Source organism: Hordeum vulgare, chromosome 5H (assembly GCF_904849725.1).
Source record: "Hordeum vulgare subsp. vulgare chromosome 5H, MorexV3_pseudomolecules_assembly, whole genome shotgun sequence".
Taxonomy (NCBI): Eukaryota; Viridiplantae; Streptophyta; class Magnoliopsida; order Poales; family Poaceae; genus Hordeum; species Hordeum vulgare.
This window is the reverse complement of record NC_058522.1, coordinates 352,173,275-352,245,363: the sequence shown is the minus strand read 5'-3', so window position 1 is coordinate 352,245,363 and position 72,089 is coordinate 352,173,275. Positions and strand designations below refer to the sequence as shown.

General features: G+C 44.0%; 1 protein-coding gene and 1 pseudogene across 1 annotated transcript; both read right to left on the bottom strand.

The window, feature by feature from the left end:
• Window positions 1–3,671: 3,671 nt before the first annotated feature.
• LOC123396700 lies at window positions 3,672–4,604 on the bottom strand (annotated as a pseudogene).
• A 21,913-nt stretch (window positions 4,605–26,517) lies between these two features.
• On the bottom strand, window positions 26,518–58,615 carry LOC123399577 (structural maintenance of chromosomes protein 6B-like). The gene is made up of 28 exons (XM_045093980.1): window positions 58,465–58,615; window positions 58,280–58,385; window positions 56,858–56,991; window positions 55,763–55,818; window positions 53,187–53,273; window positions 52,229–52,549; window positions 51,389–51,508; window positions 50,648–50,782; window positions 48,206–48,282; window positions 48,041–48,116; window positions 46,911–46,985; window positions 46,668–46,772; window positions 45,279–45,445; window positions 45,102–45,204; window positions 42,578–42,690; window positions 38,711–38,915; window positions 38,518–38,646; window positions 38,284–38,398; window positions 31,041–31,126; window positions 29,213–29,308; window positions 28,357–28,493; window positions 28,161–28,263; window positions 27,768–27,847; window positions 27,571–27,649; window positions 27,386–27,443; window positions 27,188–27,285; window positions 27,015–27,109; window positions 26,518–26,932 (listed from the first exon to the last, which is right to left on the bottom strand). The coding sequence occupies exons 1-28, from the start codon at window positions 58,568–58,570 to the stop codon at window positions 26,875–26,877; spliced, it is 3,120 nt and encodes a 1,039-aa protein (XP_044949915.1). The 5' UTR covers window positions 58,571–58,615; the 3' UTR covers window positions 26,518–26,874.
• Window positions 58,616–72,089: the final 13,474 nt, after the last annotated feature.

The following is a 72,089-nucleotide window of genomic DNA, read 5'->3' as shown; positions in this document are numbered from 1 at the left end:
GAGGAGCGCTCGTAGTCATGCCCCGGGGATGTAGCCATATCGGTGAACCTCGTTAACAAATCTCAGTGTCGTGCTTGTGTGATTGCTTGATCCTCGGATGATTGACGGAGTGCCTCGGATTTATTCTAACAAGTGATATCAGAGCTAGGTTGTTTGAGGCTGCGACGGAGTTGATCTAGAGGAAGGAAGTGTCGAGTTTGAGATGCAGCCTATGCGGCGTGGTTCTCGACAAGATCGCAAGAAAGCATATCAATAAGAGACGCGTGTGTGTCTGCCAGCGGCTGACAAGGTCGGGCGAGCTATATCGGCGGAACATGTGGCGATTGGTCAAGTGGATCAATTCGGGCGAGCATACGGCATGTTTTTAGGTGAATTCCCGGTGAGGTCGGATGGAGCACGCGCGGTGTCCTGGTATTCTAGATCTCGGTAGACTCACGGGTGGTCGGTCATGGTTGGTGGGCTGGAGACGCTGGTATTAGCGGGCCCATGGTGACCGATGTGTGAGGGGAGATTATTGGGTTTAGTCCCACATCGGTTGTGGGAGGAGAAGTAACACGACTTATAAGGGTGAGGGTGTCCCCTCCTAACAGGCTAGTCTTTTGGGGGGGAGGGCCCAAGGCTTGTCATGAGTCGGTGTTGCTCTTCGGTTAGGCCTGTTGACGCATGTGGGTCGGAAACGCTGGTGTTAGCGGACCTGGGATTGCGTAACAAGTGGTATCAGAGCCCAGGTGCCCGGAATAAATCTCGGTGGACTCACGGGTGGTCGATCATGGTAGGTGGGCTGGAACGCTGGTGTCAGCGGGCCCATGGGTGACCGATGTGTGAGGGGGAGATTGTTGGGTTTAGTCCCACATCGGTTGTGGGAGGAGACATACAATAAATTCTAATGGTGAGGGTGTCCCCTCCTAACAGGCTAGTCTTTTGGGGGGAGAGGGCCCAAGGCCTATCATAAGTCGGTGTTGCTCTCCGGTTGGGCCTGTTGACGCATGTGGGTCGGAAACGCTGGTGTTAGCGGACCCGGGATTGCGTAACAAGTGGTATCATGAGCTAGGTTGTTTGAGGCTGCGACGGAGTTGATCTAGAGGAATGAAGTATCGAGTTTGAGGTGCAGCCTATGCGGCGTGGTTCTCGACAAGATCGGAAGAAAGCATATCAATAAGAGGCGTGTGTGCGTGTGCCAGTGGTTGACAAGGTCGGGCGAGCTATATCGGCGAAACATGTGGCGATGGGTCAAGTGGATCAATTCGGGCGAGCATACGGCGTGTTTTCAGGTGAATTCCCGGCGAGGTCGAATGGAGAAGGCGCGGTGTCCTGGTATTCTAGATCGATCGACTCGATCTCGTTAAGATCGACGGTGATCGTAAAAATATGGACACAAGGTGGCCCAGTCCGAGGCGCGTACGGGGTGGCAACGGCTACGGTGGCCTAGGCACCTAGGAGCGCCCATGGTACGGCAAGGCACAGGGGAGCTGCAGGCGGGACATGCTGTTCGCGGAAGCATCGTGGAGTTCTGACATGTTGAAGCTGCAAGGCATCATGGAGATTTGTTTTGGACAAAAAAAAGTGACACAAGGATCAAGGGTCTGGCCGTGATATGCTATGAAGAAAGAAAAAAAATCCTAAAGCTACATACGTGTGATGAATCAGCACGTTCACACGGGAAGGCTATGGTGGAGTTTAATTTGGTTTTTTCTTTGTGGATACACGCACGTGTACGGATGGCAAGGTCACGGTGACGGCTTGAGTCTCGAGCGTGTCGCGCAGTCGAATAAGTTCGGCTGGGTCACACTGGACAGTCTGACGGATCGACGCAAGTTGGTTGTAACAGAAGATGGTGGTAGAATCGACGACGACGGCATAGGAGCGTGATGCTGATGGTGACCGACTTCTGGGCGTGGTAACACGCGGAGCAGACCCGAGGGCTTGTGTGGCTCCGACAAGACTATGGCGCGGGGTTGATTCAAGGTGGTGTACACACAGAGCTTGAAGTTGACGGGGCGTGGGGTGGACTGATCATCTACCATGGAGTCATGTTGAAGGTGGAGCTGGATTGAGGGGCTATGGTGTAAGGATCCGGAGAATCGCATCCTATTCAGCAGGAAAAAAAGCGAGTGACACGCAATTCGGACCGGAGCCTAGTGGTCCGATGAAAGCATGAAACTCGTCATCGGTCGGTGATGATCGGTGGTACTCTGCAGTGGGGGTTGAGTGGTGTGGGTTCGTGACCCTTGAGACTCGACCGGGGCAGCGGAGGCTTGACGCGGTAATAGCGGCGAGGCGTGCGATACGCACGGGACATGGAGACGGGCCAGGGCTTTGGTGGTCATACATGTGGTGAGACAACTGCGAATTTGACTCGGGATGACTACAAGAAATGGTGGAATTCCTTCAAGTTTCAGATGGGCGGTCAAGGAAGAACGATGATGTTGAGTTCAGGTAACTCTTATGTGCGACACCCAATATGAGTTGTTCACTTTCACGCAGGTCAGTGATCGGTGTGTGATGGTGTTGGATACTCTGGAAGTTGGGAGCGCAACTAGAGTAATGTGGAGCTTAATTTCGTTTGAGCGTTGACTATGGTCAGGAAAAGAAAGAACTACAAGTTGCAGGTGGAGTCACATGGAGTCTTTGGAGTAGCAGCGGTGCTCATGGGATAATCTCAAGTCCAATGTACATGGAAGTTTGACGCATGGACGAATTCAAGGTGGTGGAGAATATTCGCCAAGGTGGAGTTTGTTAGAGTTGTGTTGAATATTATTGTAGAAGGTAGGTTACAGTTGGACTTGTAGTTGTATTGTGTTTAGATAGGATATGGAGTCGTGTCCAAGCAAGACACTTGTATCCTAGGCCTCTCATACATAGCGGGGCTAGACACATGATGTAACCTATGCCAACATAATAGCACAAGCACGCGGGGGAGCCGGCGGCGTGTGCCGGCGCCCAGGCGGTCGGGGTGCGGTATTGTGACGGTGTCACGGGGAGGAGCGCCCGTAGTCATGCCCCGGGAATGTAGCCATATCGGTGAACCTCGTTAACAAATCTCAGTGTCGTGCTTGCGTGATTGCTTGATCCTTGGATTATTGACGGAGTGCCTCGGATTTATTCTAACAATGGTGATGGATCACATCGAGCGTCAGCGAGAGAACACCGCTGCAAATATACTAATCTCGACATGCCTACTAATTTCAGTACTATCAATAATTCAATATGCAGATAGCTCTTTGAATTTGAGCTCAAAAAAAGTGTGATGTATAGTATGCAAGAGAGCAATTTCAAACTCCTGGTAATAACATTTCAGCCAAGATTTGATCCTTCGAATTTCACACCCATTTTACAACTAATTTGCAAAGGCATAAACACACACAAAACGTGAAAGAAAACATTATTCAAGCTATTGAAAACTTTAGCCTCTTACTGCAAAACATGTCCACTGAAACAATGGACTGTATGATGGAGACGAACCTATGTCATGACTCATGAGTTGTAACTTGGAAGAGCAAGAAAGCGAAATGATCCGATGCGTGCTGAACTAACATCAGCAAGCAGAGGATGCTCCAACCGAGGGATATCAACATCATCGCAAGATGATGGCATCTCTGAATTATGATGATATGGTCCTCATTGGCATTCCATAATGCGCAGAAACGGGATGGTAGCTTTGTCCAGGATCATCACGACTGGGCACCTCGCACTGGATTGTCTCAATCAACGACTTCCCTACCACTCTTGCTGCTGAAGCACGACCTACCACCGGGCGGCAACCTCTTCATTGGTGGCACGGAATCTGAAACGGCATCGTGCAATGCGCGTCGGTTGCAACCCCGTCCGTTGATGTTGTTTTCGCAGCGGCACCGCCGGCAAGGAGCCCGCTTTCCTTGGTTGCAATCAACTCGTCCTCCATGGTGGACTGCAGCACTTCGGCGATGGCCGTGCGGCTATCACGGTGCAGGCTTGACCCCGTATTCGGTGGTCGCACGCCTTCTTCTCTGATCTCAGCCATGCCATTGGCCTCCTCATCCTATGCTCCCTCTCGGTTGTCCTCCGTCTCCTGATCATCGCGGTCAGCTCTGACGCCCCGATGCTCACTGGATCCTACTGCTCCTCACACATGTCCTTGAAGTCATCGATCACTACGACCACCTCATGGGTGTTCCAGTCGGCCTCGCTTGGAGCGCAGCCCTCCGGCTCCGGCGGCGCCACCTGTGCGGCGACGACGAACATGATGTTGAGCCGGCAAAGGGGGCAATTGGAGTGCGACTTGACCCAAGTGTCGATGCATTGCCGGAGGAAGTGGACCGCGTGGCTGCATTTCGGCAACAGCCGCAGAACTCGCGTGTCAGGCTCTCTGAAGAAACACCTAAAGTGAATGCACTGTTGAAGATGTGTGAAGCGTTATCGGCCACCGATCTTCGATCCAATGGTTGCGACATAAAGTGTACTATGGAAATTCCGACAACGCCCCTGGCTGGCCGCACGCGTCCCTCACCTGCTCACCGCGCGCGTCCCTCTCCTCCTCTGGCTATAAAGCCATGTAATCCCCTTTGTTTCACTTTATGCTTATTGTAATTGGGTTAGAACCCTAGCCGCCGGTGGCGAGCTACCATTTTCCTCAGTAAAACTCCTAAATTCCTCGCGATCCCTCTCAGTTTAGATCTTTGGTTTGCTTGAGCATGATCATATTCTGTTTCTAGTTAGTCTGAGCTTGACAATTGGTATCAGAGGCCCAGTCCTTCCTTGGCACATCGGGGCGGGCGCAGCAAGGAGATAGATCTCAGGTCAGGTGACAGGGCTGCTGGGTCTTCGTCCTGGTTGCTGGAGCACCCTGCTTCAGTGGTAAAACCCCAGGGAAGAGATCGATCCAGAGCAAGGAAGTTGCTGCAGGCGGCCTGAGCAGCGGGGGTGAGGTAAATTCCCTCCCTTTTTCCCTCCCTTTCAAGCAGTTAGTCTGTGATCATGGCTGGAGTAGCAGAGTCAGCTACAACTACTAATCTGCAGCTGGAATCATTAGAGTTGGACCTGAAATCACTAAGGCAAGAAAGAGATGAGGATAGAAAGGAATTCCACCAGTTTCAGGAAACTGTCAACAAGAATTTCATCACCATGCAGAAAAACTTTGACAAGATCCAAGATAATTTCAGAAGGCTGTTAATTGATCCTGATCCTGGTAAGGATGATGCTGCTGATCATGTTTCAGTGCAGGGAGCAGTGGTGCAGAAAGATAACCATGGTGGATCTCCTATGATTGCCCCACGGCGCCCAAAACAGTTGGTAGCAGACACACCTCCTTCTGTTACTATGCCTGAAAAAGCTGTTGTGGGAGTGGTGGGTACAGCAGTGTTAAGGGATCAAGCATGAAGAGAACTAAACATGGATGGCACTCTGAATCTGTTGGGGAACGTCGCATGGGAAACAAAAGATTTCCTACGCGCACGAAGACCTATCATGGTGATGTCCATCTACGAGAGGGGATTTCCAATCTACGTACCCTTGCAGATCGCACAGCAGAAGCGTTAGTGAACGCGGTTGATGTAGTGGAACGTCCTCACGTCCCTCGATCCGCCCCGCGAACCGTCCCACGAACCGTCCCGCGATCCGTCCCACGATCTAGTGCTGAACGGACAGCACCTCCGCGTTCAGCACATGTACAGCTCGACGATGATCTCGGCCTTCTTGATCCAGCAAGAGAGACGGAGAGGTAGAAGAGTTCTCCGGCAGTGTGACGGCGCTCCGGAGGTTGGTGATGATCTAATCTCGGCAGGGCTCCGCCCGAGCTCCGCAGAAACGCGATCTAGAGGAAAAACCGTGGAGGTATGTGGTCGGGCTGCCGTGGCAAAAGTTGTCTCAAATCAACCCTAATACCTCAGTATATATAGGAGGGAGGGGGAGGGAAGAGGCAGCCTCAAACCCTCAAGGTTTGGCCGAAATTGGAGGTGGAGGAGTCCTACTCCAATCCTAGTTGGAGTAGGATTCCACCTTCCCACTTGGAAACTCTTTCCACCTTGTGTTTTTTCCTTCTCAAACCTTATGGGCCTTAGTGGGAACTTATTCCAGCCCACTAGGGGCTGGTTTATCTCTTCCCATAGCCCATGAGACCCCTTGGGGCGTGACACCCCTCCCGATGGTCCCCGGCACCCCTCCCGGCACTCCCGGTACACAACCGATGAGCCCGAAACTTTTCTGTTGACCAAAACAGGACTTCCTATATATCAATCTTTACCTCCGGACCATTCCGGAGCTCCTCGTGACGTCCTAGATCTCACCCGGGACTCCGAACAACATTCGGTAACCAACCATATAACTCAAATACGCATAAAACAACGTCGAACCTTAAGTGTGCAGACCCTGCGGGTTTGAGAACTATGTAGACATGACCCGAGTGACTCCTCGGTCAATATCCAATAGCGGGACCTGGATGCCCATATTGGATCCTACATATTCTACGAAGATCTTATCGTTTGATCCTCAGTGCCAAGGATTCATATAATCCCGTATATCATTCCCTTTGTCCTTCGGTATGTTACTTGCCCGAGATTCGATCGTCACTATCCGCATGCCTATTTCAATCTCGTTTACCGGCAAGTCTCTTTACTCGTTCCGTAATACAAGATCCCGCAACTTACACTAAGTCACATTGCTTGCAAGGCTTGTGTGTGATGTTGTATTACCGAGTGGGCCCCGAGATACCTCTCCGTCACACGGAGTGACAAATCCCAGTCTCGATCCATACTAACTCAACTAACACCTTCGGAGATACCTGTAGAGCATCTTTATAGTCACACAGTTACGTTGCGACGTTTGATACACACAAAGCATTCCTCCGGTGTCAGTGAGTTATATGATCTCATGGTCAGAGGAACAAATACTTGACACGCAGAAAACAGTAGCAACAAAATGACACGATCAACATGCTACGTCTATTAGTTTGGGTCTAGTCCATCACATGATTCTCCTAATGATGTGATCCCGTTATCAAGTAACAACACTTGCCTATGGCCAGGAAACCTTGGCCATCTTTGATCAACGAGCTAGTCAACTAGAGGCTTACTAGGGACAGTGTTTTGTCTATGTATCCACACAAGTATTGTGTTTCCAATCAATACAATTATAGCATGGATAATAAACGATTATCATGAACAAAGAAATATAATAATAACTAATTTGTTATTGCCTCTAGGGCATATTTCCAACAGTCTCCCACTTGCACTAGAGTCAATAATCTAGTTCACATCACCATGTGACTCCAACGAATCCAACACCCATATAGTTATGGGGTATGATCACGTCTTGCTCATGAGAGAGGTTTTAGTCAACGGTTCTGAAATTTTCAGATCCGTGTGTTCTTTACAAATCTTTATGTCATCTTATAGATGCTGCTACTATGTGCTATTCGGAAATACTCCAAATATCTACTCTACTATACGAATCCGTTTCACTACTCATAGTTATTCGGATTAGTGTCAAAGCTTACATCGACGTAACCCTTTACGACGAACTCTTTAACCACCTCCATAATCGAGAAAAATTCCTTAGTCCATCAGTTACTAAGGATAAATTTTGACCGCTGCTAGTGATTCAATCATGGATCACTCTCTGTACCTCTCAACAGACTTGCTTCAAGGCACACATCAGGTGCGGTACTCAGCATAGCATACTTTAGAGTCTACGACTAAGGCATAGAAGACGACCTTCGTCTATTCTCTTTATTCTGCCGTGGTCGGGTTTTGAGTCTTACTCAAATTCACACCTTACAACGCAACCAAGAACTCCTTCTTTGCTGATCTATTTTGAACTCCTTCAAAACTTGTCAAGGCATGCATCTTGTTGAAACTTCCATTAAGCGCTTTCGATCTATCTCCATAGATCTTTGATGCTCAACGTTCAAGTAGCTCAATCCAGGTATTCCTTTGAAAACTCCTTTCAAACAACCTTGTATGCTTTACAGAAATTCTACATTACTTCTGATCCACAATATGTCAACCACATATACTTATCAGAAATTCTATAGTGCTCCCACTCACTTCTTTGGAAATACAAGTTTCTCATAAACCTTGTACAAACCCAAAATCCTTGATCATCTCATCAAAGTGTATATTCCAACTCCGAGATGCTTGCACGAGTCCATTTAAGGATCGCTGGAGCTTGCATACTTGCTAGTATCTTTAGGATCGACAAAACCTCATGGTTGTATCTCATACAATGTTTGCTCAAGGAAACCGTCGAGGAAACAATGTTTTGACATCCTACATGCAATATTTCATAAATAATGCAGCAACTACTAACATAATTCTAACAGACTTTTAGCATCGCTATGAGTGAGAAAGTCTCATCATAGTCAACTGTTTGATCTTGTCAGAAACATCTTTGCGACAAGTCGAGCTTTTCTTAATAGTGACTTATCACCATCGTCGTCTGTCTTCCTTACAAAGATCCATCTTTACTCAATAGTCTTACTACCATCAAGTAGTTCCTCCAAAGTCTACACTTTGTTTTATATATGGATCCTCTCTCGGATTTCATGGCTTCCAGCCATTTGTCAGAATCTGGGCCCACCATTGCTTTCTCCATAACTCGTAGGTTCACTGTTGCTCAACAACATGACCTCCAAGACAGGGTTACCATACCACTCTGTAGTAGTACGCGACCTTGTCAACCTACGAGGCTTGTAGTAACTTGATCCGATGCTCGATGATCACCATCATCAGCTTTCACTTCAATTGGTGTAGGCGCCACAGGAACAACTTCCTGCACCCTCCTACACACTGGTCGAAGTGATGGTTCAATAACCTCATCAAGTTCTACTACCCTCCCACTCAATTCTTTCGAGAGAAACCTTTCCTCGAGAAAGGATCCGTTTCTAGAAACAAACACTTTGCTTTCGGATCTGAGATAGGAGATGTACCCAACTGTTTTGGATATCCTATGAAGATGCATTTATCCGCTTTGGGTTCGAGCTTATCAGACTGAAACTCTTTCACATAAGTGTCGAAACCCCAAACTTTCAAGAAACGACAGTTTAGATTTCTCTAAACCACAGTCTATACTGTGTCATCTCAACGGAAATACGTGGTGCCCTATTTAAAGTGAATGCGGTTGTCTCTAATGCTTAACCAATAAACGATAGTGGTAATTCGATAAGAGACATCATAGCATGCACCATACCAAATAGTGTGTGGCTATGACGTTCAGACACATCATCACACTATGATGTTCTAGGTGGCATGAACTGCGAAACAATTTCCACATTGTCTTAACTGCGTACCAAAACTCGTAACTCAGATATTCATTTCTATGATCATATCGTAGACAGTTTATCCTCTTGTTACGACAAACTTCACTCCGAAACAGAATTGAACTTTTCAATATTTCAGACTTGTGATTCATTAAGCAAATACTCTAGTATCTACTCAAATCGTCATTGAAGCAAGAACATAATGATATCCACTGCGTGCCTCAGCACCCATTGGACTGCATACATCAAAATGTATCACTTCCAACAAGTTACTATCTTATTTCATCTCAATGAAAACAAGGCCTTGCTCATGTGGTATGATTTGCATGTCAGCAGTGATTCAAAATCAAGTGAGTATAAAGATCCATCAGCATGGAGCCTCTTTATGCAATTTATACCAACATGACTCAAGCGGCAGTGCCACAAGTAAGTGGTACTATCATCATTACCTCGTATCTTTTGGCACCAATATCATGAACATGTGTAACACTACGATCGAGATTCAATAAACCATTGAAGGTGATTATTCAAGAAAATAGAGTAACCATTATTCTCTTTAAATGAATAATCGTATTGCAATAAACACGATCCAATCATGTTCATGCTTAACGCAAGCACCAAATAACAATTATTTAGGTTTAACACCAATCCCGATGGTAGAGGGAGTGTGCGACGTTTGATCATATCAACCTTGGAAACACTTCCAACACGTATCGTCACCTCGCCTTTAGCTAGTCTCCGTTTATGCCGTAGCTTTCATTTCGTGTTACTAATCACTTAGCAACCGAACCGGTATCCAATACCCTCATGCTACTAGGAGTACTAGTAAAGTACACATCACTATCATGTATATCAAATATACTTCTTTCGACTTTTGCCAGCCTTCTTATCTACCAAGTATCTAGAGTTGCTCCGCCTCAGTGACTGTTCCCCTCATTACAGAAGCACTTAGTCTCGGGTTTGGGTTTAATCTTGGGTCTCTTCATTAGTGCAGCAACTGTTTTGCCATTTCACGAAGTATCCCTTCTAGCCCTTGCCTTTCTTGAAACTTAGTGGTTTTACAAACCATCAACTATTGATGCTCCTTCTTGATTTCTACTTTCGCAGTGTCAAACATCGCGAATCGCTCAAGGATCATTGTATCTATCCTTGATATGTTATAGTTCATCACGAAGCTCTCACAGCTTGGTGGCAGTGACTTTGGAGAACCATCACTATCTCATCTGGAAGATTAACTCCCACTTGATTCAAGTGATTCTCGTACTCAGACAATCTGAGCACACGCTCAACGATTGAGCTTTTCTCCTTTACTTTGTGGACAAAGAATCTTGTCGAAGGTCTCGTACCTCTCAACAAGGGCACGAGCATGAAATCACAATTTCATCTCTTTAGAACATCACTTATGTTCCGTGACGTTTCAAAACGTCTTCGGTGCCTTGCTTCTAAGCCATTAAGTATTTTGCACTGAACTATCGTGTAGTCATCAGAAACGTGTATGTCGGATGTTCACAGCATCCACAGACGACGCTCGGGGTGCAGCACACCGAGTGGTGCATTAAGGACATAAGCCTTCTGCGCAGCAACGAGGACAATCCTCTTCAAAGTTTTCTACTATCAACTTTCAACTAAATTTTCTCTAGGAACATATAAAAACAGTAGAGCTATAGCGCAAGCTACATCGTAATTCGCAAAGACCATTAGACTATGTTCATGACAATTAGTTCAATTAATCATATTACTTAAGAACTCCCACTCAAAAAGTACATCTCTCTAGTCATTTGAGTGGTACATGATCCAAATCCACTATCTCAAGTCCGATCATCACGTGAGTCGAGAATAGTTTCAGTGGTAAGCATCTCTATGCTAATCATATCAACTATACGATTCATGCTCGACCTTTCGGTCTCATGTGTTCCGAGGCCATGTCTGCACATGCTAGGCTCGTCAAGCTTAACCCGAGTGTTCTGCGTGTGCAACTGTTTTGCACCCGTTGTATGTGAACGTTGAGTCTATCACACCCGATCATCACGTGGTGTCTCGAAACGAAGAACTGTCGCAACGGTGCATAGTCGTGAAGAACACAATTTCGTCTTGAAATTTTAGTGAGAGATCACCTCATAATGCTACCGTCGTTCTAAGCAAGATAAGGTGCAAAAAGGATTAACATCACATGCAATTCATAAGTGACATGATATGGCCATCATCATGTGCTTCTTGATCTCCATCACCAAAGCACCGGCACGATCTTCTTGTCACCGGCATCACACCATGATCTCCATCATCATGATCTCCATCAACGTGTCGCCATCGGGGTTGTCGTGCTACTCATGCTATTACTACTAAAGCTACGTCCTAGCAATATAGTAAACGCATCTGCAAGCACAAACGTTAGTTTAAAGACAACCCTATGGCTCCTGCCGGTTGCCATACCATCGACGTGCAAGTCGATATTAACTATTACAACATGATCATTTCATACATCCAATATATCACATCACATCGTTGGCCATATCACATCACAAGCATACCCTGCAAAAAAAAGTTAGACGTCCTCTAATTTTGTTGTTGCATGTTTTACGTGGTGACCATGGGTATCTAGTAGGATCGCATCTTACTTACGTAAACACCACAACGGAGATATATGAATTTCTATTTAACCTCATCCAAGGACCTCCTCGGTCAATTCCGATTCAACTAAAGTTGGACAAACTGACACCCGCCAGTCATCTTTGAGCAACGATGTTACTCGTAGCGATGAAACAAGTCTCTCGTAAGCGTACAAGTAATGTCAGTCCGAGCCGCTTCGATCCAACAATACCGCGGAATCAAGAAAAGACTAAGGAGGGCAGCAAAATGCACATCACCGCCCACAAAAACTTTTGTGTTCTACTCGAGAATACATCTACGCATGAACCTAGCTCATGATGCCACTGTTGGGGAACGTCGCATGGGAAACAAAAAATTTCCTACGCGCACGAAGACCTATCATGGTGATGTCCATCTACGAGAGGGGATTTCCAATCTATGTACCCTTGCAGATCGCACAGCAGAAGCGTTAGTGAACGCGGTTGATGTAGTGGAACGTCCTCACGTCCCTCGATCCGCCCCGCGAACCGTCGCACGAACCGTCCCGCGATCCGTCCAACGATCTAGTGCTGAACGGACAGCACCTCCGCGTTCAGCACACGTACAGCTCGACGATGATCTCGGCCTTCTTGATCCAGCAAGAGAGACGGAGAGGTAGAAGAGTTCTCCGGAAGCGTGACGGCGCTCCGGAGGTTGGTGATGATCTAATCTCGGCAGGGCTCCGCCCGAGCTCCGCAGAAACGCGATCTAGAGGAAAAACCGTGGAGGTATGTGGTCGGGCTGCCGTGGCAAAAGTTGTCTCAAATCAGCCCTAATACCTCAGTATATATAGGAGGGAGGGGGAGGGAAGAGTCAGCCTCAAACCCTCAAGGTTTGGCCGAAATTGGAGGTGGAGGAGTCCTACTCCAATCCTAGTTGGAGTAGGATTCCACCTTCCCACTTGGAAACTCTTTCCACCTTGTGTTTTTTCCTTCTCAAACCTTATGGGCCTTAGTGGGAACTTATTCCAGCCCACTAGGGGCTGGTTTATCTCTTCCCATAGCCCATGAGACCCCTTGGGGCGTGACACCCCTCCCGATGGTCCCCGGCACCCCTCCCGGCACTCCCGGTACACTACCGATGAGCCCGAAACTTTTCCGATGACCAAAACAGGACTTCCTATATATCAATCTTTACCTCCGGACCATTCCGGAGCTCCTAGTGATGTCCTGGATCTCACCCGGGACTCCGAACAACATTCGGTAACCAACCATATAACTCAAATACGCATAAAACAACGTCGAACCTTAAGTGTGCAGACCCTGCGGGTTCGAGAACTATGTAGACATGACCCGAGTGACTCCTCGGTCAATATCCAATAGTGGGACCTGGATGCCCATATTGGATCCTACATATTCTACGAAGATCTTATCGTTTGAACCTCAGTGCCAAGGATTCATATAATCCCGTATGTCATTCCCTTTGTCCTTCGGTATGTTACTTGCCCGAGATTCGATCGTCAGTATGCGCATACCTATTTCAATCTCGTTTACCGGCAAGTCTATTTACTCGTTCCGTAATACAAGATCCCGCAACTTACACTAAGTCACATTGCTTGCAAGGCTTGTGTGTGATGTTGTATTACTGAGTGGGCCCTGAGATACCTCTCCGTCACACGGAGTGACAAATCCCAGTCTCGATCCATACTAACTCAACGAACACCTTCGGAGATACCTGTAGAGCATCTTTATAGTCACCCAGTTACGTTGCGACGTTTGATACACACAAAGCATTCCTCCGGTGTCAGTGAGTTATATGATCTCATGGTCATAGGAACAAATACTTGACACGCAGAAAACAGTAGCAACAAAATGACACGATCAACATGCTACGTCTATTAGTTTGGGTCTAGTCCATCACATGATTCTCCTAATGATGTGATCCCGTTATCAAGTAACAACACTTGCCTATGGCCAGGAAACCTTGGCCATCTTTGATCAACGAGCTAGTCAACTAGAGGCTTACTAGGGACAGTGTTTTGTCTATGTATCCACACAAGTATTGTGTTTCCAATCAATACAATTATAGCATGGATAATAAACGATTATCATGAACAAAGAAATATAATAATAACTAATTTATTATTGCCTCTAGGGCATATTTCCAACAGAATCAGCCTTATAGGCATCCTAATTTTGGTATTAACAAAGCTGAGGGCATGGGTCAAAATGCTATAGCTGGGCAGAATGTTCAAGGAGAAGAATTGCAGGAGATTGATGGATATGATAACAACTATAGAAGGAGGGTTACTACACCAATGGACAGTAGAAGAAGCCCTCTGACTGTGAAACCTGCTAAGCTTAACATGGTAGAGTTTGAAGGAGAGGATCCTGAATCCTGGATACAGAATTTGGAGCAGTATTTTGCAGCTGCAAGAACACCAATTGAGCACAGGACTGAGCTAGCAATATCATATTTAAAAGGGCCTGTTGTACAATGGTGGAGGGGTACTGGTTTTGCTCCTGGTAACATTGCTTGGCATAAATTTTGCTCCTTGCTGTCTCAGAGATTCTCAGTGCAATCTGTTTGTGATATTGTATCCTCCTTTCATGCTGTCAAGCAAGTAACAACGGTGGCATGATATGTGGAACAATTTGAGCAACTGATGAACATCATGAGAAGGGAGAACCCTGGAATTCCCAATGAATATTATGTGACTAGCTTCATAGCTGGGCTAAATCCCTACATCAAAAGTCATGTGGAATGTTTCAGACCCAAGGACATGCAAACTGCTGTGTGGTATGCCAGAAGGATGGAAAAAGCACAACCATCTCCTGCAGTAGTGCAGACCAAGCCTTATTTCCCACAAGTGAAGAGACAGGTAAATTTTGAGCAAGCTTCTGGCCAGAGTAATATACCTCCTCTAGCAAAAATTTCAATTATCCAGCAAGCCAAACAGAACCAAGTATGCTACAAGTGTAGGGAACCATGGGTTCCAGGGCATAGACAGGTGTGCAAGATGAGTCAGAAAGCACAGATCCGGGCATTGCTTAATCAGGAAGTTGATAACTCAGATGTAATATTTGTGACAGACTTTGAGGATCCTGATTTGGACACACAAGAAGCACCAGCACCAGAAACTGTGTTACAGGTTTCAGCTCGTGCTGCTCATGGCCTAAGTTCAGCTAAAAATACATTTATTTTGTCAGTCAGAGTTGGGGAAGTGACAGCTACTGCTTTAGTAGATAGTGGGAGCACTGCTACCTTTGTCTCGCCTGAAATGGCAAGCAATATGTCCATTGCTCCTGTAGCTAACACTAAGGTGAAAGTGGTAGTAGCTAGTGGAGAGGTTCTGTGGAATGAATTCACTGTCAAAAATTGCCCATATGAGATCCAGGGAAATGCATTCCGTGACAGCTTCAGAATCCTTAAACTGACTGGATATGATATGATATTGGGAGTGGATTGGCTGAAGAAATACAGTCCAGTGCAGATGGATTTTATCAAGATGGAGCTGAAAATTGCAGGCACACAAGGTCAAGTGATTACATTTGTGGATGAAACTGTTCCTCTGGACAAGATTACTGAAAGCAGGGATAACACTAGTAAGTTAATGGAGCAAGTTGTATGTGGTTTCTTTTTGTTTCCTGTTTGTGGAGCAAATTATGAATTAACAGCCACTAAAGTACCTGAGGATTTGCAGCCACTACTTCAACAATATGAGAAGTTATTTCAGGAGCCTAGTGGATTGCCTCCTAGCAGACCTTGTGATCATAGGATTCCTCTCGTGGAAGGAGCAAAAATTGTGAATCAAAGGCCTTACAGAGTACCACATCATCAAAAAGAAATTTTGGAGAAAATAATTTTGGACTTGCTGAAGAAAGGTTTGATCAGACCTAGTACCAGCCCCTTCTGTTCTCCTGTGTTGCTAGTAAAGAAGAAAGATGGATCTTGGAGACTCTGTACTGACTACAGGAAGCTGAATGCTATCACTGTAAAGAACAAATACCCTATACCTGTCATTGAGGACTTATTGGATCAGCTTAAGGGAGCAAAGTATTTCTCCAAGATTGACTTAAGGAATGGATACCACCAGATAAGGATGGCAGAAGAGGATATAGGAAAAATTGCTTTTTCAACTCACATGGGATTATTTGAATATCTGGTAATGTCCTTTGGGCTCACAAATGGCCCACCATCATTCCAAGCACTAATGAATCTGCTATTTGGCCTGCTTAAATTTGTAGTGGTTTTCTTTGATGACATTCTGGTTTTTAGTTTAACATGGGAAGAGCACAGAGAGCACCTCAAGAAGGTGTTTGAAATCTTGCAAGAAAACAAGTTGTATGCCAAAATAGAAAAGTGTTCATTTGGACAAAAGGAAGTGGAATACTTGGGTCATATCATTAATGAAGAAGGGGTATCCACAGATCCCTGCAAGATCAAAGCTGTTCAGGACTGGCCTATTCCTGCTAACATCACAGAATTGAGAAGTTTCTTGGGCTTGAGTGGTTACTACAGAAGATTTATTCAGGGATATGGGATCATTTGCAGACCATTATTTGATTGTTTGAAAAAGAATGCATTTGATTGGCAGCAGAAGCAAACCAAGGCATTTGAAACACTCAAGCAGAAGTTAACCAACATTCATGTGCTGGCCTTACCTGATTTCACTAAACCATTCATTCTGGAAACTGATGCTAGTGGTTATGGATTAGGAGTTGTACTAATGCAAGAAGGCAGACCTCTTTCATATTTCAGCAAAGCAATTGGCCCAAAAGCTGCTGCTATGTCTACATATGACAAATAAGCTTTAGCCATCATTGAAGCAGTAAACAAATGGAAGCATTACTTTGCAGCCACTGTCCTAGTAATCAGAACTGACCAGGAAAGCTTAAAGTACATCCAGGAGCAAAAGATAACTGAGGGCATTCAGCATAAACTTTTGTTGAAACTGTTGGGGTATAACTTTACTGTGGAATACAGAAAAGGAAAAGAAAACAGAGTTGCTGATGCTTTGTCCAGAGTGAAGCACAAGCTTTCCACACTGATTGCCACAGCTGCTTCACCAACTTGGGTTAAGGAAGTTATTAAAAGCTATGATGGTGATGATAAGATCAAAGAACTGATTGCTACATGTGTGGTTGATAAGGAAAACAATTCTTCTTACACTTTCAGTAATGGGATCCTGAGGTACAAAAGCAAGGTGGTAGTAGGAAAAGCTATTGAGCTGAGAAAAGAAATCATGAAAGTATTCCATAATTCAGAGCTAGGTGGACATTCTGGTGAGAGAGCAACTTATCACAGGGTCAAGCTGGTTTTTCACTGGTTAGGTTTAAAGCATGATGTAGTGTTGTTTGTCAAAGCTGTCATGTCTGTCAGGTTAACAAAGCAGAGCACACACCATATCCTGGGTTGCTTGAGCCCCTGTCAGTTCCTGATTTTGCTTGGGCACACATAAGCATGGATTTTGTGGAGGGTTTGCCTGTGTCTGAGAACAAAGACCTGATTCTAGTAGTGGTGGACAGATTCACAAAGTATGCCCATTTCATAGCCATGAAGCATCCTATATCAGTTCAGACACTAGCTAGAGCATTTTCTGACAATGTGTTTAAGCTGCATGGCATGCCTATGGTTATTGTCACTAATAGAGATAGAATCTTCACAAGCAACCTTTGGCAGTAACTGTTTAAGTCCATGAAGGTGAAACTACACATGAGCACTAGTTACCACCCTCAAACTGATGGCCAAACTGAAAGAGTGAATCAGTGTTTGGAGAATTACCTTAGGTGTATGTGTTTCCAACAACCTAGGAAGTGGCATGGATGGTTGGCCTTGGCAGGGTGGTGGTATAACACTTCTTACCACACATCATTGGAAATTACCCCATTTCAGGCTTTCTATGGATTTCCACCTCCAATGGTAGCTGAATCAGCACTGCCTGATTCTATTTGGGCAGAGAGTGAGAACTTGATGCAGAATAGGGAGCTAGCTATGGAAGTAATCAAGCACAATCTCAGTAAAGCTCGGGCAAGAATGAAACAGTATGCTGATCACAAGAGAAAGGAAAGGGAGTTCATAGTGGGAGACATGGTCTATTCAAAACTCCAACCATACAGACACACCTCTCTTAGCCTGCATAAGCACCTGAAGCTACATTCTAAGTTTTATGGTCCCTTTAGAGTGTTGGTCAGAGTGGGCAAGCATGCTTATAAGCTGTTACTACCAGAGGGCTATCAACTGCGCCATAATTTTCATGTGAGCCAGCTGAAAAAGCACATTTGAGAGCATGTAGTGCCATATCCTCACTTGCCTTTGGTGAATGCCGATGGAACTATCAAGAGAGAGCCTGAGGCTGTGTTGGACAGAAAACTGGTTCCTCGGCAACAGGGTGAGATAAGTGTCCCAGTGGTGCGCTGGCTGATCAAGTGGATTAATATGCCCATCGAAGAAGCAACGTGGGAGGATGCAGTCTTCATCCAAAAGATTTTTCCGGCGTTTAGAGCTTGAGGACAAGCTCGGATTCAAAGGGGAGGTATTGCCAGGCTCTCTGAAGAAACACCTGAAGTGAATGCATTGTTGAAGATGTCTGAAGCGTTATCGGCCGCCGATCTTCGATCCAACGGCTGCGACATAAAGTGTACCGTGGAAATTCCGACAACGCCCCTCGCTGGCCGCACGCGTCCCTCACCTGCTCACCGCGCGCGTGCCTCTCCTCCTTTGGCTATAAAGCCATGTAATCCCCTTCGTTTCACTTTATGCTTATTGTAATTGGGTTAGAACCCTAGCCGCCGGTGGCGAGCTACCATTTTCCTCAGTAAAACTCCTAAATTCCTCGCGATCCCTCTCGGTTTTGATCTTTGGTTTGCTTGAGCATGATCATATTATGTTTCTAGTTAGTCTGAGCTTGACATCTCCGTCGTCATCAGGGTCAAAGAGGGGGATGGACCGGAGAGCCCCGAGCGATGAGCAGGGTAAGCAGAGAGCAGAGAAAGAGAGGGAGGCACCTGTCCTGCGGGTAGATTTGGATGAAAGGCAGGGATTATTTTGCAAAAAGACAAGAGCTGACCGGCAAAGTCGAGGTAGCTCCACTTGGCAGCACGTGATTGGCCTAGGATCAAAGTTGCACATCACATACAAGTTGTAGGACTAAATAGTTGCCTTTTACAAGTTGTAGGACCAAATCATCACATCTTAGACAAGTTCTAGGACTTGGGGTGCTATTAGCTCTTTTTCCTACATAGTGTGTTTTCCTATTAAGAGGATGTGTGTATGCTTTCTTATCATTGTCATTCGTTTTATGCCAGGTGTGTCACTGTTGTGATTTGGAGTCGGTTGCCGCTTGTGAATATGTTCTGGAAACGCCCTGGATTGGTTTGAAATTGTTTTTTATTCTTTAAAAGCTGCTATAAATATGAGTCCTCTCCGGGGTTTTTTTGCGGGAAGTCATAGGTTTTTATTTCAAGATAATAGAGTTACAATCCTCAACAACTAGATCATTGGCACACGGAGGAGATTGCCCCAGCCAACATGTTGTGCTATCTCCACACCGTCCATAGTTCGCTAAACAATCTGCAACTCTATTTTGATCACGGGAAATTTTTACACGAACAAAAACCCTATCACTTAAGAGAAATTTGATCTCCTGGATCATATGACCATAGGCGGATTTATCCAACGATGCATCAGATATGGCTTTGACAGCAGCAGCACAATCCGACTGCAACATGATCGTGGAGTCGGAGTGCTCAATGGTGAGTTTAATACCCTCAAGAACAGCATGTAATTCCTCTTCAAGCACATCGTTGCAATGGACAACTTACAATACGAAGAAAATATCACCTCACCCGCCGTCGTCCTTAGAATCATACCAGAACCAGCTGAGCCATCTGTCACGCAATAGGCGCAATAGGAACCATTAACTGACAAAGCCACCATTCGTGCGGGAGGAGGTGGCCAAGGCATTCGGGGCCTGGAGTTTACTTGTTGCTCAAGCACATTGGATGGTTCCCTAAGCACCGGTGATTTTCCTTTAAGAATCTCATCCATGCTGCTTGAGATCTGACTGAAGGTGTTATAGTAACTTTGAAGGAAAGAACAAGATACATCTGGTGGAGGAAGATCTTTATCGTGAACCAATTCATTCGTGAGATGCCATATTCTCCAAAAGACCATGATAATTCTGCTTTGGATGGAAACATGTGACTCTTCCAGGAGATGAAAGAGCCATTCAGTTGTTGGGGAACGTCGCATGGGAAACAAAAAATTTCCTACGCGCACGAAGACCTATCATGGTGATGTCCATCTACGAGAGGGGATTTTCGATCTACGTACCCTTGTAGATCGCACAGCAGAAGCGTTAAGAAACGTGGTTGATGTAGTGGAACGTCCTCACATCCCTCGATCCGCCCCGCGAACCGTCCCACGAACCGTCCCGCGATCCGTCCCACGATCCGATCCGATTTAGTGCCGAACGGACGGCACCTCCGCGTTCAGCACACGTACAGCTCGACGATGATCTCGGCCTTCTTGATCCAGCAAGAGAGACGGAGAGGTAGATGAGTTCTCCGGCAGCGTGACAGCGCTCCGGAGGTTGGTGGTGATCTAATCTCAGCAGGGCTCCGCCCGAGCTCCGCAGAAACGCGATCTAGAGGTAAAACCGTGGAGGTATGTGGTCGGGCTGCCGTGGCAAAAGTTGTCTCAAATCATCCCTAAAACCCCACTATATATAGGAGGGAGGGAGGGGAGGAGGCAGACTCAAAACCTAAAGGTTTGGCCGAAATTGGAGGTGGAGGAGTCCTACTCCAATCCTACTTGGAGTAGGATTCCACCTTCCCACTTGGAAACTCTTTCCACCTTGTGTTTTTTCCTTCTCAAACCTTATGGGCCTTAATGGGAACTTATTCCAGCCCACTAGGGGCTGGTTTATCTCTTCCCATAGCCCATGAGACCCCTTGGGGCGTGACACCCCTCCTGATGGTCCCCGACACCCCTCCCGGCACTCCCAGTACACTACCGATGAGCCCGAAACTTTTCCGGTAATGCACGAAAACCTTTCGGTAACCAAATGAGGTCATCCTATATATCAATCTTCGTTTCCGGACCATTCCGGAAACCCTCGTGACGTCTGTGATCTCATCCGGGACTCTGAACAACATTCGGTAACCAACCATATAACTCAAATACGCATAAAACAACGTCGAACCTTAAGTGTGCAGACCCTGCGGGCTCGAGAACTATGTAGACATGACCCGAGTGACTCCTCGGTCAATATCCAATAGCGGGACCTGGATGCCCATATTGGATCCTACATATTCTACGAAGATCTTATCGTTTGAACCTCAGTGCCAAGGATTCATATAATCCCGTATGTCATTCCCTTTGTCCTTCGGTATGTTACTTGCCCGAGATTCGATCGTCAGTATGCGCATACCTATTTCAATCTCGTTTACCGGCAAGTCTATTTACTCGTTCCGTAATACAAGATCCCGCAACTTACACTAAGTCACAATGCTTGCAAGGCTTGTGTGTGATGTTGTATTACCGAGTGGGCCCCGAGATACCTCTCCGTCACACGGAGTGACAAATCCCAGTCTCGATCCATACTAACTCAACGAACACCTTCGGAGATACCTGTAGAGCATCTTTATAGTCACCCAGTTACGTTGCGACGTTTGATACACACAAAGAATGCCTCCGGTGTCAGTGAGTTATATGATCTCATAGTCATAGGAACAAGTACTTGACACGCAGAAAACAGTAGCAACAAAATGACACGATCAACATGCTACGTCTATTAGTTTGGGTCTAGTCCATCACATGATTCTCCTAATGATGTGATCCCGTTATCAAGTGACAACACTTGCTTATGGTCAGGAAACCTTGACCATCTTTGATCAACGAGCTAGTCAACTAGAGGCTTACTAGGGACAGTGTTTTGTCTATGTATCCACACAAGTATTGTGTTTCCAATCAATACAATTATAGCATGGATAATAAACGATTATCATGAACAAAGAAATATAATAATAACTAATTATTATTGCCTCTAGGGCATATTTCCAACATCAGTGCTTGTCCATTTGATCGATGATCTATCCGGAAGAGGCCAGTGAGTCTGCATCAGATCCGAGAGGGTAGCTGCATTGGGGAATGAAATGAGTGCATGAAAGGAGGATTCATGTTCCCTCTCACACCGCCTACAAAACCCATTCACATCAAAATGTTGTCTCTTTTTTTCAGCGTTTGTAGGCAGAGTACGAGAGGCCACTTGCCAAGCAAAGTTCTTGAGTTTGGGGGGAACCTCCACATTCCATACTAGCCTCCAGATCGGTCTATCACCCAAGGGATTGGCACTGGAAGAACTTGGGCAAAACTGGTCATAGTGATCTGCCATAGCCACATGGTATGCGCTTTTAACCGTCAACAGCCATGATCTCTCCGAGGGCCAAGATATGAAATCCTCACGCATTCCCGAAGATGTTCTGATCTTGAGGATGGATTCCACATCCGGTTGCCAAAAATGTTGTTGAAGCAGCTCCACCTTCCAGTAGCCGTGATCATCCAGGAATTCGCCGACTCTGTTGAGACGACAGTTTCTCTTGGGGTAATTGGTATGAACGGCGGGCCTCTAGGGATCCATTGATGTCTCCAGACCCGGATATTAGTACCATTGCCAACACGCCATAACATACCTTTCTTCACAAGAGTTAAGCCATGTTCGATTCCTCTCCAAACTGCCGAAGCATTTCCAGCAAAAACTGTATCAACTAAACTCATGTGTGGGTAGTATTTCGCACGAAGGAGTCTGGCACACAGAGAGGTTGGTGTCATCAGTAGTCGCCACACCTGCTTGGCTAGGAGCGCTTCGTTATAGGCCCTCATATCTCTAAACCCAAGACCTCTTGAGACTTTGGAAGAATTAGCTTATCCCAAGCAGACCATGCCATTTTCCGTCGGCCATTCTCCACTCCCCGCCAATACTAACGCACCGATTCCATAACCCGGCCAACCCATTCACTAGCAAAACCCCATTTCAATAGCGCACGCTCCAGGAACTCCCAATCAACCTGATCATAGGCTTTGGACAAATCCAACTTGTAGGCACAAAAATCCGGTCCCTATTTGAAGATGATGTATACATTCGAAGGCAATAATGGAGTTGTCAGAGATCAATCTTCCCGGGATGAACGCGCTTTGATTCTCAGAAATAATCTCAGTAAGAAACAGTCGTAGACGGTTCACCATGCACTTTGAGACTATCTTGTAAATTACATCGCATAAGGAGATAGGTCGGAAATCCTTCAGGGAGGAGGGGTGCTGGACCTTGGGTATTAACATGATTGAAGTGTCATTAACTCCCTCCGGCATCAACCCCGTTGTAAAGAACAATTGTACCGCCTTCACCATATCGTCCTTCATCACTCCCCAATTCCTTTGATAAAATCTTGCAGGGAACCCGTATGGCCCTCGGGCTTTCATAGGTCCAATTTGAAAAAGGGCATCCGAGATTTCCTTCTCTGAGTAGGGAGCCAACAGTTTTTCATTCATAGCATTTGTAACCTTTGGCAGGATCTTGTCCAACATAACATCCGCTAGTAAGGTGGGGGTCCTTAGTGTACACCTCTTTAAAGTAAGAAGCTGCCATGCGTTCCATATCGGATGGAGCAGTGCACCATGAGCCATCTTCTTTTTGAAGCCTTCGGATGTTATTCCTCCTTGCCCGCCACACAGCCTGATGATGAAAGTATTTAGTGTTGCGATCACCCTCCTTCAGCCAGGTTATACGACTGCGTTGGAGCCACATCATCTCCTTCCTATATAACAACTCGTCCAGCTCCTCCATTTTCTATTCCACTAGCACTTGGTTGGCATTATTGAGCTGCAAGGATTCCAGCTCTATTCGGAGTTTATTTATCTCTTTCTCCACATGACCAAAGTTCTCTTTACTCCACTTTCGGAGATCATCCATAACAGATTTCAGAGAGGCTGCAACGTTTCCTAAGGCACCGGATGGTTTGACCCTTGCCCATGCCGCCGCAATGACCTGGGATAGACGACAGTCTCTTTCCCACATGATTTCGTACTTGGGAGCCCCTTTCCGACGATCATCTTGCATCTCGTCGAGGTGCAGGAAGACAGGGCAATGATCTGACCACGGAGAGATTAGGTGTTGAACTCTTGCATAAGGAAACGACTCCCTCCAATCATCTGATGCACATATTCTGTCTAGGCGGACACGAATGTTGCCATGCCTGAGTTGACCATTATCATATGTATAGGGAACTCCAGAGAAGGCCAGAACCACCAGCTCACAAAGTTCAAGAGTTTCCCGGAAGGATTCCATCTCACTTTCTCGTCTAGCCGTCCTTGAAAATTGTTCATGTTGCCATAGGGCCTCATTGAAATCCCCACAAATGACCGAGGGCAGATTAGAGACACCCCTTAGTCGGATGAGATGATCCCACATGCGTTGTCGATTCTCCACACGGGGTTCCCCATATACAAAGGTAGATCTCCATTGCTTGCCTGACCCTTGATCAACAATGATGACATCGATATATCGTTGACACGAATCAAGTACTGTAACTTGATAGGCTTCATCCCAAAACAAAGCCAAACCACCACCACGACCTACACAATCAACACCACTAAAGCCTTTGAGGCCTAACCTCCATCGAAGACGTTCAATTTTTGCGCAGGTTTGTCTCATTTCAGCTAGGAAGACAAAACTTAGGGAATGGGATTTTACAAGAGCCCCAACTTCACGAATTGTCCGACGGTTCCCCGCCCCCCGGCAGTTCCAAATTAGGTGACTTATTGGGATTGGCGGCGCTCCAACTGGGAGCCCGCCGGGAGGTTGCCAGAGTCAGACTGTTCTCCATCCTTCTTCGCACGTTTACTATCCGAGCTAGTAGATGGTGAAGCTAAACTTGGAGTTTCCTTACCATCTGTGATCATCAATGGTTCCTTAGCCCGACTAGGAGCTTCCACCTCATCATTATCGACCAAGAGTCTTTTACGTGCCGATTTGTCCATATCCATTACCAATGGGAGGGTCTGTTTGACTGGACTGGATGTTGTGTCCCTGAGCTCCTTGTCAATAGCCGTCTCCCCCTTACCTACCGAAGCTTTGGCAGAAGGAGACCCCGATACGGTTTTGTCAGCACGAGCAGACTCCCATTCAGCCCTGAATTTCATATGGGGATCAACATATAGATAGTCACCAAACTTGAGATCCTTCTCTATATGCACTCCATTGCCACATTCTTTATGATCGTGTCCGATGATGCCACAAGCCTTACAGAACCTTGCTAATTTCTCATACCTGACGGCATAGACTGTCCTCACCTTTCCTGTAACGATGCTAACAAACTTTGTTAGAGGCTTCCTGATAACATGCCTAACCCGAACACGTATGTAATCCCCTCTGGAATTACCTGCAATTCTCGTTTCCAGGATTTCACCACACGATCTCAACAGTTTTCCAATGACGTCCTCCCTACAATGGCCATCCAGCAGCTTATGGATCTGAAGCCATATAAGCATATGCACCATAGGAACTTCGGTAGCCTCAGAGTAACCATCATAAGGAGCAAAAACCACGGCCATGTTACGAAACAGCCACGGACCTTGGGACATGATGCGATCCCAATCACCAAGGCAATGAGCCTGAATCACAAATAGGTTGGCCCCAATGGGGCGGAACCGCACAGGTTTTGCAGTATTCCAAGCAACCCTCATGTCCTTGAAGAAAGCAGCCTGACTGAAGTTTTTACTTGTCTGAACCCTAGCTAGGGCAAGCCATGGGATTTCATCTACTAAGTCAGGTGCTTCCTCTTCAACCACCACATCGTCGAACTCATCCTCATGGAGATCCAATTTCTCGAAGAAGTCACCGAGATCCTCATCTGGTTTACCCCGGGACCCCAGGTTCGTTAATGAAAACGCATCTGATGCCGACACCATGGACGCGGCAATGGGGGAGAGACCTGCACCATGACAACGAGGGCGTCGTGGCGGAGGGAGGTTGCGGACAAAGTATGGGCAGGGCATGGCACCGGTCGTCGAGCGCGGGGTACACTTACGACGAGGGAGTCGCCGTAAGGAGGTAAAACCCTAGCTGTCGCCAGGCGATGCAACAACTATGCTTGACGGCCCTTGGCTGCTGAGTCCTCTCCGTTGTTGCTCCATGCCTTGTGATCTATTGAACCTCTCCATTCACGACTACAGTTACTCATGGGTCGTCACAACTTTCTTCATACTCGTCCGCATTGTCCTCCTGGGATTCAAGGGGCGACATTAATTGTGTGATGGTGGATGCCATGCTCTTGGCGATGAACTGCATGATGCTTATTATTGTGATGGGGTCGCCGTGATATTTGTCGTCCTGCCACGCGTCACGCCAACGACTTCGTCATCCCAGATATATGTCCCAACGAATTTCTTTGTGTTCGTTTGACATGCTCGACATGCTGATGAGCCTAATGAAAGGACATGGATGTCACCTGAAGTGTGTGTGTGTGGAGGGTGGATGAATATGCGCTTTAAAATAATTATGATTTAAGTTTAAATAAATGCAAAATAAAACTAACGTTTAATTGGTTAAGCACAAAACCTAAATCAACTAGGTTCAACTATTTACAACAACTTATGCTAAGCAAGATAAACATCTAAATGATAACAAAATATATAACATGTAACGTTTTTTTGACACAACGATAGCACCAAAAAATGTATACTCCATATTAAGTTAAGGAAGGGGTATATGCCACCACAAAGAGCCCATTTCAAGCCAGAGACGGAGTCCTAAATAACACAACAAGTGCTGGTACACTTCGAAACAAGCTGTGTAGTACAACTTAGATATGAAATCAGAAGTTCACAAGAGATTCTGTCAAAGGTGGACCCTGAGGCTAGGAGATATATACAGTGCTGAGCACAACAACGGACAACCAAGCCCTGAGTAGTACAACTTAGATATGAAACGAGAAGTTCACGAGAGGTTCTGTCAAAGGTGGACCCTGAGGCTAGGAGATATATACAGTGCTGAGCACAACGACGGACAACCAAGCCCTGAGTCAACCGCGAGGGGCGGCCATTTGCTGCTTCTTGACTCGATCTCCAGGCTTCACCATGCTGAGGGAACATAGATGTCACAAATATCCATTTGCAAGAAACTGGAACAAGAGCAAGTACAGGGACGGCAATTTTCACAGACCTGATATCATGCGGTGTTATAAGTACCCATTGTGACCCTTGTGCAACAGCAAAATCTACCAAGGTGTCCAAGCTTATTTTGCGACTCACTGCATCCTGCACAAACCAGATACCACCAATAAGGTTTGATCTGTCATATACAGGGTGATTGTAGAAAACCATCCGATTGCTCACCATGAATACATCAAACTCATCCATGGCTCTAAAAGGTGCTTCTGTCATTCCATGAAGAGCTAAAGTGAAGCAAAGTGTTGAAAAAGATCGCTCCCCTCCTGGATCAAGATGCATAGCAAAAGTTGTGCATAGCTACAAGATACCAACAACAAAAAAACACTATCTCAGAAGTTACAACCATGGCAAACATAAAAGTACCTGACAGTCCTCTGGTGTCTCTGACGGTATCACGGGATGCATCTTGAGGCATGGTCAGCTACATCAAACATCATTAACAAATATTACATAAATCACTACAAAATTAAGCGGGCGGGCTGGTGATGAAGCAAACTTCTCCAGCCAGTAGGTGCACATCGAAGGGGCAATGTTACGAAGGTACTCACCTCAACAGACAAAACTTTACTCTCGTAATCTACGTTGATGAACCCACTGATACCTTTCTTTCCCAGGTGCTCATTGAACCTTCAATCAAAACAATAAAAGTGGTCGACCTATCAGGACTAACCGTTTCAACTGACGATAAGAGAAATCAAAACCTGCAGAAAAACAGATGATAAACATCCAAGAAACTTGTATTTACAGCCATGTCAATTGTCGCTTCAAAAGGCCAGCATTCCTCTGGAACTTCTTCCATCGCAAGTCCAATGCTTTTTGACACGACTGCGCGGCAATAAACTTGGGTCAAGAACATACCCAGCTGCTGTATTGGGTATAGGTCTAGTGAAACATTCAAAACTTTGAAAATCAATGTCGTTTTTACGTAATTAGATTGGATACATAGAAATCATATGTGTAGAGTTGACTCGAAAAGCATTTTCACAAATGACAGCTGTGAACTGGAAGTGGCATTTATGTGTTGATCAAACATTGCATGTGCCCCAAATGTTCTTACATTTAAAAGTAATAACCAATTCAACCAAATATTTCTTTCCGACTAAAGCACCAGTTTGAAGAAGTCAAAGATGTAACTTACATTTAATTTCACCCTAAAACCTGCATACAGCTGTTGCTTTCTTAAGATTTTCCGTTCCTTTTTGTCATGCAATGCCCTCAGATCATCTATGGACTCAGCATATCTGCTCACATATTATTACTGTTAACGAAGAAGGATAAAAACTCATAGGCATCAGCTTTTTTCTGCCACTACGATTAAGTTAGTGGTTCCAAACCTTCTGCTTTCTTGATCAAATCTCTGTGTCAGTCTAGTTATCTTAGCACTTAATTGTTCAGGGGTGGATCCAGCAACATGACTCAGAGCTTCCATGTCACTCTCAGGGCAAATAATCGAAGCCTTCTTAAAGTACTCCTACAGAATATAAGGTCATCACTTGACGTGTGAGTCAGGAAACACAGAATATTTGACATATCCAGATATTAAAAATGCTTCATAGAAATTAACAGAACATGCTTGCTGGATGTACCAAGTTGACAATATGCAGTACACAAATGCTAAGATGAAGTTGCTAATTTAAGTTCAGACACCATTCAAGGTATCACTTGTGCCAAGAGGTCCTGGGTTCGAACCAGCCTCTCTGCATTGCACTGTAGCAGGGGTAAGACTAGGTTCCTATAATCCCTCCCCAGACCCCACCTTGTGTGGGAGCTTCTATGCACTGGGTCTGTCCACTATTCAAGGTATGACCTCTTCTAAGAGTACCAAAACAACATGAGATTGGTGATTCTTGACCATCCTGAAACACCATCAGTCCATCCAACAGATAAAAAACAAATTATTTGAATATTCGCTCTAATCTTACTATTTGTAGTTCATCCTGTCAATTAGTCAAATTGAGCATCATCACTTTTACTTCCTCTTGCAAGGGGGTTAATTCCATCAGAATGTTTGACACTTATTAAGAAACTGTTCTCTTATCAAGTTTTATAATTCTTTTGGCGATGTGAATTTTCAGGCGCACACTGCCTGCACAACTATAACAGAACATACTTCTAGAGAAGAACCATACGGAAACAATCATAATTCAACAAAATGAAAATAGGCCATTAGTGCCAGTAAAGAATAAAAACCTGCCGACGCTGCTGAAGATCTGCATACTCTGCTTCAGCCGTTTTAATAACAGATAAAACTTTAGTTGTCATGACACCTTCATAGTGAACCTTCTCCTGGTTCACATATTCATTGAAAGAAACTACCATCAGTAATACAACCTACAGACAACTGAGCGATCACAATTTTCCAACTTCCCAATAGGAATAGACACCGCTTGGTTGACCAAGCTGTTTATGGTGATAATCTATGTCCAGTAGAGGCAACTTTTAACAAAACAAAAAAACCATAGAGTAACTGAATAAATGGAGTGGGTGAAGAGCAATTGCCATATTCTAACAAAACATTAATGTGACTGCTTATCCACTTCTACAGTATAATAAATACGGAATTGATAAATCCCGAACGTTTGGATTTTAAGCATGGCAACTTTAGTTCACGAAAGGTTGGCAAACATGGCAATTTTCTGACAAAAAAAACAAACTGGGAGAAAGCTGCCATGTTTTAATAACTAAAGTTGTCACCTCACGTCAACTAAAGTTGCCATGAAAAAACCTTCGGGATGAATGCTTAAAATCCGAACGTTTGGGATTTAACAGGGTCCAATAAACATCCGCACGTTCGAACCAAAATTAAAATAAAATCCATGATGGAAATATCAAATGTGATACTAAGGTCGGGAGGGTCACAAGACCATAGGAGCCATAGTGCCTGTAGAACAAAAGAATGACAGCTCTAATTTCAGCAAAAGGGGGTCATTTAGGGCTTGTTTGGCACTGCTCTGCTTCATCAAAATCAGTTCCGCTCCACCAAATTCACTTTGGAGCAGTTTCATACAGGAGTTGCAACTCTTGCAAAGAGAATGTTTGGCTTTGATCTAGCTCCAGCTTCACGAATTGAAAGTATGATGGAAAGGGTCTATTTGATTGGATGAGAGGGGACAACGAAGGGGTATCCACTTACTGGTGGCAGTGGTGGGTAATTTTCTTCCAACTACAATTCTACAATTTTATGAAGCACCTCCTAGAGAGTTTCACAAAAAACAAGGAGTTGTACCCCAGATTCTAGTTTTTTGTGAAGCGGCATATCGTGGAGTTACCCTATTTGGCTTACGTTTTCTAGAGCAGAGCTGAATTTTCTGAAGCAGAGCAGTCCCAAATAGGCCCTTACAATGCAACGTTTACATGGGATGAGAAAGAAAAAGGAAAGATATGTGGCTCGTTGATGCTTTCATGAAGCTGATGGACTAAGAGCAACTCCAACGCGCCGACCCAAACTGTCCGTGCGTGTCCGTTTGGGTCCAAACGGACGAAAAGGCCAGCCCAACACACCGACACAAACGGACAAGCATTCCTTTTTTGACCATGCGCGGCCCATTTCAAGCCCAAATTTGGGTCAGATTTGCGTCGGTGCTGACACAAAGCCGTTCACCCTCACCCATTGTTGGATGATCATAAAAAAGCAATGAGAAATTCAAGGAGCAATATGCCGCCCTCAAGAAGCACGGAAAGACAAACTCCAAGAAAGATGAGAAGCGTGATGCGGCGTCATTTGCCTTGCAAGAAACTTTGCAAGGCATGGTGACCCAAAAGGAAACAAGAGAGGAGAAACGTCAGCAAGATAAAGATGAGCAAATGAAGGCCAAACGGTCAGACACAGGTGGACAGCGAGCGCCAAGCCGATCCAAATGGACAAACTGAGCGTCTGTTTGAGTCGGCTTGTTGGAGTTGCTCTAAAGAAATGCTCTCCCAGTACATCTAACCTATACTCAAAGCATCAAAAGACCATAGAAACACAAACCTAGAGCAAACTGTATAGCACTTGTGGATTTGAGGTAAGGAGAAGCACCTGCTGAGCTGCATCTATTTTACGCTTAACAAGATCTACTTCATCATTTGCGCTGCTAAAATGCAACCTCTCCTCATTCACAGAATCTGAAACCAAAAAAAAGATGCTGTTAGAATCCGCAGAGAATGGTAGTTGCAGCTAAGAGCGCAGCCACAGACAGCAGAAATAAACTTTCTCAGTTTCAGGCATTGAAGAGCATAGTCTGTAAAAGGATATCCAGGCTACAAGTACGGGACAAGAGAAACCTCGCCTCAAACCACCAAGTTTGGAAGGAAAAATGATTTTGGCCAACAGGCGCCACCGGGACCAAACCAATCAAATGCAGGATCTCCACCCAAACTTGTTTAGTGGGCTCAGACAACCATCAAGCGTGTAGGCCTCTTTGGTTCAAAGGAAAAGTGGAGATAACACATAGGAATAGAAAAATTTCCTATACTATTCAAGCCCTTGGTTCAAAGGAATGTAGCAAATGGAAAGTGCAGTTTCAAAAGAAAATCGCAGGAATTTTACAATCCACTGAGACCTCTTTTCCAAATTCCTACGCATGAAGAACGAGACAGAGATCCTTAGTGGCATAATAACATGCTTATTGTACATTTTCATGTGATTTGAGATTGGTTTGACTCTGTTTATGAGGATTCATGTATTTTCCTACTCCTGTGAACCAAACAACTAATCTGCAAAATTCCTGTGTTTTTTAATCCTCTGTTTTACACATGTGTTCCTATCCAATTCCTGTGTTTTTAGAATCATGTAAACCAAAGAAGGCCGCAATGGTCACAACCACCTGATTTTTTTATGCGTCAACGACGGGCTTACGCCTGCCTGAAACTTTATTGTCAACCGTCAGGGATGCTACAGAGCACAGGGCACCAGAAATACATGGGGTGTAGAGGTAGGAGAAAGAAAAGAAAATTACATTATGCCATGGGACTACATAAAACTAGTGCAGCTTGTGGGGTGAGGCAAGGCATCGGCGTTCAAGCTGATCTCAGAAGTCTGGCAGCGGCTATCCGTAAGTTTCAGCATAAAACTAGTGCTTGATGGGGGGAAACACCAATTATTTCCAAACACTATATTGTAAATAAAAGAAAAACAAAGTTTCAACTGGAAAAAAGTTGAGAAACAAGTTTCAACAGGAAAGAGCTAGAAGCTGTTGAAAGTTGTATATATTAGACGTGCAATATGCCCGTTGTATATGGGGTTTCAGCATGTTTTGTCAGGCCTGTAGGTGTATATGTGTTGGCTCATGACCTCAAAGAAATACAAATTGCATATTTCCTATCATGTTAACGAAGTACTAGATTTAGGGGTTTAGTTTTTTTGGACTCCACAACTCATCCTTCTCTGATCGAATTTGTCTCAATCTCAATTTCCTCTTTCGATCAATTTTTATCTCCACATATTGCATACGATTTTCTGCTTCCCGTCCCCCCCCCCCCAACCAATTCCTTGATGAGATCACATCTGCCGACCGTCATACTTGCAGTGGCAATGCCCCAATCTGTCCTACCACGCAATCACAAGACACCGCACCCGACCATCAGCTCCTCCCACCATCATCTCTACTCAGCAGCTCCATCGACCACCCAATCCAGGCTGCTTTAAGTCAAGCAGCTGCTGCCCCCACCCCTGTCTTCCGGCCCCACGGCACACACATCTGCTAGATCTTCACCGTCAACATGCTGCAGTTGCTCTGGTTGACTGACACCGCTTTTAGTCACCAGCTTGCTTCCACTACATAGCCTCTACCCACCTCTGACATTCGCCGAATGCCACTCTGTTTCTCTAGCCCGGCAGGAGTCCTCCGGCCACCGGCATCTCCTAGGTCGCTGCCCCTTCGCCAGCAGACTCAGCAGTTCCAGCGGCCGCTCTAGCATTCAGGCTCCCCATCAAAGAACATGCACGAAGGAGCTTGTCTATTTCATTCTGCGTCGCTATCCTTTTGTAAAAACAGGTACAGTGTCATCAACCAACCTTTTCTTCCTTCTCTTTCTCTCGTTCGTTGATTTTTCTTACAACGTTCATCCCATCAACTCTATCTCAGACATGCGCCTTCCATTGGTCTATTATAAAGTTAAGACTCGCTCCGGCTATTCTCTTTACTGTTAGGAAAGCGTATGCAATAGCATTGCATTTGAAGAAGTGTAATACTAAAAAAACAATGATAATCCAAATCCTCGTCGTAGCATGAAGAGTCTTCAAAACTTGTCGAGCCGCCGAAGGAGAGAACGAAGAGATGGCACATCAGAGGTAGACACTGCATCACTTGAAGATACAAGATAAGTATCAAGAGAAGATGGGTTGTCAAAAGAAGATGGCACATCAAGAGAATAAAGCATTGTGCAGAAAATCATAGTCCACGACAACCGTCGGCGAAAGAAGCTCGGCGGATAAGGCACGATGGACGTAGATCGACAATGCAAAAGAAGTCCAGACAATCCTATAGAAAAACAACAAGGGCAAGTAGGCCACAAAAGTTGCATAGAAAGGATCAGGACGAGAGAAAGGCTGACGGACTAAGGTATGGTGGACTCGCATGGCATGAGAAAACACAAAATATCAACGGATTTGGTGGACGCAGCGGAAAACAATAGAAAGCTAGAAGCATAGACTAGATTAGGGATGATGGCAGCAGAAGAGAAAAAATAATATGATGGCAGCACGTCGGGGCTCAAACTCCTTACAGAGCCGAGACAGGAACTCGTAGACGTGATGAAACTCCAAGTTGGCCTGGACAGCCTGGCAACAGGGACAAGTACGACAACCAGCAATGCGGAGAGAATCGAGCTGGCACCAGATAGCAGAACTCTGTGCATAGAAGTCATCAACAGTAGAGTCACCCTGCTGAATAGCATGCTCCTGACGAACCACGGAGAGGTATAAGGCATCATCAGAGGGCGCATAGCGCTGACGAAGGCGAGTCCACATCTCAAAGGCAGTAGAAAGGCCCAAAAACTCAGAGGCAAACTGAGGCAGAACACTAGCAGTGAGAACAGCTGCAGCACGAGCATCATCATCAACCCACTGGGTGTAAGCGGACAGAGCACCGTGATACACCTGAAGAGCCTCCTCATAAGACAAGACCTTCTCATCATAAGCACTCACAGCGGCTTCATCAGCAAGCTTAGCCGCATCCTTTGCGGCCTAAGGAGCATCCGTAGGAAGAGCCGGTGAGGTCGGCGGAGTAGGAGCCATGGGAGGAACCGGACATGGCGGACAGCAGACCTCGCCAGAAAGAAAACCCCATAGACGGATGCCACGCATATGGATGCGCATGAAGCCAATAAACTCGGTGTAGTTAGTGCCATCAAAGATCACCGGACAACGAGGAATAGCAACTAGCCGAATGCAGCAGACATTTTTTTTATTTTGGAAAGCAGAGATCACTCTCTAGACTCTAGCCAGATTGATTTTGTCCTCTCTAGAAGAGAAGACAGACGCGCTTGCATTGATTGTAAAGCGATACCTGGAGAGAGTGTTGTCCCTCAACATAAGCTTGTGGTTGCTGACTTCCGCTTTAGGATTCGTGTCAAACGGGATAAGCGCGCCAAAGTCGCTAGAACGAAGTGGTGGAAGCTCAAGGGGGAGGCATCCCAGGCTTTCAGGGAGAGGGTCATTAAGGAGGGCCCTTAGGAGGAAGGAGGCGATGCAAACTTGATGTGGACGAGTATGGCAACCTTCTTGCGGAAGGTCGCTGTAGAGGAGTTTGGGGTGACCAAGGGAAGTAGAAGGGAAGCTAAGGACACCTGTTGGTGGAACAATGAGGTCCAGAAGGTTATTAGGGAGAAGAAGGACTGTTTCAGATGCCTATATCTGGACAGGAGTGCAGCTAACATGGAGAAGTATAAGGTGGCGAAGAAGGCAGCAAAGCGGGCGGCGAGTGAAGCGAGAGGTCGGGCGTATGAGGACCTCTACCAACGTTTAAACACTAAGGAAGGCGAAAGGGACATCTATAAGATGGCCAAGATTAGGGAGAGGAAGACGAGGGATGTCGGCGAAGTCAAATGCATCAAGGACGGAGATGATCAGCTTCTTGTGAAGGATGAGGCGATCAAGCGTAGATGGCGGGATTACTTTGACAGCCTTTACAATGGAGAGGTTGATAGCTCTACCATTGAGCTAGACGACTCCTTTGATGATACCAGCATGTGCTTTGTGCGACGTATCCAGGAGTGTGAGGTTAAGGAGGCGTTAAAAAGGATGAAAGTAGGCAAAGCGATGGGTCCTGATGGTATCCCCATCGAGGTGTGGAGAGGCCTTGGAGACATAGCGATAGTATGGCTAACTAAGCTTTTCAACCTCATTTTTCGGTCAAACAAGATGCCCGAAGAATGGAGGCGGAGTATTTTAGTACCAATCTTTAAGAACAAGGGGGATGTTCAAAGTTGTACTAATTACCGCGGAATCAAGCTGATGAGCCATACTATGAAGCTATGGGAGAGAGTCATTGAACACCGTTTAAGAAGGTTAACAAGCGTGACCAAAAACCAATTTGGTTTCATGCCTGGGAGGTCTACCATGGAAGCCATCTTCTTGGTACGACAGCTGATGGAGAGATACAGGGAGCAAAAGAAGGACCTTCATATGGTGTTCATTGATTTGGAGAAGGCCTATGATAAGATACCTCGGAATGTCATGTGGTGGGCCTTGAAGAAACACAAAGTCCCAATAAAGTACATTACCCTCATCAAGGATATGTATGATAATGTTGTGACTAGTGTTCGAACAAGTGATGGCGACACCGATGACTTTCCGATTAGAATAGGGCTACACCAAGGGTCAGCTTTGAGCCCTTATCTTTTTGATTTGGTGATGGATGAGGTCACAAGGGATATACAAGGAGATATCCCATGGTGTATGCTCTTTGCGGATGATGTGGTGCTAGTCGATGATAGCCGGACGGGGGTTAATAGAAAGTTAGAGTTATGGAGGCGGACTCTAGAATCGAAAGGTTTTAGGCTTAGTAGAACTAAAGCTGAATACATGAGGTGCAGCTTTAGTGCTACTAGGCACGAGGATGGAGAGGTTAGCCTTGGTGGGCAGGTGGTACCGGAGAGACACGTTTCGATATTTGGGGTCCATGTTGCAGAAGGATGGCGATATCGATGAAGACGTGGGCCACCGAATCAAGGCTGGGTGGATGAAGTGGCGCCAAGCTTCTGGCGTACTCTGTGACAAGAGAGTGCCACAAAAGCTAAAAGGCAGGTTTTATAGGACAGCTATCCGACCTGCGATGTTGTATGGCGCGGAGTGTTGGCCAACCAAGAGACGACATATCCAACAGTTAGGTGTAGCAGAGATGCGCATGTTGAGATGGATATGTGGCCACACAAGGAAGGATCGGGTACGGAATGATGATATACGAGAGAGACTTGGGGTAGCACCGATTGAAGAGAAGCTGGTCCAGCATCGTCTCAGATGGTTTGGACATATTCAACGGAGGCCATCGGAAGCGCCGGTGCATAGCGGACGGATAAAGCGTGCTGAGAATGTTAAGAGGGGTCGTGGTAGACCAAACTTGACATGGGAGGAGTCCGTTAAGAGAGACCTCAAGGTTTGGAATATCTGGAATATCGACAAAGACTTAGCCATGGACAGGGTTGCGTGGAAGTTAGCTATCCACGTTCCAGAGCCATGACTTGGTTTCGAGATCTTATGGGTTTCAACTCTAGCCTACCCCAACTTGTTTGGGACTGAAAGGCTTGGTTGTTGTTGTTGTTGTGGAAAGCAGAGATCACAATCCAATCGGGATCAGGACGGGCTCCAGCAGCAGGTGGTGGAAGCAGCGGCGGTCGTTAGCGCTGATGCGAGATCCGCCACGATCTGGCAGATGGGGAGGCGTCGGTGCTGGGCGAGCTGGATCCGCCTCGATCTGGCAGGCTGGAGGCGGCAGCTTGGACCTGCGGGAACGAGATGTCGCGGCGGCTGATGGCGATTCCACTGTAGGAGAGACGCTAGTGGCTCCGGTGGTTGCCTCGCAGTCAGAATCTGGTAACCCCGTGACATGTGGCGGAACGCGGGGCCGGTCCGGCTTGCCACGGCAACGCCAGTGAAGAGATGTCGCGGCGGCGAGCCTGCGGGAGAACGGCGAGCAGGGCAAGCAGAGAAACCGGATCGAGGACTGTCGGTGGTGGCGGAACACAACGGACGGCGACGGAATCCGACTGAAGATCACGAGAGACGGCGGCCGGCGACAAGATCCGGCTGGAGGACTTGCAACCGAGGCACGGCCAGAAAAAGATAAGCTAGCAGAAAAGCTAGCAGCAGCAAGACGTGAGGAGAGCACGTCCGCAAGAAGAGAGGATCGAAGAAAAATACAAGAACGATACGAAATCGATCTGTACGAGCACGAGTTGCGACGTGCGAGAAAAAATAACCTAAGCTCTAATACCATGTTAGGAAAGCAACTTATCTATATTGAAGGCCCAAGGGGCATATATATATTACACATGACTTGAGGTGCAAGGAAAGTAAACATAGACTAATAAGGACTCCTAGACTAATACTAATAGACTAATAAGGACTCCTAGACTAATACTAATACTTCCTAACATTTACAAGGCTTGTCTTGTTGCATGTGGCTTTAAGCAGGAGCATGGTCATGACCACGATGAGGCATTTGTTCTTGTGGCCCACATGACCACACCCTTCTTGCTATGGCTTTCGCCACTAGTCTGTAATCAGTTTAATGTTTACAGATGCTTTCTTAAGAGTGGCTTGGTGAGTTGTGTGAGAAGGTCAAACTGCAAATGTGTGTTTTTCTTGATGGTTCTCATCGCCTGGGAGAAAAGAAACAAAGCTGCAGTTTCCCGTTCAGAGTGCAGACACTGAGTTGCAAGTTGTGGCTCTTTTGGCAGGAAATTAAAAAGGAGTGTATCATCCAGGTATATTATTGTCATCAAAGGACAGATATAACCTAACAAATTGAACAGTCACATACTAGCTTTATCACGATGCTATATTAAATCCTTTTACACACACTTGTTGCTAACTATTGCCTAACAAAATGAACGGTCAAATTTGTTGTATGCCTACTTCAAAGAAGCTAACGCCACAGTTCTGCGTGCATCATATACATAGGTCTAAAATAAGCATAATTCTGAAGTAAAACACTACCATGTGGCAAGCATGGTTAGCCATCACAAGATCGAAACGGGAAAAATCAAATGCTAAACAACTTGCATACATATCAGCAAGAGATGATAAAATCATCAATACCGACATCGTGGAATTTTCATACCCATAAAGGTCTTGTAAGCCGTTTTTCTATCATTCACTTCTCGTAAAGCTGCAGTTAACTTTACATTAATCTTCTGCAGTGATTGTTCTTTCTGCTCAATGTTATTCTTCTCTTCCTGCAGAAATAGGTACCATGAGAAAATTGATACAGTTCTTGCTTAGATAACAAAGATTAGTATACCTAGTGCAGTGAAATGAGATAGATGGTTCCTTGGAAAGGAAATTGGGAGCGGACCTTTATGTCCTCCTCTAGTTCAGTGGTATCCACAGCAGCATGCCTATTATTATCAGCAGTATCTCTCTTTGCATCATCAAGTTGCACTTTTTTATTCATTAAACGTTGCTCCTCAGGTCCTCGTTTTCTCTACAGACCAACATGGGTAGTTAATAGATAATTGAAATGAATTACACATCAATAAGAATTTTACCTTCAAATTTGCTATTTTCTGTTCAAGGTTACATCGGTCATTAACTAACTTCCTTTTCTGAGCGTTCTTTTCTGAGATTATTCTTTGAATGCCGTCAACTTCATTCTTCAGTTTAGCTATTTTTTCTGCCGGTGAACTGCACCAACGCTCAGGTCTTGGCCTTTTGTTTGGAGGAAGAATAGTCTGAACAGAACCCCTAGAAAACCTAAAAGAGAAAATCAATGGCAAAATAAAGTCAATGAATGAGCATACAGAAATCAGATATCACCTAGCATGCTCATTTCCATAATTAAGCAAGTTATCTAGCAATTTGCATGATGCTTTATTTCCCAAAAGAAGTTCATGAATAGAAAATGCATCAGTGAACTGTAAAACTGCTGTGGGAGCTGAAACACAGACACGATAAGGGAGCACTGCTGCTCCTCCGATCGGAGTTGCTCCTCCACGCTCCTCTTCTACAAAGAAGACGACCTCTGCTGGCAGCTGGCCCTGCAGCCCCGCGCCGGCGCAACCAGGACCTCTAGCCTGCCCATCCAGCCACCTCCAGCACACGCTGGATCCACTTCACAACAGCCTGCCATCCAGCGAGCCCAAGCCCACACCGGATCCTGGGCTTGGGATCTCTTCTTTAACTTTTCTTTGGTTTCTTACTCCTGATGAATGGATGCTTGTACAGATAAATGGATGATAGTTGATGAAATTACAGGAGGAACGGATTTCAGGTTTAGCTGAGCGCTTGTAATCTAGATAAATAATTGAGGCCAAAAAACCCATATGGGTTCTTGTCCATGTGACACTGTTCTTGCTGCCATGCTATGCATTTTTTAGGTAATTACATGTATGTGTAGCAATTTGGTGGCAAATTTTATTCACTTGGAACTTAAAATACTTTACATATGGATGAAATTAAAAACATATGATTGAATACACCATCTTGAAAATTTCACATCAGGTTCTCCAATTGGTTGGTAGGCCAAGATCGATGTTGGACGGCGGAGCGGCTTGCCCGACGCGGCCTGCCACACCACCCCAGATGCCTACTGTGTGACCAAGCCCCCGAGACTATCCAGCACCTGCTTTTGGCATGCCCATTTGGCCGGCAAACTTGGCACGACATCCTGGCCTGGATACGCATACCAGCACGACCCCCCACCAATGAACCTACACTATTGGACTGGTGGCAGAGTGCGAAGTAGCAGACACCCGAGGCGCTGCACAAAGGCCTGCATTCCATCGCCATGCTCGTCCCCTGGATGATTTGGAAACACCGGAACAAATGCACCTTCGACAACGTGCGGCCCTCGATCGATGCATTAGTAGATAGGATCAGAGATGAGGCCAAGGGGGTGTTTGGTTGCCTGGGGGGCTCCAGGCTGCATCGCATGAAGGAACCTGGGTGAGCGTGGCCTGGTTGAGCTGATGCAAATATGAACCAAGATGTGTGTTTGGTGGACGGTATGATATGAATGCATGAGAGATGCTATAGACAACATATGATATTTGGTAGACTGCATTTGAGCTTAATTATGTGAACCTTTTTCTTCCAATAAAAGATGTGTTTAATGAGATGGAATTAAACATGAAACAATCAGATTGCAGGTACTAATTAAATCTACGAATGACAGCACTAACAACCTCAACCTTACATCCTGTCAACTCTCCTAGAGATCTCACAGATCCTACAGAACCCAAAGAAATATACTACAAGAATGTACCTAACGATAATCTCGCTACAACAAATCAGAAACAAAAACTGTAGAAATCTAAAGATCAAGGCTACGACATGAGCTTACAGGTGGTCATCAAAATCAAAGACGAAATCGACATGCATCCATGCATAGATGAGCATAGGTGGCGTCGCGAGCTCCAACTCTCGCCCGCAGGGCTGGGTGCACGTGGCTATGGCGAAGTTTGGGGGCGTTGAGGCTGCGATGGAACCCGGCGAGTCGAGGCAGGGAGGCGAGCCCCCGACGTGGGCGTGGAGGAGCGCCGGCGACGGAGCTTCGACCGATGGAGGGCAAGAGAGCTCCAACCAGCTGCGCACGCGGGGGCTTAGACGACAGCGGCGACGGGTTGGTGTGCTCGATGCCTCGATCTAATGCATGGGAGAGAGAAAGAGGATTGTGGTCGAGGCATGGATGCAGCTGCGGGCCTGGCTCCCGGATACGCCCGATTTCTGCGTTCCCCTCGGCCTGGCTGAGCGGGCTCCTTTTGCATGGATCGGGCCAGGCTGAGGACGCCGCGCAGGAAACCAATCACACTCAAATTTGCATGGCGGGTGCGAGCTAGGTGTGGGCCACTCATCCAAACACGCCACAAGTGTTGGGCACTCGCTGGGGCGCAGGGCCTACGGGTTGTTCTGCCCACATCCTGGGATGTCCACTGACCGGTCGCATGGCCCATGTATCACCAGCCTCTTAGGAGGATTGTACTCCCCATCTTTTCAATGAAATTAAACGCAAAGATCCTTTTGCATTTTCTCAAAAAAAAGTACATATTTAAAAAAGAATACAATAGCTCAAAGTATGTTAGTACATGAAACCATTCTATTAAATTGGCTAAAAGTATGTTATTCCAATAAGCTTACATACAATAGCTCAAAAGTCAGTGAAAATTTATCTAAATCAGCAAAACATGAGGCTATTATTATTAAACCGGTACATAAACAGAATATCGGCCTCCTAGGGGTTTAGAGTTATGCCCGGTCATTGGCAAACTGGCTGTCCGGTCATTGTACAACACAGCTCATGACCCAGACAGCCAGTTTGCCAAACGACTCCACTGCTCAGGTGCTCCGAACAGGATGTCCAGTTCGCTGCTACCAGATTCACTGGAAGAGGCGTCGGACCCTGATCCCGATAGAGCAATGTCAATCGGGCTTCCAGATCGCTCCAGATCACAATCGATTCACTCGCGATTCATAGAGAAGTGAAGCTAAATCCAAACGAGACAGCAGAATTGACACTGTTGCTGTCACTGCTTGATTATGCCCTTGCTGACGCTGCTCGATCAGACCTGCATTGCAGCTGTCTGAACATGCCTGTGCCGCCCCCGTTGAACTGAAACTCACTTGGTCGACCTTGCTGTTGGGTAGCCGACTAGCCGTCGATGACATTGCAGGAGGAACAGGCTGAGTGCTGAGAGGTTTAGTTGGGTTGCCAGAGAGAACACGGTAAAAAAAGAAGAGAGAAAGGATGAGATCCTAAGGGGGGTGCCCAGCCATCAAACTTCTCACTTTCTTCAATTCCTTCTCTTTTGTTAAGCTACAACCGTAAGCTGGATGCCAGCCCTTCAACTTCTCTCTTTCTGCATTTTCCTTTGTGTTATTAAGCTACAATCTTCTGTGGTCAATTTGCTTGCCAGCCACTAATTCCTATATTGATTATCACACGACTATAATTTACCGCTTTGGGGACCCCCATTATTGGTTTGTGAATTGGAGCTGTATATACCCCCAAATAAATCTATTTTTAGGAAGCAGCGACCACGAATCACAAATCAGTGGATTGTGAATCAGGTAACTGTGGTTTTGGGGTGCCCTCCAAGTGGTCCCGTATGTCATCGAACCATTCCCCTGCGGCTACCTTGGACTGCCTCTTGGCACTGGGAAACTCCAGAAAACTGATCTCAAGCCACTAATCGATTCCACAAAATTGCAAGATCATCAAAACTAAATCTATAAGTGGGAATCTGCAATTACATAAACATGTGGAGGCACATGGAGATAGAAATGCCTATAGGATTCTAAAATTATTTCTAGCAAAGGATTAATTACGGTAAACTACATCTAAACTGTTAGATATAACAAGTTAATTGCTGGAATAAGACCAAACCTAATACGAGCAGAGTACCACCACCGAGACTTACATTCTGAACCCATCAGAGGTATACACTTCCTTTATATTCCGCATCCTGTGATCAAATGCAACAGATTTTCCATCTTCATAATCTCGAACCAGGACTTGCCTTTCAGCATGTCCCTGACACAAAGAAACTTTAGTAAATATCTGCTGTAATAATAGTATCTCGAACAGAAGGATACAAAAACTAAGAGAACAAACAGTGTGATGCATATTGATATCTCATAATTAAAAACTATTTCATAATAGATATTCAGTTTATTTGGGTTCTTCAATTCAAAAAAATTATCCATTCAGGGAATTAAGAATTCAGTTGTTGCAACTTGCAACTTTTCCATCATCAACCCACGCCATTAATGGTACAAAATATATCAAGTAATTAAAATACGACATTAAATAGGAGTAAGCATAGTCAAATTCCATTATATAATACTCCAATTTTGTGCCTCCTTGCTGTTTGGAGTAATTGGACCACTTTACTGAACCAACATAGTTGCTTGTCTGCACTAGCTGCTAGCCTGCAAGCACCCTTCATGCTACAACGACACTCTCAAGACGCGGAAGGCCAATTCCAACCAGAGTGGGCGTGAGACGGTCCTGACTGTGTAGAAGGTGGTTGCTCAGTGCGGGAAGCCTCAGTCACAAAACCAGCAGTACCCGTCGAGGAAGAACCTGAAGCAGCGAGCAGATGCTTAAGTCTCAGAATATCCTGCTCAGTCAAAGCAATGACTGAAGCTGTCAAGGTAGATGACGAAGTCTCTGTAGATGATGATTGCGCCTGGCGCAAGTGTTTCTTCTTCGTGTAGCAGTGAGACTCAATATGACCATCATTGTTGCAGTAGCCACAATGTGGACGGGGGCGACCTGAGCCTCCAGAAGGAGTGGGCAAGAGCGGCGGAGCACTTGAGTGAGAAGTGGTCGGTGCAGCAGGTGGCGTAGAAGTAGCCCGAGCAGCGAGCACCAAGGGAACCTCCAGCAAACCAGCACCACGTAAGCGAGTCTCCTCAGCACGAATCTCAGAAAGCGCCTCCATGAGAGAAATACGGCCACGAGCAAACAACTGAGCACGCCGGGGCTCAAACTCCTTACGGAGCCGAGACAGGAACTCGTAGACGCGATGAAACTCCAAGTTGGCCTGGACAGCCTGGCAACAGGGACAAGTACGACAACCAGCAATGCGGAGAGAATCGAACTGGCGCCAGATAGCAGAACTCTATGCATAGAAGTCATCAACAGTAGAGTCACCATGCTGAAGAGCATGCTCCTGACGAACCACGGAGAGGTATAAGGCATCACCAGAGGGCGCATAGCGCTGACGAAGGCGAGTCCACATCTCAAAGGCAGTAGAAAGGCCCAAAAACTCAGAGGCAAACTGAGGCAGAACACTAGCAGTGAGAACAGCTGCAGCACGAGCATCATCATCAAGCCACTGGGTGTAAGCGGACAGAGCACCGTGATACACCTGAAGAGCCTCCTCATAAGCCAAGACCGTCTCATCATAAGCACTCACAGCGTCCTCATCAGCAAGCTTAGCCGCATCCTTTGCGGCCTGAGGAGCATCCACAAGAAGAGCCGGTGGGGTCGGCGGAGTAGGAGCCATGGGAGGAACAGGACATGGCGGACAGTAGACCTCGCCAGAAAGAAAACCCCATAGACGGATGCCACGCATGTGAATGCGCATGAAGCCAATGAACTCAGTGTAGTTAGTGCCATCAAAGATCACCGTAGAACGAGGAACGGCAACGTAGCCGAATGCAGCAGACATTTTTTTTAGGAATCAGAGATCAGAGAACCAGATCCGATCGGGAGTGCAAAATAGCACGCCCTGGAGTACGGCGACGTGCAGAGCGCCTCGATCTAGCGAGATTGGGGCGACCAACAGGGGAGCTGCTGGAGGCAGAACCAATCGGGGCTGGCGGCGGCTGGCAGCAGCGACTTGGCGGCGGCTGGTGGAGGCGGCGGCTGGCGGGGCCCTTGGTGTGGCGGCGCGTTCCTAGAGGAGCGCCGGCTGGAGAAGACCTGGCGCCCGAGGAGGAGGCGCGTGCCTGGAGGAGCGCTGGCAGGCGAAAACCTGGCGCCCGAGGAGGAGCGCCGGCGGGAGAAAACATGGGACCTGGCGCCAGGGGAGAAGGGGGAAACGCCAGCAGGAGGGATCGGCAGATGAGGGGCACGGCGGACAGGGAGAACCTTGAACGGCAGCGAGATCCGGCGGCCCAGCAACAGCAGGACGAGAACGAGAGCTGCAGCAGGAGGAGATCGGGAGCAGCAGCTAGACGAACAGCAGCTGCGTGGAGAAGGATCGGAGCACGAGTTGCGCATGCGAAAAAATAACCTAAGGCTCTAATACCATGTTAGGAAAGCAACTTATCTATATTGAAGGCCCAAGGGGCATATATATATATTACACATGACTTGAGGTGCAAGGAAAGTAAACATAGACTAATAAGTACTCCTAGACTAATACTAATAGACTAATAAGGACTCCTAGACTAATACTAATACTTCCTAACAAAGATTACATAATGCAGTACCTGATCTACCAATACATTCAGCACAGTGTGGTTCTCTGACTGAATAACTGATAGTACTGTAGGGTGCTCTGTTGTAGGAAGTGAACCATCTGGAATGATCAATCTATAGGAGATCACAGAATTAGAGTTCATAAGAAATAAACAGAAAATGTCGAAAAAGATAGCCTTTAATCTTACCGCTGTCTAGTGAAATCATACACAATAATTCGAAGGTTATTGTAATACACTCTACTCGCGCATTCTCGCAAAACTTGTAAATCCTGATGACACGAGACAATAAATGCATCCAGAAGCCCTCCACATGCACAATCAACTGCGACAGACCAGGACTCGCTAGCAAGTTGCTGCATGACAGAAAGCATTATGAAGATTTGGAAGAAGTAACACAGCCATAACTTACATTATAGATAAGGCAATACTAGAACCGGCTATAATTTATATCATTCCTTTGCATTATAAAGTAAGTGCAGTACCCAAACTTCGACAAGGACTACAAGCATAATTATAACAGCTTAGTGGCATCATCCCTGATAAGACCGTGTAAAGCTTAAATTTGCTTAAATTTCTATTTCCACGGGATAACATAAGACAACAAACCTATTTTGCATTCAAGTTATTTGATGCAATGAGAAGACATATGAATACATTTGCTCTAATGAACTGGAATCAACAGGAAGGATTGAGCAAATTGTTTAATTTCTGAAGGGATGAATGAATTGAGTGGGTCAAGAACTCAGGGTGCAAACACCAGTCAACATTGAGGTTGTTAGAGAGAAGTACACTCTGTAATATGTTTCTTGTATTTCCTTTTTATATTTTCGGATTCCTAGTTTATCTCCTGTAATTAAGGTCCTAGAGCTTTGGCAATAAATAAAGTTGATATTCCTATAGCAAGTTATCAATAGCCGATTAGATTAAGATCTTTTTTTCCATAGTACAAAAAAAGATTGTGTTTATATAAAAAAGATCCATGCAATCTTCTGTCCTTTTGGTGCACCTGCACAAACGGCCAAAACTTTGCACACGATTTTAAGTTTCCATATTCTAATTTGAAGCACATGTATGAAAATCTTGGACATTTCCAGACTTTAGTACTTTCCAGAGTCAACACAGGCTCTACAGCAGTTGAAGATGCTATGAGGAATAGAGGACAGAGCAATATGGATGACCGGTCACAGTAATAAAGTAGTTGGATGGGTTAGAACTGCATAAGAACCAATACAGCTGCACTAAACGAACACAACCGACATGTAGCTGGGAACAATAGTTAGGCTGCCACCTATAAAGCCATGGATAAACAAACAGATAGACAAAACGACATGCTACAAACATGTGAGATGGTAACAAAACAAGACTAGGAGAAAGCAATATGGGTTGATGAAGTTTTTTTTGTGGGATGGGTTGATGAAGTGTATTACTGAACACAGCAGATCAGAACAAATGCTAAATGATATAAGTAGCAAATTATCATTTGCAAGTTACTTCACAAGGTATTATTAGTACATACTCTAGACTCAAGACTAACAATTTCAAGACAAGAATCATGATAAATCAGCACTTTCATACCAGATGAGCCCCTATCGGACCAATAGGCGGGCTTTTGAATCTTCTGTGGTTTGATTCTATTAACTGCAAGAGTTTCAGAACTTTTTGTCCCCCGAATGCCGTTACCTAAGACGAAGCATTAATTGCATATAAACAAACATGTTAGAGAGAAGTTGCTACTAAAATCAATTACATCCTGAGAAGCAGGGTTATAATCATAAGGACTATACACTGCTTAGTGGCTACTGTAAAGAGAGAATATACCGTATTACTTTGACGCTGTTGAAGATCATCCATGTGAGATTTCAATTCAAGTATCCTTTTATCACTTTCAGCTATCTGCAGAATAAAATTTAATGGCATAAATGGTACAAGACCCGCATGTTTCAATGCAGACAAAAGTTGGCCAACAACACAAGAAAGCATAGAGGACTTTGTGAAGTTCAAATAGTGCAGATAATTATAAGTGATGTTTTTCAGATAAATGTTGAAGGAACACTTCTTCAGAGGTACCTAATGCTGAACCAAAGCTCATTCCGAGCTTGAAATCAGCCCACAGTATTTAAACAGGTAATCGAACTTTGAGCCAGATGTATTTTACCCCTAACTCTGGATTTTCAGCCTCACTCGGAGTTCTTTAAGTTCAGCAAAAGGGAGAAAAATGTGATAAAAGAACAGGATTAGTAGAGTGTCAACTAAGTTCTTTAAGTTACGCATGGACATGGTGCTCTTTCATACATTACATGTCATGTGCAAACATATTTGGAATTTTAATGAATCTAATCAGAGTTGACTTGTACATGGAAAATGTAAATTTAAGCCTAATTATTACTATGCGTAACCACATTCTGCTGCTCTTTTTTCCACATCAAGTATTAGGAATCAGAAAGAAGCAAAACATACAAGAAGCAGCAAAAACAATCTCTAAGAATAATGTAATCCAGAATACACATTCTTTAAGTATAACATTATAAATAATTACATTATCTAGAAAACATATTCCTGTATCCATACATCAATAGGGAATGGATGCCACCAAGGAACTATGAAATACAAAAGGTAATATAGTTGTTGCTCGTAAATTATTCTCCAAACTGACCAAACAATATCTTAATGGAGATTTAGGTCACACGAAAATGGTAGAGTACATTCCTCAAGAAATACATCCATAAAACAAAACAAAATATGATTCAATTTACGGTTTAGGGACCTTCCTTTAGCAAATGTTTCTAGTCCAAAATGTGTCTTACTAGTGACTCGGGTGGACGAGTAACATTATCACATTTATTGTGTTTAGAGTTTAAAGTTCAGTATGCAGGAAAGCAGTATTACTGGCACCACATTGAGTTTAATATCATCACCCTGTACTAAGAATGGCATTGAGTTTAAAGTACCTCATTTGCTATGTCACTGATAGATTTTTGGATGCCCGATAACTCTTCTGAAAATTCTTTTTCATCCTCTCTTAACCTGAATGGCACACGAGGTGGAGTCAAGCAACCAAGATATTTACTTGGACGTAGTTAAGCAATGTAAGAAGTACAATTAATAAGAATGACCTTTTAACATTTGAATCAAGATAATCAATCTCTCGTTGTATGTTCTGCATGTCTTCCTCAATTTGAGATGCCTCAGCCTTCAGATTGATAAAGAAGTGATTCAGACAGAGTAGCTAAACTCAAACATACAAAGCCAAGGAAATACAAAGAAATCAAGAGCATGCTATGGCAGCGTATATCTTTTGGAACAACTGATATCAAGGTCCACCGATTATTGCATACTTATGGGATAACCCAACTTCTTCTGAGGAACAGGTTATCATCTCATTTGACAATATAGGTACAAAGTGGTCATAGTTAGCTATTGTGGAAACCAAAAATGTGATTAGTCCAGTTAATAGAGCAATGCCTCCCCTTATTTAAAATGAACTATCACCTCCGTTCACAAATATAAGATGTTCTACTTTTTTCTGATTTGGATGTATAATGTGTTTGTTTACTCATTTCAGTTCGTAGTTAGTCCATAAATTTTTTGGAGTATTTGTGAATGGAGGGAGTACTTTAAGGTAACACTAAGATTTGTGTGAGGGGTCCAATCTGTTAAGCTTCATGCACTAGCCAACGCAACCAAAAGTCCGAACTGATGGAAAGGGCTAGTGCAATTCACATATACTGTAACACCCCCTCTCGCGTGTGACGGGAAGACAAGTCAACACGTGCAACCGGAAGAGAGCGCCGGCGCGCGAAACTCGCGTATGACTCAAGAGGCCTTTACGTGGACACAAAGGGGGGCTACCGGCAATTTTTTTAAATAAATTGCGAAAGCCAGGACTTGAACTCAAAACCTGGCTCTAATACCCATGTTAAGCTTCATGCACTAGCCAACGCAACCAAAAGTCCGAACTAAGGAAAGGGCTAGTGCAATCCACATATAGTGTAACACAATCAAGCCAACCCTAATCAGAGCATGTTTTGTTTGTAGCCAAATATTACAAAACATTAGACAGACAGTTTGGCAGTTGTTGGTTGCAGACACAATTGTCAACTGCCACCCTTTATTAGATTCTTAACCCACCTATCACAGTCTCATTTGTTAGCCAACTTTTGCCAAGCTGAAACCACAAGACTGGGGCTTGCCAGACTTGAGACACAAGTTTGGTAATATGGAAGGCAACCAAACATGCCTTTAGTATTTCTATCCAAAAGTTCTCTCATCCGAGTCTATGGTAGATAAACCTTTCAATGCTTAGTCCCCTTCGACATTGTCATCTGCCCCTCAACACAACAATTACCCTAAAGTTCACAGCAGATGAAATCATATATTCATAATCTTTAAGAAAGATGATGTGACCATCCGTATACAGGGATGGTGACATGAAGCTTTTTCAGCTCCGCAATTAGAAAAAAGAAAGAGAGGTTGTCCACCGATTCATTTCTTGATAAATGGCCAGGGTCTCAACCATGACATTCGAGATCATGCCACAATTCACAAAAGGCAGCAACCAAAGCACCAAGCCACCCAGTCTGAAGGCAGCTAAAGGCAGTGAATTTGAGCTCATCGGGGTAGCCAAAAGGCAGCACCTGGTAGAGCTGGCAAAAGCTACGAGGAGCACAGCGTCAAGAAGAGCAATCTAGGAATACCAGCACAGGCGACAGCTGTGAAGTTTGTTAAGCAGAGGATTGTACGAAAGACTATTAAGAGGACAGAAGGAAATTGAGGTGCCCTCAACACTCAATAATAAAAAACTTAGGTTTTCATTGCCGCCTCAGTATCACGGATTCATAATCTCCACAAATCACCACCTCTCTTTCTCAATCTCAATCGCCTAGCTAGATTCCTTCTCAACCATCACCAGATCCCCTAGCCTTAGTAGTTTTAAGGCGGTAAGGTAAGATGCCCAGCACTTAGGCCAGGTAAGGCAACGCCTTAGATACTGTAGGAACAGACAATCAAAACATCTACTATGAGAGAAAATGAAAAACGCCGACAGATTGCCACTATCCATACAGTAGATAACTTCCTCACAGCCCAAAAGACCCCTTGCGGTGATGGGGACTTCTCCATGGCAGTCAAGTGTTAAATGTCAAAGGTGAGGGTTATGCCTTACAATCCTAGGGCACCTTCGCGGTGACGCGTATGCCATAGCTTAGATTGACGCTTTAGGAACCATGTTATCCTAATTGTTGGTCTGATTCCCCTGCCCCATCCTCTGCTGTGGATCCAGATTGCAGCTCACCCCTTCACTGCTCCAGTGCACTTTTTAGAGCAATGTGGTAGCTACAGTAGCATGCGGTGGAATAGCATTGGACTGTCATGCAGGCTGCTGTGAGTTGTGGTGTATTAGATTTCCCCTTCTATCTTTATCAATCCATGCAGGCTGCTGTGCTCTGCCTTCCATTGGCAGGCAGCTGCCTAGGCAGGTGGACGGACTAAATCTTTTGTAACACTATCTACTAAATAGTTGTATGGTGGAATTATTTTTATGTGGGAGAACAGCTTACTTGAGTAAATTGCATATGCTGCATTTGGAAATCACGGAGTTGTGCCTGCATTTGTTTCAAGCGGCCATTCATTTTCTGCAGCATACGTGTACCACGCTCATGCTCCGCCTCTAGTTCTATCTTCAACTTCACAACCTGTGAACAAACGGAACATGACAATTGTTAAGAAAGACAAGTAGAAGTCATTCTACAATCATGTCCGTGGCAGATAGATGTCCATGATGTTAACGTTTTGAGAATAAGGGATCAGATAGTGTGGGTATTTACTCAGAAATGAGGAGAGAAAATGAGAGAAAAGAATACAATCAATATTTTCAAACAAGATTACCAAACATGCAATCCTTATATTTCAAACAGAATTAGTACTAGGCAAAATTAAGCTGACACCAATAGGAATCCTAGCACCTCATATGTGGCAGTATTTCAATACAGCCAAAATGAACATATCATTAAGCAAAAATTATTGCATATTTAGTTCTGCGCGAATAGCCAACATCAGAACTTGAGATAATAACAACTTATAGGCCTAATAAGCACTGTAGACACAAAGATGTGACAACCAGAAGGATTGCTAACAATTGATGCCTTGACGGTCATAATTTGCCTACATGTATCATGACTATCACTTTTTCACTTCCATGTACAAAGACAACAGAGCTGCATGTGGCTCTACAGCCTTTTGGTTGAAATATGACTAAATTTCCCTGAACATAATGGATGCTACATCAACTACTCACATACCTCAGCAATGTTATCTTCCATACTTTTCTTCATGTTGTTCACTTCATGAGTCTTATCGCCTAAAGATCTTACAAGTTCTTCCTTTTCAATTAGCTCTTTCTTCAAGTCATCTATAATGACCTAAAAGATACATAGATATAATCTAGTAAATGATCCATCAACATTTAAGTCCTGATATACAAGGAACATGTACTTTCAAACATAACTACACAGGATGATTTTGGCACACTATTGCAGTAGTTCACTCCATCAATATCTTGGCCAAATCATCACCTGAATTAGTCAAACAGATGATGTTCAAATAGGTGACACCATAAGCAAGCTCGCATAAAGTTAGACAAGCCAACCATATGGCAATTCAACATATGTTCAAGAAATTATTTGAGACCATTTTGAACTGTATTAAGATTATCCCTCCATCCCAAAAATAAGTGACATGGTTCTAGTTCAAATTTGAACTAAAAGCATGTCACTTATTTTGGGACAGAGGGGGTACTTTCTTAGACAGTACCACTGCAAACGGTATAGCTAATACATTTTCAAACGAATTTGGCAAAATATTGACCAAGAAACATCGATTTCTTCGCGACGCTGAATTGAATTGTTAGTGTGGTGGAATTATTATATAACGTTTTTACACAAGGATAGAGGGTTATCTGCCTTATGTGTTGCAATGATTTATGTTTTATGTTAAAAAAAATTACAATAGCACAATGTTTGGGAGTAAAGGCTCAGTTGTTGTTTGTTGTTGTTGTTACAAAAAAAAACACTGAAAACCATATTGGTGCTCAAAGGACACAATGGCACAATGGAGTTTCTAGTAAAAAGGTCATAACTTACTGTATTTCGGTCAATTCTTTCTTGGCATGCAGGAATTCGCTCTTTGAGTTTCTGGAGTCTCACTGTCTGTTCCTCAATTTGCTGGTCGACTTCATAAACCCATGACCAGGCTAACTTTTTCTTCAAATTATCGATATCATGTGCTATCTCTTCTATGTGTTCCATATTCTTTATCTTCTCTCGTAATTCATCAAGTTCTCTCATCACTGGCTTAATTGACTTCTCCAACTCTTGAACAACAGAGTTTGCATTGTTCAGCTGATCACTTATTGTCTGCAGTAACTCATTGACTTGTTGAAGAAGAGTAGCCTTGAAAAAGAACTGCAAACATAATGTATGGACAGTATAAGAACAAGAGCAGTGCTCAGAGTTATAACAGAGGAAGTGGTATAGCAAGGACAGGTATAAGGCAGAATTATGAGCTCAGATCAACAGCATCACTGCATTATATAGCACTAGCACTTCAGCTCAAGGGTCATATGAAGTCGTAAGCTACCAAAAGATATATTGCCTGCCATTGAATACATTGAGTACCATGTTCTCATCAAATAATGATCTATTGGGATCTATCAAAATGCTACTCTCTCCGATCCATATTACTTGTCGCTCAAATGGATTTATTTAAACGTATTTTAGTGCTACAAACATCTGTTTGAGCGACAACTAATATGGACCGGAGGGAGTAATTGGTTATACGGAAAAGTGGAAACCCATCCGCCGGGACGCAAATAAACATGCAATCACAGTGTTATACAATTGACTAACAGAAGGTGTGCTACACATGACGACTGATTACATCTAGAAGTGACTAAATACCATGGGACCCTGCAGAATATGACTGTACAATTCCATTCAAGTCCATAAAACCATAGATGCTCCAACACATAAAATAAAACAAGGTAAAGCACACATATTGATACAGCGGTATCGGCAAGGAACTGAAAGAACTGATGATTACCTTAAACTTATCCTTGTCGTTTCCTGAGTGCAGGAATTCTCTACTTTTGTCTTGACTCATAATTACACAAGGATTTTCAACATCGATCTGAAAAGTTGCATATGGATCAGGATGTAGAAACATAAAACATCCATGACATTCAATCAAGGACTCGAGGTATTTCCACAGAAAGGTATAAAAAACTGTTTGAGATCCATATCATGAATGGTAGAATAATGCTGATACACGGCGGTGAAATCCTAGTCGAATCCAACTCCAGGTATCGACACAACGAAGTTTATCATAAAAACTACTGATGCACCAATTGCTTACACTCCAAGGTTCTTGCGACTATCTTACGACGATTTACACAAGTAAAGTGCTGCTATGTACAGACATGTTGCTCTTCAGGAGGTTATTTTGGTTCACAGGAGTCATCCAAAGTAGATTTCTAGTAGCAGCTAAATAATATCAAGAGGAGGTATCACGTTAAAGGTTTCCAAATTGGAGCCATGCTTTGTTAGATGGAAGTAGCCATCGGCCACCAAGACCAGATACTTTATTGTGCACGTTTTGGATGCAATTCAGTTTATTATAGAAAATCAGCTTGAAGAGAAGAGAACCAGAAAAGGCTGAAATTAGGGATTTTGTTTTTTCACCGAAGAAACTTGCCAATACAAGAAGGTGCAAAAGCAAAAAAAGAGACAATGAATTCCTGTTTTACTTTCCTTGTGTTTAACCGAGACATGAAATTAGATCTCTGTTCTTTATTTCCTTGTGGGTCAAGTTAGGGAGTCGCTTGCTACTATAAAGGCATGCCATGCGGTTAGTAAAATGCAATTATGTTCTGAATAAGACCACGATGTGTGTTTCAGGGTAGATGCCAGTTACCAACTTTTGGGGTAAGCTTGTCCAAATCCCTCGTTTGCTGCATGAGTTGCTGCCTTTTAGACCGGTTCCTGTGTGCTGAATCGCAAGGTTCAAATCCTCTACTTTGTCTACACCATGTGTGTGGGCAAGACGCCAAATACAAGGCGGAGGAAGTAACGTGAAAGCCGGGCCATGACAACAGACCAGTTCCTTGCTTTGAGGGTTTGTCCTCATAAGGTATGATTAGCGAAGATGACAGACCAAGGTGCAAGAGGGAATTAGGTGAAGTGCTAATATGATTGCGCACTTGTGCACACAAAGCCCTGCTTGACAGCTCAGTAAGCTCCATACACAAAGGCTTGATTGATAATTCAGTAAGCTCTGCACATATGAAGGCCTCCTTGACGATTCAACAAGCTCTTGTACATAGGCAGGCGTAGTGCACCAACTGAACTGTGTCACTTTATCCTTTCCCATTGGTTGACATGCCATGTGTTACTGACAGATCTGGCAGCATGGGCTAGGGGCGAAAAGCAGACATGGCGAGGGCAATGGCAAAGGCAAAGGAAGGAACTTCAGCTCGCTTTAAAGTTCCTTGAGGTGATGGTGCCGCGCATCTGCTGCTCTGCGGAGGCACGTAAAGCACAGGTTTTACTTTCTCTTCCACATGGTCTCTACTTTTATGTTTTATCCCTTTCTTTTCAATTCCTAAACCCATACTCGTGGAAAGAGCTTGGATCAACGCCCTTCCCCATTCCTCACCTAGCGAGTAACATATCTTCCTCCCCTCTCATAAATATAGCACAAGCATGTTAACATTTATTTTGTAAAGTTTATACTGGTTAGTGAGTTTGTCATATCTTAGAATGTGCATGCATGTTGAATTAGCTGGGTTACTAATAGGAGAGAACATGGGTATAGGATGAGTTATTAGCCCATGAATATACTTAGGCCTCCTTTGCTATACAGTAATTTCATAGGAATTCTAAAGGATAGGAATCTTATAGGAAAAATCCTTTGGAGCCCTTTGATTTGTAGAAATGGATTCCTATTTCTATGTAGGATAGGAATAAATCCTTGACATTTCAAAGGAAATAAAACATTAGCATAGACTCAATGAAAAAATTCCTATCCTATGCATCAAATGAAATCTCTTTCCCTCCATGAATTGATACACATGTCATCTCACTTCCTATGATTTTATGGGTTTCAGCTCTAGCCTACCCCAACTTGTTTGAGACTAAAGGCTTTGTTGTTGTTGTATGTTATTCCTATCCTATGAACCAAAGGAGGCCTTACAGTAATAAGACAAAAACAAAACAATTAGCATGTATATGCGCATCCCAATGAAATCTCTTCATGCATGTCTCGTGTCTGAGTAGTCAGTAGAGAGAGAACAAGGAGAGCAAGCAGACAGGAAGGGGGGGTGGATATGTGATTGTGAAGCTGACCAATAGCATAATCGCGGCAGAGAGAGAGAAAAAGCCAGAGAGGAAGAGAGCATGGTGTCTTCTTGTAGCTGTTTTAATATATCTTCCCTTACATACAGTTATTTATCTATATGAACACACGCAAGGGTGCAGCGAGGACAAGTAGATGAAGGGTCCATCAGTTTCTACACCTTTTTCCCGTAACTGACCCAATACAGAAAGAGAACAGTAAACAAACAATTGGATGAGTGAAACCACTACATAAAATTAGTATTCATCAGCAAACAAGCAACTTACATTAAAATGTTCAATTATCTCATTAAGATCATCTTTGCGATTTGCCACCTTCCTACCTGTTCCAGCACATATGATCACAATATGCACAGTATAGTATAGCATGGTAAAATATTGTGCAGTTAGTAAATACAAATACAAGAATGGCTACTGTAGTTAATTAATTAATATACGCTCCGATCCATATTAACTGCCGCAGCTTTAGTACAACTTTATACTAAAGCTCCAACAAGTAAAATGGTCGGAGGGATTGGTAAATTTACAGCAATCATCCATTTGATCAATTTAACCAGTTCAGAATTTACTGTCACTTTCAATTTAAGCGAGGACTCTCATCTAACAGCAATCAGATGTGCATGATGCGATTTGGACCATGCAGAAGTCTTTTGTGGTAGCACCATCTGTAGGTGAGCTCAACTGAGATTAAGTTTTTTTCCCTGGAAAGAATGAATTAAGCGCTACCAGTGTTTATTTTCATGCCTAACTACTCCCTCTGTTCCTAAATATAAGATGTTTTGGCAGTTCAATTTAAACTGCCAAAACGTCTTATACATTTATAAACAGAGGTAGTAGCATTTAACAATGTATGCAACATGTAAATACCTAGTACACATAAAGATTATCTGAGCCTAATTACAAGTAAAAAGGCAGACTTTCTGCAGCCATGCAAACATGTACAGTAAGTAGTCAAGCACAAGCAACACGTGTGTCGTTTGCCAACATGGAAAGTTGAGACAACTAAGGATAGGAAAGATGTGATAATTTAATTAAAACTTGAGATAACCACTAAACAGAATAAAGATATGCAGTCAACACACAAGAATGGATAATGAATGGAGAAATGCAACAATCACAAGTTCAGAATGTGTCATCTTTGAATAGAAAAATACTACTAAAAACTGAGAACTCTGGTAAGGTCACAGAAAAAATAGGATTGCCATTAAAATAATACAGAGTAGAGGTTAGCAAAGTGAGAACTGAAACCTAAAGTACTAAATTTGACAGCTAAAACAGAATCTAAACAACTTTACACATGAAATGTTTATAATAGACGGGCACAACCAACAACTGGGAGGAAGATGGATCAAGTATGAGTACCATGTTGATCCTTCAAAATCGTAGAACTCGATGACTCAGTAATCCTGCGTTCCAATTTAATTAAGTTTCCATATACATCAGGCTTGAACGAGTCTTCCCCTTGGTTGTTGATGTCGACAGCAATCGCTGCATAACTGCGATTTAAATTTAACAAAATAAACTATACTAAATCGAACACGAAAGAGAGATAGAACAGTCAGAGGATAAATGCTATCATGATCGATGCAGTCATCAATTCCACAATCATACGTAAGACCATAGCTACTAAAGCAGGGCCGGTCATTCACCCAGCCAACCTTCTGATTTAATGTTCAGTCGCTCAACTGGTGGTTGACCATTTGGAATGATTAACATTATTTTATTAGGCCAAGGGCAGTCCTTTGGTGAACCAGCAGGTTCAGACGCTATTTCACCAATTTGCAAAGATCTAACCCCAGAGACTGTATGCTTTTAATAGGCAGCCTCTGTTGAATTTTTACAGAAGAATCTTCAAGCTAAACTAAGTTACTATGCTATATGTTTATTATAGAACAAAATACATGCATACAGATTGTTGTTAGAAAAACACTATATGACCCATGAAAAAAGAATGATGGATGTCTGGATTACCCGAACATGTATGGAATTTTTCAACCGAAATGATGTCTTTCTGAGTAAAACTATAGGCATATAGGAGTATTCATACGATAACATGTATGATTTTTTATGGATCTTTTCAAACAAGTGCTTGTATGGGACCTACCAACCTAATATTATTGTGCTATATCTGGCAACAGTTAAAACTTCCGTGTGACCTGCTGCAAAGTGAAAGAAGTGGCAACCTGCCTGGTGCAAAGTGCAAACTCTTTTAATATTAATATCAACAGTGTGATGTGCGACAAAAATACATCAATTAATGCAATAAAACCAGACCGGTGTTTTAAGTTTTTTGACAAACCATGTGATCTCTCTTCTTTGCTCTGAACCATACAGCTGCAACATTGCCTAAAAATGACTATGGCATATTTTCAGGTTATACAGCTTTGAAGAATATTAGTGACAATTTAAGTGCAACGCATGCTGTTCAAATGTTCAATAAATATTTTCATATAATAAAAATTGACCCAAGTGCTAGCAGCATAACACTACTTTTGCTTTAATCCGGTCCCAACACCTCACCAACTTGTTAGGACCGACAGGGATCATGCCCAACCAAAGAGATTGTCTAACCCTCAATGTTCCTAAATGGTGTGCAAAAACCGTATCCGGAAACCCATCTACAGAAATGCAGCAATCATCATACCAATCTGCACCATACAGCAGCTATTCCCAACCAACAACTATCTCGCGACAAAATCTATTTTTTCCGTAGTGACTCAGCTATTATTAGTGATTTAGAAGACAAAACAAAAGATACTGGAGGGTGCAGAATGCGGACGCAACCTGCAGCCAGTCTTGATGAAATCTTTAATGCTGGCGGCCCGCTGCGTGTTCTTGGCGCGGCAGCCGAAGGCGATGCACAGAGCCGTCAAGATCGCGCTCTTTCCGCCTGCGCCAGCACGACCAAGAAAAGGCGCGTCGGTGAGGGAGAGAAAAGGGGGGGAACTAGGGTTTGGGTGGAAGCGTACTGCCGTTCTGCCCGGTGATGAAATTGACGTGCTCGCCGAGATCGATGTGCAGGCTGGAGTGGCACATGAAGTTCTCCAGCCGGATGCGGGAGATAGTCCCCGCCATCGCCGCTCCCTTCCACCTCGCCGGCGATTCGGAAGCTGGGGCGCGGGGGGGGGGGGGGGGGGGGGGGGGCCTTCTAGTGGGGGGGGGTTTCTTTTTTTTGGGGGGGGGGACTTCTGGTGTGGTGGGCGGTTCGCTGGCGGGAGAAAGCCCGCTAAAACTGAGGACTGGCGGGAGGGGGCGAGGGGAGCGGGAGGTCCTATTGGACGGGGGTTGATCTGCCCCGGCGCGCCGGCCCAGATTTTCGGTGGGCCGGCGCGGGCTGCAGGATCCATCAATCCCGCTCGTCCGCATCGTTGGATTCGCATGCAATATTTTTCTTCCTATGCAGCAAAATTTCGATGCCATGCAGTAATTTTTTCAACGGTTGCAACAAAAAATAAAATTTGTAGCAAAAAAAATATCTACGTGATCGTAGCAAAAAAATGAAGCTGATGGTATGTGGTAGCAAAAGTCAAACGCCGGTTGTAACAAAAATTTACGTGACGTGTATGCAACTTTTTAGTAAACGGTTGCAGCAAAACATGATGCCGCTTATAGCAAAAATTAACACGGTTGTAGCAAAAAATCCGACGAACTAGAGTTGCAACCAAACGTATATGCAGCTTTTTTACTGAGACAAAATATAGTAAAAAAACGCTTGCAGCAAAAATGACGCAGGTTGCAACATATTTAGACGAAAAATGTTGCATTCATTAACCGGAGAAGCGCGCGGATGAAAAAATGTTGCAAGGGCCCGCGCGCGTCAGGGAACGACCGGCGCGTCTGTTCGGCCGGCGCGCGGGTGGGAAACGATTCCCTATTAAATGCTCTTTGCGTCAGCAGCGCGCGGACGTATAGAGAAATCGCGACTGAGCCGGCCCACTAACAGAAAATAAAGGATAAAATCCAAAACATTTAGATACAAATTTACCCCATGATACATGAAGTTAGCAAAATCCAAATTCAAAAAAAATTATATTTTTTCATATTTCGGAATATTTTTGCGTAAAATCCGAAACATTTCTATAAAAAAAATTGGAACATTTTTTCAAATTCCCGAACGTTTTTCTAATTCCGTAACATTTTTTCAAAATTTCAGAAGATTTTTTTCAAACTAAGGAACATTTTTAAAATTCCAGAACATTTTTTTCAGATCCCAGAACATTTTTTCAAATTCTGGAACATACTTTTGAAAATACGAAACATTCTTCAAATTGCGGAACTTTTTTTTCAATTCCGAAACATTATTTTTTCAAATTCCAGATATTTTTTCAAATCCCGGAACATTTTTCTAAAATCCAAAAAAAATGAAAACCAAGAACACTTTTTGAAAGTCAAAACTTTTTACAAAATCTAGAACATTTTTTAAAATCCAGAACAATTTTTTAAAAAGCGAGAACATTTTTAGAATTTGAATAACATTTTTTAAAATAGAAAGGTAAAAAAGAAAAAAACTGGTTCAGGGATCCTTCTAGAAGTTTTCCAAAACCAAGAAAAATCAGTTGGAACCTCTAGAAGGTTTCCAAAACCGGAACGCTCGAGCAGTTATATGGTTTGGCCCGTTGCGTCACTGCTCGACCGCTTGCATGTGCGAAGCGGCGACTGCTTGACGCAACAAGCGACAAATAGAATATTCCGAGGGGAGCGCCTACGCTTCACGGGGAAGAGCGCGATCTCTACACGGGTTGCGATCCATTAGCTTTGACCGCTAGTTGTACCCTTGCAAAATCACTCTCACCTTCCCATGTTACGACAAATGACGCACATATGTGTCATTTGTTGTAACCTGGATTATTTTATTTTTCATAGATCCATTATTTTCAAAATGTTTTATTTTTAAAAATATGTGTTTAAATCTCGAACCATTTTTGTCGTTGAATTATTTATATCGAGATCTTCAAAACTAGATTTCATATTGATAGGTTTTGATGAAAAAAAATCATGAAAAAATTGTGTCTCTCGTGAAAGAAAGAAATGAGTTATCCGTACCTCTCCCGGAAGCAAAAAAAACGTGTTTCTCGTGAAAGAGAAAAAAGAAAAACATTGTTTTTCGTTTTCGGGAGGCGCGGACGAGTCTCGCGCAAAAACAAATTCGTGTCTCGCGTGGAAGCACAACAGTGCCTCTCGCAAAAGAAAAAATAGTAAACACATTTTTTTTATGAGGGGCACATCTGTGTCTCTCAGTTCACGACTCCGACGAAAGAAAAACGTGTTTTTCAAAGAAAAATCGTGTTTTTTTGTTTATGAGGGGGGAAGCTAGGGTTTGGGTGGAAGCGTACTGTCATTCTGCCCGGTGATGAAATTGACGTGCTCGCCGAGCTCGACGTGGAGGCTGGAGTGGCACATGAAGTTCTCCAGCCCGATGCGGGAGTTAGTCCACGCCATCGCCGCTCCCTTCCACCTCGTCGGTGATTCGAAAGCTGAGACGACGAAGATTTAGGGATTTTTCGGGGGGGCGGGCTTCTAGGGTTTTCCTTCTTTTTTTCGAGGGGGGGACTTCTGGTGTAGTGGGTGGTTCGCTCGGCAGGAGAAAGCCCGCTAAAACTGAGGACTGGGCGGGAGCGGTCGAGGGGAGCGCCTACGCTTCAGGCGGAAAGAGCGCGATCTCTACACGGGCCGCGCCCCATTAGCTTTGACCGCTAGCTGTACCCTTGCACAATCACTCTCGCCTTCTTATGTTACGACAAATGACGCACATGTGTGTTATTTGTCGTAACCTAGAAATTTCCGGGAGGCACATACGTGTATCTGACGACAAAACAAATATGTGCCTCTCATGAAAGCACAACAGTACCTCTCGCAAAAGGAAAAAACAGTAAACATTTTTTTTGTTAATGAGGGGCACATCTATGTCTCTTGCAAAAGCAATTACGCGCCTCCGACAAAAGAAAAACGTGTTTTTAAAGAAAAATCGTGTTTTTCGTTCAAAAGATGATTATTATTTTTGTCCAAAACCTAAGAAAGAGTAGTGAAAAATCGAAACACCGGAAAACATGAGAGAAATACCTTAAAAACGAAAACGTGTGCGAACAAAATAAAACGAAGGAAACACTCAAAACACACCACGTAGCAACGACTGAGAACGCGTTAAGTGATGACGCGTGGGAGTGATCGTTGAAAGACTCTCCAAGGAGCGCTTGGCAGCTAGTTGCTCTCTGAAGGAGCGCTCGCCTATTAGTTACCACTTGGCACGTTCTTAGTCGTTGTCATATGTCGCGTTTTGAGCGTTTTCTTTGGACTTTTTATTTTTATTTTTTGCACGCGTATTCGGCCTTTTAGGTAAAAAAATTGGGGTTTTCGGTGTTTCGGTTATCCATCAGTTTTTCTAAGCTTTTGGATAAAAAAACTTGTTTTCTTTTTTTTGCTAAAAAATACGAATTTTCTTTCGCGATAGGCATGGATTAGGAGAAATGGAAAAAATACTCTCTTTTTTGCTTCCTCGAGAGGCACGATTTTGCTTCCGCGGGAGGCACAATCGTGCCTCTTGGAAACGAAGAAAACTTGAGAGGCACGTTTTTTATTCTGTGAGAGTCATGGTCATGCATCTCTGAAATGAAAAAAACATGTTTTCTGTTTTTACCTCGGTTTTGCTTCCACGAGAGACACGGGTTTGCCTTAGCGAGAGGCATGATCATACCTCTCAGAAACAAAAAAAATGTTTTTATTTCCCTTCCGCGAAAGGAATGGTTTTTTTGTCTTTTTTTTGTGAAAAAAAAAATCATCGAAAACCTACCAACATGGATCTAATTTTAAAGATCTCGACACGAAAAATGCAACAGTAAAAACAATTTGAGATTTGCACGCATGGTTTAAAAGATAAAACGTTTTGAAAATAACGAATCTATGAAAAAAACAAATTGCGATAAGCACCACACATGCAGTGTGCCACTTATCGCAACCTGAGGAGGTGAAAGTGATCTTTGAAATGAATACTCCTCAATTAGTGATTTCGACCAACTCTGCACTTACGGCTAGCTTTGACCGCTCGTGATTTCTACACGTCGATTATTTTTTATTTCAACTATATTTTTATTTTTAACCTTTTATTGAGAATGAATTTTAAATTTCTCAAAACCATTGATTTGGAAAAATTCATGAATTGAAAAGGTTTATGAATTTGAAAAAAAACTTGACTTTTAAAAACATTTGTGAGTTTGAAAAAAACTCGTGAATTAGAAGAAAAAAACAAGAATTCAAAAATATTTTGTGAGTTTTAAAAATGTTCACGAATTTAAAAAGGGATTTTTATCCCCATGCCCCTGGTTCCTTGGTCGTACTCAGTTTTCCCCACACGCTCATTTTGGGTAAGTTTTGAGACATTTTTCAGGGGCAAAAGTGAGGAAATGTGAAAGCAAAATTTCATCACATGAGGAAAAGTGAGCAAAAACTAAGAAAATGACGAAAACTTAGTACGACTAAGGAACCAGGGCCTGGGAATAAAAGTCCCATTTAAAAACATAAATTTGAAACCAAGAGTTCACAATCTACAAAAAATCGGGAATATGAACAGTAAATCAATAATTTCAAAAATCATGGTGAATTTGAAAAACAAATCGCAAACTTTAAAATTGATATGGAGTATGGATGTGCTTCACACGTGATCTTCACTCCCTCACAAGAGCAAAATTTAGGTTGCTTAGGTGTTACTAAATATAAGTCATTTTGAAGATTCAACGAACTACAGACGAATGCGTATAGACATATTTAAGATATAAATTCTTTTATTTTAATGCGTATATAGTACATATTAAATTCTTTAAAATAACTTATATTTAGGAGCTGGGGGGGTATATGATTGTGCTATCTCATGGGAGCGTATGTTATTGTAGGTAGGAAGCACATGTTAGTCTTAGTTATGTTATTAGTTTATATTGGGAGCACATATTAGAATTGATCTAGAGCACGAATTAGTACGGGACGAGAGCATATATTTGCTGAAAAAACATCCTAAAATCTATCAATATGGGTCTAATTCGAAGATCTCAACGTGAAGAACACAACAACAAAAACCTTCCACATGGACTAAAGGCTTGAGAGACATGATTTTTTGTGATTCCATAGTGTCATGTTGATAAGACTTCCTACATAAGAAGAAGAAGAAGACAAATCACTTTATTGATGCTAGTAATGTTTTTAATGCATATGTGAAGGTGCGCGTTTGAATGCGTCCATAAAGATGTAAGGACGATTTCAATAGGTCAACCTAAAAGGACAAAAAAAATATTTTTTATCAGTTTGAATGGTCATACACACATCAAATGTCCGCCCGTGCCCGCCACTGCATTCAACATATATATATATATATATATATATATATATATATATATATATATATATATATATACACACAACCTACCATTAGGTGGTAGTTATCTTCACCACATCCACCGTGCATTGTTCCCAGATTCGTGCAGCCCCATGGCCATTTTGGAGGGCATGCACACTAAGCGGGAAGCGGGTTAAAGTATAAAAATCCAACCCGCAAGGGCCAACAATTCTCCCTATATTCCAGGGATATCTTGCCGAAAGAAAATTGCCGGAAGAAACAAAGCACATATAGAAAGAAGATGGTGTATGATGGATCACGTTTGCTGACATAACGACCCTACATGCATGAAACTTCATACATCTTTTCCCACATACTCTATACTTTTTTTCACACATACTATATACAGAATAAACACACCATACTGTTGTCTTGTATATACTTCATACTACTTTTCAAAGTACATGTACTACATAGCAAATACTACTTCACACGTACTATGTACTCCATACTAGCTTCAGTTAGAAGTATATGTACTCCCTATTTAATATCGCAATTCGAAGTATCTGTACTGCATAGCAAATACAACATACGACCATACTTCATACAACTTTCTATAAGAATTACAAGAGTATATAATCTATACTACTCACCCACAAAAAGGAAATCTCTATAATACCTTATCTAATCTTCTTTTTGGCATATTACTACCTTACCTAAACTGACATCTACGTACATACTCCATACTCTATGCTACCATACTATCATACTCCATACTTCCCTATCTATACGGATGTGTATACATACTACCTTGTTTAAAGAAAGTAACATATACACATTTTATAAAGAGGTCGTTCCTTCTAGACGAGAATACAACAGAAGGATGAACTAACATGTACATTTATCATCTTCCGCAAAAAAAACATGTACATTTATTACTATATATTAGAATAAAATCACATGATTTATCTTACACAGCCAGCAGTGGCAACCACCAAGCGATCTGTACGTAAAGTCCCAATAACTCGCCCAATAAGTCAGCGCCGGTAATTATCTTAAGTACATGTTCACGTGGTAGGAGTGTTAACATCTTTAGAACGTCCCAGCTTACGCTCATTCACCCAGTTGGTTTGGTGCTAACCGTGGGACACGTGGTGGGCAAACAAATAGATGGTAACTACCAAGCAGTGGTAGTTACCACCATTTTCTTTGGCCTCCACGTGTCCCTCTTTCCCTCGATCAAATAATGGCATCAAGTCAACAGGGTAATGGATACTGTGTTAACGGGTGCCGATGCAATTTTATAGGCAGCAACTAATTCAGTTTATACAATAAAATAATCTGGCAAGCCATTGAAAGGTTGTTGCAACTACCTCCTTAATCGAGGGTGCATACAACAATATAAGCATCTGAACATGATTCTGTTTTTTTATTTTTGTTGGAAATAGATAGTATGGTACAAATAACTCCTTTTGGATTCTGCTATTATTGTGCGAAATATATTCCCCTTTTTAGAACCACATAGAGTATAGTCATACATGTAGTATGGAGTATTGACATGTAAATTTTGTAGTATGGAGTATTGACATGTAATTTCATTAGTATGTAGTATGCACTGCTAACGAAAAATTGGAGTATGAAGTATAAGCATTTGATTATTGGAGTATGGAGTATTAACAACAAGCTGGAGTATAGAGTATTAAGATTCTTATGTGGACGTACAAAATGTCTCCTAAAAAATTGTACTTTGCATGTAATATATAGTTCCTTTTAGAAGTATGGTGTGTACTACATACTACTATAGTGCTACAGTATGGAGTATATTTGAAAAGGTGAATGAAGTATGGAGTACGTCCAAATAAACAGTATAATTCCCAAAATAAGGAGTATCTTTCCACACAAAATGTACATATACTCGAAGATAAGAGGAGTATCTCCAGAATAAATATATACTGATCAAATGTACAAAATTATGGATGTGTTTGTCATGTTCTTTTTACGTACAAAAATAAGATTGCAAAATAAAAAATTCACCAAGATATGAAATCTTCAATCAATTACATATGCTAGCTAGAACATGACTGAGCTAAAAATAATATGGGGATACAATTCAACACGAAGTGATGATACATGTCCACACATGTACGTATACTGATCTGTAACATGAGAACTGGATTGGAATTCATGGTAGTGATGAATGTAGTGATAGTTTGGAAATGTTCCAGAACATGAGGACGATGCAGCAATGGTGAGCTCCTCAATGGCCGGCGGCTGTGTCATCGGCGGAGCGCGCAACTCGACGGCGGCTGTGTCGCCGCCGGCGATGACTCCACGATGGTGGCGCTGGGACGCCGTTCATAAGGTCTTAAAAATTTGATGCATGGTTGACATCGGTCATGACTGCTTATCAAAGAATTAAATTAGATAAAAAAAGTCAATGCCCATGGCTGCTGGTCAAAGAATTCAATTAGATAATAAAATCTATCAGGAACAATTTGAAAGATTTTGTCCGCGGGATCAATACCTTGCCACATGCATCGATGCTCATAATGCGAATTGACTGGGATTGCCATAAAATCTGCTGTAGCTGTGTCACGCCCAAGATGCGAGCCTATCCTCAATCTGGCACGAAGGCCTCGTCAGGGATAGAAGCGCATCTCGTCGTGTCGCAAGAATGGATATCGTTACAAGTACATGTACTGAAAAGAAGAGATATATATATATAGTTGGCTTACACTCGCCACAAGTTACATCAGAGTCACATCAGTACATTATATAATCATCAAGAGTAAGAGCAGGGTCCGACTACGGACGAAAACAAACGAGAAAAATAAGAACGACGTCCATCCTTGCTATCCCAGGCTGCCGGCCTGGAACCCATCCTAGATCGAAGAAGAAGAAGAAGAAGAAGAAGCAACTCCAAATGAACAATCAACGCGCTCGCGTCAAGTAACCTTTACCTGTACCTGCAACTGGTGTTGTAGTAATCTGTGAGCCACAGGGGAATCAGCAATCTCATTTCCAAAGGTATCAAGACTAGCAAAGCTTAATGGGTGAGGTATGGTTAAGTGGTGAGGTTGCAGCAGTGGCTAAGCATATATTTGGTGGCTAACTTACGAGTACAAGAAATAAGAGGGGGAAGATCTACGCATAACGGTCGTGAACTACAGATGATCAAATGAATGATCCTGAACACCTACCTACGTCAGACATAACCCCACCGTGTCCTCGATCGGAGAAGGAACTCACGAAAGAGACAGTCACTGTTACGCACACAGTTGGCATATTTTAATTAAGTTAACTTCAAGTTATCTAGAACCAGTGTTAAACAAAGTTTCCACGTTGCCACATAACCGCGGGCACGGCTTTCTGAAAGATTTAACCCTGCAGGGGTGCTCCAACTAGTCCATCAGAAATTACCACAAGCCGCATAGAAATCCTCAATCACGAAGCTCGCGATCTCGTCGGATTCCCTAGTGGAAAACCTCAACTCTGAGATTACCCAAAGCATCACCGGAATCCCGATGCACAAGATATCTCGTCAAAGGTAAAACTAATCCAGCAAGGCCGCCCGACGTGTCGGCGATCCCGATAGGAGTCGCGTACCTCGTTCTCAGGACACGACGGATGAGCGATGGTTACCACGCCAAACGCCGAGTTGCCCCGGGTAGCGTTAATAAGCTGCTCTATTTTGGACCAACACTCATGAGGAGCACTGGCCCGGGGGTTGATTAAAATAGTCCGCGGGTGCCGGCGGGTCCCTATGCAATTTTATTAGGTGATTAGGCAAATGTAGTACCAACGTTGGGCCTTGCCAGACCAGCTTTAATCTAAAACGAATTATCAAGGGGGTCCACATAACAACCTCGATCGTGTTAGGAGCGCTCAATTATGAAACATAACACCGGTAGCCGGTAACTAAAGGGGGCAAAGGTGGAACAAAACACCAGGCTAGAAAGGCCGAGCCTTCCACCTTTTACCAAGTATATAGGCCCATTAAATTAAATAGCATTAATATGGTGATATAACAAGGAACCCATGTTTCACATGGAAGCAACTGCACCTGCAACTAGCAACGCTAACAACAGGGTTAAGCAAGCAGTAACATGGCCAATCAGTGGTTTGCTAGGTTGAACATGTTGAAGGTTAACATGGCATTGTTGAGAGGCTGATATTTAACAGGTGGTAGGCAACGAGACATAATCGACAGAAGTGATAAAACTAGCATGGCAAGGATAGTAATGGTATATGAGGAAATGATCATCTTGCCTGAGATCCCGCTTGGAAGAAGAATGACTCCGTGAAGCAGACAAACCGATATAGTCGAACGGGTCCTCACAATCCGACACGCTTGCGGAACTCTATCGAGACGGAGGAAAACGAAAACAAGAATCAACACACGATATTCACCACACGATGCACAACACAGATGATGCATGAGCTACTGAATACATGCAAGTCACGGCATGACAATTCACACAATCAAACACTACACATTAAGTGAAGTTCAATATGCAACGAGTTGCATATTGGCGAAACTCCACGTTAATTATTTAGTTCACTCCCGGTTATCTACACGGCAATATTAATGTTGTCAAACATGCAAGAGGTGAAGCGGAAGTTAAACTACCTATCTAGGCATTTTAAGTGAGGTCGGAAATGACATATAGCACCTCCAAAACGACCTCACATGTTAATTTCCAATTATGACCAGATCTGAACTAATGCATTTAATTAGTTGTTAAACAGCAAAACAAATAGGTTCACGTGATTCTACGCGTCAAGGCAAGCAATCTACACATAAAGAACATCTCCAACGGAGCTACGGTTCAAAAGATATAAGCACCGCAATATATGATGGCATGAATGCAAAATGTGTGCAATGACAGCTACGAGCACTTCAAAACAAACAACCTGCAAGAGAAAATGAAACCACACAAGATTCTAAGCAAGTTTCATGTAGGACTCGATCAAAACGGAGCTACGGTTCACAAACTACGAGCAAAACAAGAAATCTCTACAATCTGCCAAAATCAGCCACATAGCATTTACTACGCCCCACAACTACGGCTACACACTCCGATAAACTCAAGCAAGGCATGGCATGAAAGAGGGCAAGACGCACTACTACAAAAAACTAACAACAACTAGCATAGCAGCAAGGAGCACTAGGAAAAGAAGACACAAAATGACATCTCGCGCACTATTTCAGACTTAGTGAAAATTACACCTCATGAAAGTGCAGTTTTCAGTCTAAAGCTATATTCACAGCAGCAAAACCTATAGCTACAGGACTCCAAATGGCATGAAACTTTACAGCATGCTAGAGAAACACAAGGGGTACAACTAACTCCATTGGACCAACCTCAAAAGATCTAGAGATCACAAGATGCAAGCAAGACAAGACAGCAACAAAATATAACAGATTTCAGACTTAGAAATATTTCAGCTCGTCCACAGCAGCACTATTTCTAGCAACTTGAGAGCAAGAAAATCACACCTAAACATGCATTTCTATTGCAACCAAAAATACCAGGGGCTAGTCTAAACATCTAAGAAGAACTCCCTAGTTGACAACTCCGTCAAACGACGCACGGAATAAATCCTACGAATTAATCAAAAGGGTAACATAGCAAAATATCTCGCGAACTAACTTACTCGAAAGCTAAAACTAATTGGACAGGAAAATCCATGGGATTTTTCTACCCCGGAAACATATAAAATAAGTGGGGTTTGCAACACAAAATAAAGCCGCACAAAAATGCGAGATAATAACCTATACACGAGAAAATAAACTACCGGCAAACCCTACACGCAAAAATCCAAATGACCGCTCTAAAAAGCAAGGAAAAAATGGTCCCTAAAACATATGCATTTCTATCATGGCATTCGAGCAATTCGAACACGCGCGGAAAATATATACGGGCACCATCCTATCTAGACAACACGTAAACCTAGGCATATGTCGACTCAAACTACGTCAAACAAATATGCAAGTTGCACCAACGTAATCTACGCGTAAAACTACACGAAAACCGTATACTACACGTTCCGATACGACTAAGGGAATAAAAGTTACGGTCGTTTTAATATATCTATAACCCTGAAATTATAATACCGAAAAAAACTTAAAATAAATAAATACTACCGGGCCTAATATTCTGCCAGACCGGAAAAAAAGCTGGGCGCAATATAACTAACACGCGCGCAGGGCGCTGGTGAAAGGGGCTCACCTTCGGGCCAAAGTAGGCCGGCCTGGGGGGAGGAGGAGCTGGGCCGGCTCCGAGCGGTTGCTGCTGGGCCAAGCTGGGCCGGGGCGCGCCTGCTGCTGGGCCGGGCGAGCTGGCCCACGCGGCCAGGGTGAGGCCGAGCGGTGCGCTGCGCTCGAGCGACACGGGACGGACCTCCTCGTCCTCCCGTGCGAGATCCCGTGGCGGCGGCTGTTGCCGGCGACGCAGGGCGGCGGGGAGGCGCCGGTAGGGGAGGCCGACGAGCTGGGGCTGCCGGCGGCGGGGTCGTGGGAGGCCAGATGCAGGCGGGAGGCGGCCGGAGGAACCGAATCCGGGAGGTTCCACGGCGACCGGCGAGCTTCGGCAGGCGGAGCATGGCGGCGGTGCAGAGGGCACCAGCGTGCGGCTGCTAGCCTGGCGGCGAGCGGGGATGGGGCTCCAGCGAGGCATGGCGGCGGGGCACCGGCAACGGGCAAATTCTTGCAGGAAGGCGGCGCGCGACGGTGGCTCGGGCAACACGGCGCCATGGAGGGGCTCGGGAGGAGCTGCGGGAGCCTCGGGCGGCGGCGGCGTTTCGGGCCCGGCGGCGCGAGGAGGAGGCTGGAGGTGGGGCTGCGCGGTTAGGGTTAGGAGGGGTGCACGGAAAACGAGGAGGGATGTCTAAAATGCACGGGGGGTCTATTTATAACGAAAGGGGGGCTCGGTTAACCGGAATCGCGTTCCGGATCCAACCGCGGGGTCGGATTCGGACGATTCCGCACGCGGGAATGGGTACGCGGCCGTGTAGAGGGGATATCCAGAGACGAGAGGGAGAACGGGCGGCGCGGCACGAATTTTAAAACACCGACAACCGTCCCGTCGGTAGACCGAATACGGTGTCGCTACGGTCGACCGTTCGGGTACCAGACGGTCTCCGATCGCGACGAAATTCGACAGGCGGCCTAGCTATATCTAATCGCGACCGCGTGCCAAGTTTCACCTTGATCAGAGAAAGATTTTAAACGCACTTTAAAAACATGGTTTCGACGGTGCCGCGGACGCGTGCGTGTGCGGTCGGGCTCAGAACGGACAACGACGAGAACCGGCAACTACTAACGGATGCAAGTTTGAAAACTGGCGGCAACGGAGATGCCGATGCAATGCAGATGATGTGAATGATGCGATGATGATGCGATCAAAGAAAATAGACAAACGACGAAAACGGAAAGAAAGGGGGAAGCTTCTGGAACGTCGACACCGGGCTGTCACAAGCTGGCAGCCAAATGTGAAAGCTAGATATGTGTTGGGCGTGTGGTAGTTATATCCATACATGAAAATAGGAAATGCACGATTAGTTGCTTTATGGGATGAAAATAAAAATGGTGTATTACTAGAACCAAACCCGTTAATCAAAGCGTCCATCACACACGAGATCAGACGGTGTTGGGCATGGGGTAACTAGCCCCTAGTGGTAGTATTGATTTTCCCTAGCATTTAATAGTTAGCATGTCAATTCATTAGCATTTACTAATTTGGAAAGAATTAAAACAGACATTAATTGATGAAGAGAGAATAAGAACATAAAAGGAAAAATGTTTACATGTTTACTTGCATCTTTTTCAGATCAATGTATATATATATATATATATGTACGCTCAAGGTGACTCGTCAGTGAATGAAAATTCTACGCATGGATGAACACATATATATACACAGACATTGATTATTTCATTAGGTATCCAAAACAATATATTTTAATTATTTAGAACTAATAAATTATACATCGACTCCAAATCGCAGAGACATGCCCATGGCATATAATACCTAGTAATAAATTATGTAGATATGCCGTTATATATTTTTAATGATTTATTTTAGGTTGTAGCTAGTAAAAAATTATATACATATGCGGATATATATGTATACCTATTAATTAAATTGTGTACATATGTAGATATGATATATCTACTAACAAAGTAATATACATGTGCTGGTATATATCCAATGATTTGTTCTAGTTTGTAGCTAGTGAAAAAAATATGTACATACGCGGATATGCATGTAC

Bases quoted from the DNA above. Each gene is read 5' to 3' on its own strand.
- LOC123399577 (XM_045093980.1), bottom strand. From the start codon at position 58,570: ATGGCGGGGACTATCTCCCGCATCCGGCTGGAGAACTTCATGTGCCAC. The intron at 45,205-45,278 runs GTAAGATTAAAG...GATCTCCTATAG, and splicing joins TATGATTTCACTAGACAGCG to ATTGATCATTCCAGATGGTT. The intron at 38,916-42,577 runs GTAAGTCTCGGT...TTTCTCTTTTAG, and splicing joins ACCTCTGATGGGTTCAGAAT to GTTTTCTAGGGGTTCTGTTC.